The sequence below is a fragment of the Lycium barbarum genome, chromosome 6 (genome assembly GCF_019175385.1).
Source record: "Lycium barbarum isolate Lr01 chromosome 6, ASM1917538v2, whole genome shotgun sequence".
Classification (NCBI taxonomy): domain Eukaryota; kingdom Viridiplantae; phylum Streptophyta; class Magnoliopsida; order Solanales; family Solanaceae; genus Lycium; species Lycium barbarum.
Window position 1 is genome coordinate 84,709,713 of NC_083342.1, and position 72,089 is coordinate 84,781,801.

The following is a 72,089-nucleotide window of genomic DNA, read 5'->3' on the forward strand; positions in this document are numbered from 1 at the left end:
GTGGTTGCAAACTGATCACTTTTAGAACTACATTCTTTTGATACTAACATCTGAGTAGGTATAATTTTTCAAGTTTATACAATACTTTTATTAGGGTCACCGTATAGTGATTCAAGTTATGTTACGGAAGCCCCCAAGGTACACACTTTATTTTCCATACATATATATCAACTCTATCTAATTTTTTGTTAACTCCTTAATCATCTTTACATCACGTTTATACATATATATATATTACTCTCTTATCACAAATGACTATTTTTGAGACATTATATACCATCCTTGCATTGGCTAGAAAGATCACATATATACATTATTTTCTCAAAATATACAGACTAATCCTCTCATTTTTTATACTATTTCATACAAAAATGCATCACGAATATATATTTATAATGTTCACATCCCATGCATACTACACTACTTTTACAAATAAACATACCCATATAACATATTTACGTACGTGCATATATACTCTCATTCACCATTTCTACACATGCATACATTTGTTTATATGATTATAATGACTTTAAAAAATCATTTTTGTACAAATCATTTTCGGAAATTAGTTCCTCTAGCAGTTCTTTAAATAGGTGATAATAAATAATTAAATAATTCCCCTCTAGTGTTAATTAAACTAAGTTTAAAGACTGTCCTCGGATAGACTCTGAGGGATGCTTAATACCTTCCCCTCGGGTAAATAAAACCCTTACCTAGAATCTCACAGGTTTCAAAGACTAAAAAATGGAGTTTACATTTTTCACAAATGGTTTCTTAATATTCCCAAAAATTAGGTGGCGACTCTGAAATTTACAAAATCAGAGGAAACATAGTCATAAGTTGTGAACTAGTTTTAACCCGTTAAAAATAGGGCATGACAATGAGTAAGTCTAGTCATCAACCAATCAACAAGAGTAATGTATGAGCCCAATGCAATGCAAGAATAATAGTATCACATCCGTGTACACACATGCTAACTGGTAATGTTTGCCCAATTAGCCATTACCTGTAGGGGACCTAGGGTATCCATGTACCACTCGCTCCGGAACTGACCTCGGATCACGAGCTCTTAACTAGACCACATCCTCACCCCCTGTTAAATGTGTTTGTGGTATGTATATTCTGTTTCTCATCATAATGTGTATCTCAACGTATTTCTAGTCCAACAGTTAATATGAAATATGATCAATCAACAACATCAATATCAAGATCACAAGGCATCATGCCACAAGTCATCTCAAGACCCAAATAACTCAGCTCATTAATCACATAAATGCGAAATCTGCTAAATCACGGCATGAATACTCTAATGAAGAAACATGCAATTATAACACAAGTCACCCCACCCAATGGTACAACAAGACTCTATGGTGGTTAAATCAGTACGTTCACGAATCCCCACTTTCTAACTTAATCAACCCTAAGAAGATAAACACCACCATATTTCCCTCAAGCATAACGATCATACACCTTGATTCAACTACTCACCTGATAGCGACAAGCCCACATGATTCAACAATTAATATCAATCTATCTAATCTCCAACTAAGGTCCGCGTCTGAAGACCTAATCATGCTTTCTCCCGTCAATTCGATAATATATATACGACTTACTAATCAAAGTCTAACTTAAGTAAACCATAACCTACCTCGATGCATAGCAGCTGTCACTAACGTTCAAAAACCACCTTCCAGTTTTTCAAATCGGAAGCCAGGACAGAGAAATCTAATAATATTGCAATTACGAGGATAAGAGTTAAATCAAGCATACGTAATGGTCTAGATTCTATCATTAACTATTCTTTACAAGTTATATAATATACCCTTCCCTTACGCTCTTAATTCAAGAAGTCAAGTCTTAACCCATTCTCTAGAATTTGGAAGAATCATTATTTGTATTTAGTTCATCATCCTAGAACAAGAATCTATAGGAAGATTTAGAGAACTACCAATTTTCAGTTTTGTGCTGCCTATTTCATCCCTCTAATATGTGAACAATTTCGAGAACTCTATGTTTATTATCATCACGAGGTTTAACCCAACGGTGAGGGATTAACTGTAGAAAAGATAGCATAAAAGGGTTAGAAGGGTTACCTCTCAGGTCTCTATGCGTTCTACCTAGAAATTCTCCCAAGTGACGGCTTAGAAGAAGATTTAGGGGAAAATGGGATTAAATCTCGAAATAAGGTTTTTAAACGAGGTCTAGTTTGCGTCGACCGCTGCAGTGGTTTTCTCATTTGCTAGGGCAGTCTCCCTGCATCAGTTCTTCGACCGCTAAGGCGAAGCGGCCATGTCTGACCCCACAGTTTTTAATCCTTAGCGATTCATCTATAATCTAAATTACATGTAAAACTTCCCTATGGACCCATCATATAGCAAATCAACTCGATTTTTATCTACGTGCTGCGGGGAGTCTAAATACAAACGGGCGGGTCGTTACACCCTTCCATTTTTCTATTGAGCACAAAAAAAAGGCAAAAAAGAACTTTTCAGGTACTTTTCCTGATTAGCTTAAGCTTGTGTTTTCCTCCTTTGTGATGAGTTTAAGCTAAGAGTCAATTTTACTTTACGAGTCAATTTTACTTTACCCCCTTAATATTTAAACGTTGGAAAAAATAATACCTCCCCCATATGTTGAATGAGAATAGTAACCCTGTCCCTTAAGAAAAACTACAAAAATATATAACTCTTATTTATTAGATATAAGTTACTCATACATTTGTATAAACATAAGCAACTCAAATAAGATGCCGATTGATTTCATGTAACAAAGGCATTTCGTCCATAACCCTCAAAGAATTTCTTATATAAATATAGTTAAGAAAATATTTCATATAGGATAAAAATCAGATTGATTTTTCAGAAAAAAAAGAAATAATTTTCTTGGCTCATCTAAGTGATTTTGAAAATAAAAAAATATGCTTGAATAATCAATTAATGTGGAAATTGTTGTGAAATATATCTTAGGTGATGGAACTGATTACGACTATACAAAATATTCAAAGATGGCCCAAATATAATTAGAGGGTGAAATTAGGTAGACTGTCGATGTGCAATTAGAACCCAAAAGTTTAATGTGCATGCAGGTTAAACGAATGCCACATATCTTGAAATTTATTAAAAAATTATTCCAAGTAGATATTGTATCCTAAAAGAAGTATATTATTTTCAACGGAATAAGTGAATGAGACAATATATTTTCGCATTTTAGTTCTAGAATGAAAAAGAAAAAAGATCTTTATTCAGAAAAAGACATTTTTTATTGAAAAGTATTGCATAAGGGGGTTATTGTTCCCTTTCAATATTTGAAAGGTGGGGGGAGGGGGGGGGGGGGGGATTATTATTTCCCAACCCTTACATGTTAGGGGGCAAAGTGGGATTGACTTGTTTTATTTTCCCTAACAACTACCTTTATTGTAGGTGGTTGAGATTTATTTCCATATATGTTTTAGATTTCTATAGTAAGAAACATTGTTTGAATATTTGAATGTTTTAGATCCTTGCATATAAAATACTTCAGCCGTCCATGTTTACTTGTTCTTGTAACGACCCACCTGGTCATTATAGTGATTTTGACCTAATTACTCTTGTTGACCCTTCCCCATGTCGTGTTAGTATGATATATGACTTAATAAAGTTATTGGGTTGGGTTCCGCAAGGTTTGACTGTAAATTGAGTCATTCATGGAAAAACTAGTTAAGTTGACGAGTTAGAGTTGATCATGGTCAACGTCGGGTTAGGATGACCTCGTGTCTATGTTTTGGAAGTTCCAATATGTTATTATGATGATTTTTAACTTGTCCACGAGTTTTGGTGAGATTCCAAAGAGCTTTAGATGGGTTTGGGGTTTTGTCGCGCTCGTATTCGGTGTTTTCGCCGGAGGTCTGTGGATAGAAACGACTCCAGATTGATCATCCGACTTTTGTTTTGAGTGAGGTTTGAAACATTAGATCCGTATCAAAATTTCGAAGCTATAGGAAAAAGAATCATCGCGTTTCGCCTCCGAATGAGGGAATTATGCCCGTTTTCATTCGGGATGTTCCAGCTGGTCGCTGGCAGCGGTCTGGTGACCGCCACAGTGGCCTGATGACCTCCGTAGCGACCCAACTGGGCAGTAGGTCCGTTTTTAATGTTCTTTTTTCAAGTTTTTTTCCATCCTAAACCCAAAAACACTTCTTTAGAATGTGAGAGGCTATTTTCCTAGGGTTAGGGTGAAGTTCCTCTTTGAAGGTAAGTACAAACTCTTATGTGATTCATTACTTTTCCTTCCTCAAATCCCATCACAAGCTTAAGCTCCATTAATGGTGGATGAAAGATTAGTACACAAAAATTGATGAAAACTTCAATAGTTGAAGGGTTGGGGAGAGAGCAGTGGAAAATCATTCATAAGCACTTTGGGGTAAGATTCTAACCTAGTATTCATTATTTATGTGTCGATTATCATCATCTTATAGTCATTGCTACGCACTAATTGTGAAGAACTAATGGGTTAAGAACCCTAGGGCTAAAGTTAGATAAGATGAATTTGAATATCTTGTGATGAATAGAATTCCATAAAATTAAAATTGAAGATTAACTAGATGATGGGTAACATAATTGTGTACTAAATTATCCATTTTACCCCCATGAACCCGGATTCACATTGTAGGGGTATTTTGGATATTTTCTAAAAGTATAGCATTATGGGTATTGTTAGACTCGTTTAGACTTGTAGAGTACTATTTTGACTATATTATATCTGAGTTTTCAATAAAATTACAGTTTTCCCTTGTGGCTCGGGTTTGGCTATTTTAGGTCCATTTTTTGGTTTTGGGTAAAACTATGGCAATATGGGTATCCTTAGATTCGTATTCTGACATAGAATTCATATTTGGTAGACATTAATCATTTTGAGGTTCTCCAAAGAGAAAGGCAAGGCTAAGGTTTGGCTATTCGAGACTGTTGCTCGGCATTCCAGGTAGGTTATGGCTTACTTTAGTTAGACTTTGATTAGCAAAACGTATGTATTGTGTAGAATTGACGGGAGAAAGCATGATTAGGTCTTCAGACATGGTGTTTTGGTTGGATATTAGCTAGGTTGGTATGACTTCTGATTTTGTGGGCTCGTCGCCATTACGTTATGTATTGAAATATGAGGTGTAGTTGTATTCATACTGTGGTGATTCGGGATGGATTTCTACTAGGTTGATTATTGTTTATGGTGGCTTGTTTCCCTGTTATTGTGATTAGAATTATTGAATAAATTGTCATGTTGCACTCATTCTCTCTTATTGTGACACATATCATCGGAGAAAGGAAGGAATATTGAGTTTAGACTTGAATTGTGATATAAACTTATGACAGTACGTAGATGAAAAATTGATGTATGATTTACTGTTGATGATCATATATAGAAAAGTGGAGCTTCTGGTGATACAAGACTTAGTTGTGAGGTGTACTTGCTCCATGTGGAAGTAAAGAGAGACATAGACTATTATGTTGGTTGAGACAGTTTGTATGATTCATTTCATGGCTGAGTTGATCCAAGTCTTGATATGACTTGTGCCTTCACTGTTGCTTTATTGTCTTGCGTTGATTTACCACGTTTACACTCATTTATGCATTCATACACTCATGCATGATGGAAATGGTTTGGAAGACTTGTGGCATGATGCCTTGTGTTTGACATTGATATTGCTAATTGTTCATAGTCCATACATACTAATGAACGGGAATACGTTGAGACATACATTGTGATGTGAAATTAGTGAAGAAGTTAATATAATCTTTTTGTTGAACTTGTGATACTATTTGATACATGGTACTTGATGATTTGAGCGTGGATAATAAGAGGGCAGGAAATACCATTACATACAGATATATGGAAAGGCACATATGTGACCTAGATTATGGCTCGTGGTCCGAGGTTCGTTCCGAAAATGAGGGATACATTGATATGGTCCGTGTCCGAGGTTCTTTCCGGAGCGGAGGTTTATGCTCGGGTCCGAGGAGTGAATCCGGAACGAGTGGTACATGGACACCATAGGTCCCCTGCAGGTCATGACTACTGAGCTATGACATCAGTAGCATGTATGTATAGTGTGTATTTGGTCAGGGCATTGCATTAAATTGCATTGCACATCATTACATTTTATTCTGCATTATTATATGGCTCGTTTAGTTCTGATTTTGGTGTATTTGCTGAAATGGCGGTTGTGGTATTGATATGATCGTTGACTGAGTTAAATTGTAGATTAATGACTCTACCTAGGGAAGGAACCTGGGCTTGTGCTTATCATGTGAGATTATTGAGACTAGACAGACTTGTGGTTTAGAAGTTTCATCTTAGGTTGTGACTCTGTTATGGGATATTCTGTGACTTGGATTTGATTATTAAGTGCCTATCTCTTTATCTTGTTGATTTTATACTTATATGCGTGAAATAATCTTAGTCGGCCTATGATGCTTACCGGTACATAGTGTTTGTACTGATACTACCTTGCTGCACCCTTTTTGAGTGCTGATTGTGTTCCAGAGATTTGATCCAGATTACATCTCTAGCTTGAAGCTAGTTTGCTCGATCAGATCCGAGGGTGAGCTTCTATCCATGCTATGCCACCTGAAGATCTCTCTTTCGAGATGTCTATTTTTATTCCAGACATTATTTGTTATTATATTGAGATATATTCATTGTTTAGAAATTATTAGTTAGAGTCCTTGTACGATGACTTTCAAATCATGGGGGTGTAATAGTAAGACTCCCGCACTTATATTATCTATTAATTATGAATTGTTTTATTTACTTATTTATTCATTCATATGATCATTGGTTGTTTGAGTATAAATGATTAAATGAGTTAAAATTGGCTAATGATTAATGGGTTAACGGGTAAGGATTCACCTACTAGTGATAATAAGGTAGGTGCTTGCACGATCGGTAATTAGGGTCGTGATAGTTCTATATTGACTTGGCACACCCATAAGGAGCCATAAATAGAACAAAAATTTTATTATATTTTCCCTAGTTATTACTAAGTCATGTAATGATTGAAATCAATCAAAATACTTTAAAAGTTGGGCAATCACTAACAATTCCTTGAAGTTTCCAACCCAGTAATTAATAATAAGGGTATGAAATGGTAAATTATTTTTTGATTTTTCAATTGGACAAGTAAAAATGAATATCTATTTTTAGCATAGAGAACAAGTAAAAATGAACATCTATTTTTAGCATAGAGAACAAGTAAAAATAAATATTTATTTTTAATATAGAGAACAAGTAAAAATGAACGGTATTAATGAAATGTTTATAAATGGGCTACTCTTGAGTGGGGAGTACTGGTTACCCTGTTCATGTTGGGTTTTCGTGATCTCTTTGTCTCTTTGTCTTCAATGTACCACTCGGTGTAGATTTCTCTAAATCAAATCATTTTTGGATTGGCCCATTCAAATCCATGTTAAGAAAGAAAGACTTTGGATTATTCTCGACTTGGGCTATGATGCAAAATTAGTTTAGAACGTGTTGCATCGAGAAGCACTTATTCTCTGTTATCCAAGTTTTTACGCTGAGTGCCTTTCAAAAGGAGTGGTATTTAATTTTGTCCTTCGTTTTTAAAATATTTAACTTCTACCCGTGCCTTCATTTAATGAAACTTTTGTGACGCAAATACCCTTCCATCCCAAATAGCGTAGCTATCTTCTTCAACTCCTTTTCTTCTCTTCTTCTGCAACTTCATCCTTGTTATGGTTCACTTTTACGAGGATGCATAAAAGCTACTAAGAGATTGTGGACTGTATTCAGATTTTATTATTTTTAGAGTGGCCACCTAATTTTATAAAGAAAATTAGGAAACCCGAATTTAAAGGGTTTATTCAAACAAGAGAAAGATCCTTTAAAGCTAAAGTTCGAGGTAAGGGTTCTGGTGATCAACCTAGGGAAGGTTTTAAGCACCCTAGTATTAAGGATCCGTAGAATACAGCTGGCCTACGAGCTTTAATGTGTGATTAATTGTGATTAGTTGCTAAAATGTTTTCTTTCTTCCAAAATTGTCATGTCAATATCATAGCTCCATCTCTTTGGCAAAATATTTTTTAAGGAAAAGAGTTGGTTTCTTTTTTGAAAAAAACGTTATAAAAGGGGTTGAAATCACTTCATTTTCGGACCCAAACACACTTAAGATTTTCTCTTAAATAGAGTTCCCACTAGTTTGGTCCAAAGTCATGATTTTTGTCCTTATAAATTTATATATATATATATATATATATATATATATATGCAAAATAAATAGAGTATAAAGAATTTACTTATTTTATTCATTTAGCCCAATTTAGGTCAACCAATATTTTACCCCAAAGCCATTTTATTCTCAAACTAAGGTCCAAGTATATTTCCACTTGTTTCATGTCTTAAGGTTTGGGCTTTGGGCCCCAAAGATTTTACAAATGACCTTAAGTCCATACAGTTGAAAGAAGTTTATTTGCTATTACTCTTTTTTCAAAAGGGAAATAACCTAATAATACCACTTAGGACTCTATATTACAAAACATAAGAATATTTTTTCTTATTTACAAAATATACCAATTTAATTACAAAACATAACGGATCTGGAAAAACATAAAAGTCCACCCTTCCCTTTCCTTTTTTCCCATTCTCTGTTTCATCCAAAACAGAGCCACCCCACATTTCCTTTCCCAATTCCCTTTTTTCCCATTTTCTGTTTCCTCCAAAAATTTCACCGCCCATCTTTCTCTGATGTCTTCTTTGGCGAGTTCAAGCCTTGCTTTGGTGGCAGATCTAAACAAACATGATTTGAAAAAGCACAGATCTAGAAAAAATACTGAGAGAATGAAGCCATTCTTCAAAATTAGCAACTATATGCCAAATCATATATAGGCAATACAGATCCAGGAATTTAGAGTTTAGGTTTAGTTTGTTCAGATCACGTTTGTACCATTACGAAAGTTCCTTTTATGTGGCAAATACCTCCGTCTTGTCCACCCACTTGAATTCCTCTTCTTTTTTGTTCTTGTTTAATTTTTTTTTTCTACTTGTTGTTTTCAGTCTCCGTTATTTGAATATGAGACATTAGGAATTCCTCTTTCTACTTCCTTTTTTCAAGTTATAATTTCCTCTTTGGTCTTAAGTACAGGCTGGAAATTTCAAGAATATGAAACTTTCTGTTAATCTCAAATTCGATTATCGCACTATGCGGATTCAGAACGAAGAAAAATTAGCGGACTGATTATGGATCTGATGAGATTTGTCTCTTTTCAAATTTTGCACGGATTGCCCTTCTTTTTGGGGTTGTCTTTAAATTTTGCCCCTCATATTTGTGATCTTTAAATTATGCCCCTTATATTGCTGGTCTTTAATTTTTGCCCTTCGCATTGCAACATTGAGCGTTCACGCAAAAATAATGAGATTCTGAGTTCGAACCCCCATTCAAGCATAAATTAAAAAAGAAAACCGCAAGGCAAGGTTTGGGTCGCGTGTATGCCGGACCCGGCATAAACTTATGAAGGAATTACCAAAGTTATGCCGGATCCGACATACTCATGTCTTATGGGCAGACTTGACATAAGTATGCCAGGTCCAACATAACTTTGATAATTCCTTCATAAGTTTATGCTGGATCCGGCATAACTTTGAGATCTCATGTCAACTTTTTACAAATTTTTAGTGACATCAAAATGCTCTATTAAAATTCAAGTGATTTTTGTGTCATTGTGGCCTAAAGACTTTCTTTGCTACATTTCCTATATTGGATATATCATAACTGCTCTTGTTAATATTTTATGGGGTAGTGTTAGAAAAGAATAGTCGTGATTTTGTTCCATTATATCTAAACCTAATTTTTCACGAGTATTAACACTATGATAATTGTTGACAACATTTGCATGACGATGAGTGGAAGAGGCCACACATAAAGTTTTTACCATGAAGCCTTTTAGTTCTGTAATAATATTGAAAGGAGGACAATGAAATTCTTCCTAGGTACTCTCATCCGGTGAGGGCATACTTTCAATGGGCAAACTTTTATGCCGAATCAGGCATAAACTTGTGAAGGAATTACCAAAGTTATGCCGAACCCGGCATACTTATGCGAAGTCTGCCCATAAGGCATAAGTATGCCGAAACCGGCATAAGTTTGGTAATTCCTTAACAAGTTTATGCTGTTGGGGGCATACTTTTAATGGGCAAACTTTTATGCCAGATCCGGCATAAACATGTGAAGGAATTATCAAAGTTATGCCGGACCCGACATACTTATGCCAAGTCTGCCCATAAGGCATAAGTATGCCGAGTCCAGCATAACTTTGATAATTTCTTCACAAGTGTGTGTCGGTGGGGGCATAGCGAATTTAAACTCTGCCTTGCAATTTTTTTTTTAAGATTTTGACTGTGTAGGGATTCGAACCTGAAACCCATGGGGTTTAGCCAAAGGGCAAAACTTAAAGATTTCAAATATGAGGGGCAAAATTTAAAGACCACCCCAAAAGAAGGATCAATTCGCATGGGTTTAGCCGAAGGGCAAAACTTAAAGATTTCAAATATGAGGGGCAAAATTTAAAGACCACCCCAAAAGAAGGGCAATTCGCAAAATTGCCTTTTTTTTTTTGAAGGCTTTGCAGGCCCAAAACAAGTTCCAATGTTTCTTTATTCAAAATCGTTTATACATATATACTCGTATACTTCTAAAGTTTCAGTTTTAACATACTTCAAAGACTTGATAAAAATCCCAATATTTTGTCAATTTAGCCGTGTTCCACTTTGAGAAAATCATTTGATAAAAATACTAAACTTTTCTACACGAATTTCCTAATTTATATATATATATATGGACCTACCGAAGCCCACTAGTCGCCATTTTCATCCATGGTTGGGCCTTCAATCATCTTCATTCGTGCAGACTCGATAGAATAAGAGTGTTGTTGGGCCTTTGGCCCAACACTGGTTTCATGTGAGAAAAGGCCTAAGTGGCCCATATGGATTCCCATGCAAAACAAAGAGGGGAAAAGGGGAAATACGGTTAGAAAGCACCTAGACTTAGTAAATTAATTAACAGAAAACTTAAGGGAAAGCACAATCATATATTCGGGCATGTATATGTATATCAAGTATACTTAATACACTTAGCAACATAAACAGACCAGAGTAAAAACCCAATTTGCGATTAAAACAAAAAAATCAAAGGAACGAGCCCAAATAAGATAACATGCTGGAGTAAAGGCCCAAAGTGGATAACATGAAGATGGTCACAGGGGGAAAGGCCAATTCAGTAATAAAGGGAAAACAAATAAAGGAGGCAGGCCCAAACAGTTCAATCAACAATGTTCTTAAGTCAAATCATGATAATATCCTATGGGTATACAAAATATACCATCTTATATACACTGAGGTATATATAGACTGTATATATCTCATATACCATATGTATGTTGAGCAGTGGCAACACACACACACAAAAAAAAAAAGAGTAGAGCAAAGGAGCATCACATTAGATCTATGTCAATATACCAGATACACATATAGTAACAATGCATTTGACACACATCTAACTCATTCATTTGATTAAAAGGAATCTCAAAATGCCTCTAGTATAGTAGCACACAGTGGTAGTCTCACACATATAACATAACCCTTAACATGACCTATGTCTACATTCAGTAGCACACATGGGCATTTTACAGCTCAAAGCTTCAAACCAGCAGTGTTTATCTATTATAGAATAAGTCTAATAAAGGAAAACTTTGAAATCTCATGCCAGCATTGTTTTACTCAACACTTTCACCAAAAGAAGACATAGGGAAAACAGAGGGATGGGGAGACACCATACCACAGTCACTTAAATCTTTTAAAAGAAAATGGACAGACATGGGGGTTAATCAGTTGTGACTTAGCATTACCATTCAAGTCATGTAAGCAGGGTATTAAACAGAAATACTTTACACTAAGCATCCATCATGTTCATCATAATCATGCCACAAACCTTCTCTGGAAGTTGAAACATGATCCCAATTCAAACAACTTGCATATTCATGACCACTCTACTGCATAACTGAGGTTGGACTAGCGTAGAGACTTTTTAACCACATATCTTTGAACACGAATAATCATATGCTTATATAGAGACCATACTCAACAAACATACATATTCAGACCCTCAATCAAATCATGGATGTTATACTCACAGATCAGTAATGGCCATGAACTTCAACCAAACTAACAGGCATGAAAATACATAAGGGTCTAAGCTTAGAGGGACATGTAAAGGGGTTAATGGTATGAGGGTAGTCAAGTTATGCACAGAGTGGCATTCAAACAAATGGAATGGACGTATCCACCACTCGTATGCATATTATTACTGAATTAACAGATGCTTAAGCAAGAACAAGAAACAGAAATTGAACTACAAAGCTATCCTAGTTTTAACATTTTAATTAACTAGTATTTAAATAAAAGAAAAAAAATCCAAGCATGCATTAACTAAACTAAATTAAACTTAAATGATGATAGAAAAATAAAATAGAAGCACTTAAACATTATGTTCTACTAAACAACAGAAGATTATAAAATAACTTTAACATACTAACAACTGGACTAAACTACACACATGACTAAGCTAACCAACATATATGAACTACTACAAACAGGATAATAACTAATTAACATACATTTATGCTAAACTAAACTATCAAGCATAAAAATAAACCAAAAACTTAAAGAAAATAACTAGGAGTAGTATTTACCTTTTCTCTGTGCAGCCCTTAGTCGAGAATGGAACTGGAATGCTCTTTTGCTTCCCAACACCAAAAAAACTCAGACACACAAAAAAAAATAATAAATTTTTTTTAGACTAAAGACTCGATTAGGTCAAGGTTTTAAGCAATTCTAGGTAACCCTAGTTAAATCAAGTTTTATGCTCAGTCAATATAAGGCTTGTCCTTGTGTGTTGTGAAATCTTTATATAGAACCCCAAATTGAGATGAAACCCAACTCAGTCGATTTGGGAATAATTCCTTCCTATCAACACTCGATGGTCATGTTTTAAACAAAAACAACACGAAGGGTCAGATTTGAATGGTTCTTGGTCAATCTCATCGGTTTTGGATGAACCAATGGGAACCAAGAGTTCAAAATCGTTTGGGACAAATCCTATAATGGGATTCGTACTCGTTGACCCTGAATTCATCAGAAAAAACAGACAAGGAGGCGAGATATACCGTGTTTGGTTACGTTTTGGTGTAGAGAGGAGGAAAACATTCTCTCCTAGCCGTACTGAGACTATAAAAGGTGTGTACACATGTTTTTTTTTTTTTTTATTGAAAACGGCTTGGATGAGGGAAGAGAGAGGCAACCGCCTCCTGGCGGCGCTAGGGTTTCGAATAAAACCCGTGTTTCTTCATTGAAATGCCGACAAGGGTGTGTTTTTGTGTATTTGTGGTTTATATATTAATGCGAATTTGGGCTGAGTCGGTCCAATTAGGCTAGACCTGGCCGAGAAATAAGCAGGGGGGAATGGCCCAATCTGATATACACCTGTATACAAGTGTATGCATGTATATTCGTGTATACACATGTATATTGGGAGGGGTAAAAAGTGTCGTTTTCAAAAATAGACTTAATTGAACAAATGTCCAGTAATTGAACCTTTCAATTATGTCCATATTATAACTAATTGGCCAATCAATTAGTTTAAAATATGGCCATATGCATAAAATGACCAATTTTGCAAATTGTAGCCTCAATTAACATATCGCAATTAATTTCAAATGTAACCACAACTAAGCAAATGATTAATTGTAATCAATTTGAGTCATAGAAATGCAAATTTAATTTCCCATAGAACAGTAAAATGATTATTTTATTTTATTTATCAATTTTCTTGAATTAACGGAGTAAAATTTTTGGTCAATTTGACACTTGATAATTTCAACAATTAATTGAATAATGTTTTGAGTTGTTTTCTGGTTAGTCTTGACAAATAATTTTAATATTAATAGTGAAAAAATATGTAAATTACTTTTAAACGACTTACAATATATATTTGCACTCATTTTGCCAAATGAAATGGCAAAATATTATTGAAATAATTTTGTAAAAATCATTTTGGTTTATAAAAATACATATTTCACTCTGTTTGTGATCCAAGATCTCTGGCCAATAAAATTAAATTATAGGATGTCAAAAATTAGGTATCAACAAGCCTTCTTTTATTCTATCAATGGTGGAAGAGCTATCTTCTCTTCATAGCTGTAACGACCCGCTTGGTCGTTATTGGACCTTCCACAACCCGAGTACGAAAACCAAATGTATCCTCATAAGAACAATCCTTAGTGGAGTTTTGAGTGTAATATTTATTCGGAGTTGAAATTAGACATGGGTTAAAGAGTTGTGGGCCTGGGGAGTATGTTCTCGCTGCAGCGGGTAAATGACCGCCATAGCGATCCCACTATAGCGGAGGATCAGTCCATTGCAGCGGTATGCGTGGACCAGAACCTGCGTTTAAAGACTTATTTTGAGATTTGACCCCTCTTGTCCACAAACCCCTCTTCGCAGCCGTCATTAGGATATTCCTTGAGTAAAATACTTGGTGACTAGCGAGGAGCAGCCCTCTAAACATCTTTCGCATTGTCTTCCCTAAAGATTCCTTTATCACGAGTTCTAACTCAAAGGCGGGATGGTGGATATTCCAGGCATGCTCGTGAAAGCTGCTCAGCAACGAGGTAGGCTATGGTTTACTTGAATTAAACTTTGATTAGTAAATCGTATATATGTTATAGAATTGATGAGAGAAAGCATGATTAGGTCTTCGGACACGAGTTCGGGTGGATAGTGTGTAGGGTAAGATGAATGTTGATTTCTGTGGGCATCATGCCATAAATTAAATACGCCTAACAAGATGCATAGTTGATATGCCAAAAAGGGAAGCAAAGTAGTGAATATGGTTTGTTATTGATCTAGTTAGAGGGCGGGGCATATGCAGTTCCCGAGTTGGCCATAATAGAGTTTTGTTGTACCATAGGTGGGGGCGACCTGTTGCTAAATTATAGGTGTCCTCATTGAGTATTTATGTCGTCATTGTTCTATATACTGAGCATGCGGGAATCGTCAGTATTTACGTTCTTGTTGATTTAGAGTGTTTCCTTAATTGTGTTATTGACGAGTCGAGTCTGAGTCTTGGTATGGCTGTCGTGTGATGACGTGTAGTCTTATTTTATGTATCCTCGTGGAGCATCCACATTGTTATGAGGTTGATTTCTTGAGTCTTGATATGACTTGTGACATGGTGACTTATGTTTCCTGGTATTGACCTAGTGATTGTTCACATTCCTTATTTGATTGTGGAACGGAAATATATTGTGATGAGAAAGATAATATAAATATGAAAAGGCACATTTGACAGGGGTGAGGATGTGGCCTAGTTATGGGCTCGTGATCCGAGGTCAGTTCCGGAGCGAGTGGTACATGGACACCATGGGTCCCCTGCAGGTCATGGCTAATTGGGCAAACATTACCATTTAGCATGTGTACAGATACAATACTAATATTGATTGCATTATACTTGTGTGTTCATAATTGTAATGGTGGCAGAGCGGAGTTCAGCCTTATGGAAGGTGTTCATAATCCATCAATAAATAAAGGAAGGTGTCACAACCCATTTCGACTAAGTCGTGCAGGCACTTACCTGTCCTACCTCGGTAAGCGAACCCTCAACCCAACGATAAGTAAAACATAAATAAATAAATCAATCAAGCGAAAAAGAATAATTACGTAAGTCTCAGAATAATATATAATAGAAATAGTGCGGAATAAGGAAAATACCCCCAGGGTCTGGTCTAAGTCATACAAGAGCATCTAAATGAAATTATCCGAGTCTAGAATATAATAATACATCAATCTGTCTATGTCTCAAAATAGAAAAGTAAGACATAATAATAAGAGGAGTCTTCAAGGTGGCGAACGACTTGTGCTCACCCTGGAAACTCGATGCTAAGCTGATGGAGACTATCAGCCTCGGGAGATGGAGGAAGACCCAACCTGGTACTCTGCATTCATAAAAGAATGCAGAAAGTGCAGATCAGTACAAAACCACAATACTGGTAGGTATCATAGGCCGACTAAGCATAGCTAACATAATTCAGACAATAAAGCAAGATAGGCAAATAAATCAACAAGTATAAGTCAAACATAATTGGAACCAAGTACACGTCATCACCTAAGTAGAGCATCTAATTCCAAATGTGCCACGCCTCAATATATCCAAACCGAAGCCAACATCACAAGTAATACACCCAACCATCTCAATATAAGCCATGATGCAATCAATGCAATAATGAATGAATTGAATGAATGCAACTGCAATGCCATGCAATGCTGTGTACACATGTACTCCGGACGGAATACCTCCATGTCGCGGTAGCACAACCCAAGGTGACTCACGAAATGTAAGTGCCACTCGTCCCGGATCTTTACCTAATAGACAGACGAGACCCCGGATCTTTGCCCACGGGGGGTTCTCACCGGCACTACCCTGAAGGACCCGCAGAGTCCATGCACTCACTCAATCCACGATTTTGAGACTAACATCGGATATCGGACTCTCACATCACTCTCATTTAAAAATCGAGCCCACCTCATCACAGTGTTTCATCAATTACCAACAATGTATCAACAATATATCATGAAAATGTGTGCAATGCATGTGCCAACATCAAGAAGAAGATCAATATCACAAGTACCAACATGGGTACGCCAACAACATATCAATATCACAACTACCAACATGGTACGCTAACAATAAATCAGTGTCATAAGTACTAATATAGGTACGCCAATGATATCATGAGAGACTACACAAGTCATATAGAACTCTATCCTCGTATCAACATCCACCCGTAAAATACTACAATATCACAACCAAGATGGAACAACAATTCCCAATATCTACTAACAACGCGTCTCATCAAATTAACACAATAAAACAATCAAGTCACAACACAACGGGGTGGCTAGCCCCAATCACACAACAGGGCCCAACCTAAGGCAATATCCAACTCAACTTCATACCCGAAGGTTTACATGCTTTCTCCGATAATATAATCTAAATATATGCTTCGTTATACAAAGGTCTCACCAAGGGTAAACCATAACCTATCTGGATGGCCGAACAACAAACACCAACAATCACTGTTTAGCCTTGCCTTTCCGCTGAGCCTAAAGATCAAAAAAGTCTAGGCATATTCGAAATTTAGATTAGAAATCATGAAGAATGATATGTATATTGCTATCATTCAAACTAGGTCCAAACCAACCTTAGAATTTGGGGAAACGGGCCCCACAAGGTCAAAACGGGAAATTCGGGAGTAAAATATCAAATTAAGCACTAGATGATCAAAACCCAACAACTAATTGATAAATTAACTCAAGGATTCACCTATTTTCTAATTTCAAGCGAAACCCCCAATTTTGGATATAAACCCTAACTCTTTGATTCAAGGATTCAACACTAATAATGGAAGATATATGATTAATAACCCTAGGTACATCGTAATCTAGCATAAACCCAATTAATTCCATCATTTAAAAGCCTAAGTAGAATATTCATTAAATCAACTTTTATCTTCCATTACTAAGGAACTAATAGGGAAAGAGGAATCTATGATGATTAGAAATAAGGAATTAGTAAAGAGGTTAGCAAGACTTACCACCAAGAGTTTTCTGCAAGATTTTTCTAAAACAGTCCCCAAGAGCTCAATTTTCGTAATGAGAATAAATGATAGACTAAGAGCTTTTTAATACACACTTAATGAAATAACAGGCCCGATACCTCCACGGTGGTATCGGCGTCATCGCCCCGGCGTCCTCTCAGACCGTGGGGACGGTCTGGACAAAATACAATAGGCCGCCCCAGTGGCCATCCCACCGCTATGGTGGTGCCACTTTGGCGGACACCAGATACCAGATTCCCAAATATTTTTCTAAGTCTCAACCGAAATCCCGACCCACTCCCGAGGCTATCTGCTCACAAACCACATACACAGACCCACATAAAAACATGTTACGAACGCACTCGTGGCCTTGAAATTTCCAACGGAGGTGTCATTGACTGTCACGACCCAATTCCAAGTCGCGCGGGCAGGTACCTTTCCCACCTCAGTAGGCGAACCCTCTATTCAAATAAACATCCGTCAACAAGGATGAATCATTTAAACCAATGGATACTTAGAAATAACAGCGGAACATCATAATATATTTAATAAACTTAAGATTCGATAAGATTACAACAATTTAATGATTATAGACTTGATTTGACTTCCCATGACCTGGTCTAGATTAGTACAAGAGCGACTAAATGAATTCCGATTCCACTATATTCTAAGACTCAACCTCCGTCCCGAAATGAAGTGGGACGAGGCCTTCCAGATAGGCATCGCGCATTTCCGTACACATCACAATCAACCACCTCAAATAATCTACACCCCAAAAACGGTGTAGCAAGTGATATATCAGTACAAACCACGCGTACTGAGTAAGTATCATAGGCCGACAGGGTTTAGAAACACATATCAGTAAAAGAATTCACACATAAACATGATAACAACCTAAACAAGTCATACGTCTGTCTACCACACACTGTACATCAATACCTTTTAATCATTAACTTCACTTCAATAATCACCAGTCAATCTCACAACATTAAGACACCCGTTATCCTACATCACATAGAGACAAAACATATAACTAATCTTACGGACTGTCTATGGGATACTTCAACAAGTTCAATCAATAAATTCGGATCCAAGTACACGTCATTTCCTAAGTAAAACATTTAATCCCAAATGTGCCATGTCTGAATATATCAAGTCCGAATCCAACATCACAAGTACAACACCAAACATCTCAAAATCAAATCATAATGCAATGCAATAGTGTATGAATGCAATGCAATGTCATGGAAATGTCGTGTACACATGTACTCCGGATGGAAATATCAACGTCTCGGTAGCACAACCCAGTGTGACTCGCGAAGTCTAAGTGCCACCCGTCCCGGATATTTGCCCAACAGACAGACGGGACCTCGAATCTTTGCCCACGGGGGGTTCTCACCGGCACCACTCTGGGGGACCCGCGGAGTCCATGCACTATCAATGATTCCGGAACTAACATCGGATATCAGCCATGCAAATAACGATTCCGGAACTAATATTGGATAATCTGGATTTTCTACTTCATATTTATTTAATATGAATATTTTCCCTCTTTTTTTATATCATTCCGTAAGTCCCATAGGTTTGATCCTGTAGAATTTGGCCCATTTTCTCATTGAACGAAAGGTACGAAATAAATCAGATTGGCCCGCGTTCCCGAAGAAACCCCTCTCTTTCAAGAGCATTCGCGGCATGTCAAGCCCTGGTAAGGTTCTTCGCTTTGCATCGAATTAAACCACATGCTCCACCGCTTACCACATCACTCAAGTAAAAGAGTTTTATCAAGTATCAACTTCACTCAATCAACGATTCCGGGATAAACATCGGACATCGGCCATCTCACGTCACTCAAGTAAAAGAGTTTTATCCATTATAATCACGATATCAACAATGTATCATGAAAGGATGAAAATGCGTGCAATGCATGGGTCAACATCAACAGTCTGATCAATATCACAAGTACCAACAATCGGGTACGCCAACAATATATATGCATCACAAATACCAACGGTGGGTATGCCAACAATATATACGAATCACAAATACCAACGGTGGGTATGCCAACAATATATCCGAATCACAAATACCAACAATGGGTATGCCAACAATATATCTGAATCACAATACCAACAGTGGGTATGCCAAAAATATATCTGAATCACAAATACCAACGGTGGGTAGGCCAACAATATTCCGAATCACAAATACCAACAGTGGGTAAGCAAACAATATATCCTAATCAAGACGATAACAGAATCCAATGTTTATCAACAACTCATGGCATCAAGCCGGCACAATAGAACAATCAAATCACAACACAATGGGGTGGCTAGTCCCAAACACACAACAAGTTAATCAAATCGATGTACATTATTACCACTTCCCTAAATCATCCTATTATCTTAGAACAAGTAATCTCACCCTACACTCACAATCATTCGTCACAACTCAATCTAGAATTCAGTCACAATCGTTGGTGCATTTTATCCTTCTATTTATCAACTAGATTCACTATTAATGGCATAACACAAATAATCACATATTACGAAAATTCTAATCATTAGACACAGAAAGTAGGTATCACCCGCTACTCCCAAGTCACATAAAATCCACCGATATTCAAGAAAGCCACATCATGCATCCTAAAGAATCTACAGGCCACAAGCCCGAACACGCAATCACACATCAATACCATTCTAGAATTCCATCTTAAATCTCCAATTTCTACACATGTATTCTCCGTTCCTTATAATACACAAATATGAAAACTAACCGGAGTCTACCGAAAAGGAAGCCGTAACCTACCTCAAGGCCGAACGGGTGACACGAACGATCAGACCAATGCCTTCCCTTTGTGTAGAGCCTCTGAATGATCGAAGTCTATCAAATATGCGATCTACGATAGAATATAAATCTAAGAACACCCATATTGATATACTTATATTCGAAACCTAAAAATGACCTTAAAAAGTGACCTCGGTCCCACAAGGAAAAATAGGAATTTTATTGAAAATCAATTCACCCATAACCTAAGGGTCATATATCCAAAAAATCCATTCAAAAATCCATCATCTTGATCCTCAAATTCACGATTTATCACTTTTCAACTTTTGGGTTCAAAACCCCAATTTTTTCCAATATGAAGCTTACGGCTAAATCTTAATATTATATGCCTTGAGCCATGAAATTTAAGGTGGAAAATCAGTTTTACACTCAATACTAAATACATATATTCTATATTTTAACATGTATTCATGTCCCACAAGGTATTAACCAAAACAAAAATGTAGTATTTTCATACCTCCCGTATTCGAACTGTAGCTAAGTTAACACCCGTTTTAGCTTCTCCTTTGTTGATTCTAGAATATGATAGTGTAATTAATTGCATCCATGATCCACCGTGTAAACAAGTAGGGCTAACATCTGTATTGTCTCACTAATCCCAAGCTCACATTTACTCTATCATAAAAGACCAACAAAATACTCTTTCCGTCATATACTCCATAGCAGCCACTAGATCTTTTAGTAATATAAATATAGGGAAGTGGCTGAATTAAGGTTAGGGTGAAATACCTTAACAAAGATGGGCCCAACAATTACTAACATAGTCGCAATAGTAGGGCATTGATTTGGGCCATTTCTAGTGTTCCTAAGTTAGAATGGATGGAGCCCACAATACATTTATATTTGTACTCTATATGCCAACTCATATATCAATACCACTATATGTATCCAACACGCAAACATTCCCGCAAGTCATAAACATCAATATGAAGCTAATGGAACCAACAAATTTCCAATCCGGGTCTTAATTCTCCCAGTGACCATCTTTTCACCATAAATAGTCATATTAAATGCTAAAACCGACTTGTCAAAAACCAATCAAACGAACTCTAAAATTAGCCCCGTCAATTTCTAGCGGTCACAAATAATATTTCAAATCTAACGGGATCTTCGGATTGCCAATCAGAGCATACTTTCCCAAAACAAACTATTTATTCAAATAATTAAATGCCGAAATTTTTAAAGTGAAACCTTCTCCAAAAGTGAACCAAATAACATTCACTTGACTTCAAATTTTGCAAGAAATTCAAAAACTCCAAGATGGAACGTTTGGGAAGGGTATTTTGGGGGAAAAGAAGCTTAAAACTCAAAACGAACAGACGGGTCGTTACATTAGATATCAATTAAACAATCGTTCGTCCTCGAACGATAAAGGAAAGTACGAAAGCCGACGAGTAACCAAGTAATCTCCATTATAACCTCATGAAAGCATCCACAGGCAAGAAATACACCGATAGTACCACTTGTTCACTTTATCAGTCAAACTACCTTTAACTTAGCTCAACGACCCAAATTTCCATTTCTACATAACCGAAATTTCTTTCGCAGCTGATCCTCAAATGTAAGTACTGACTTCGCTTGAATTCCTTAATTTGATTATAACCATACCTTTATATGCTTTCGATTGAATCCACAAATATCACCTTAATCACCACCATCCTTTAGATGTAGCCACAAACCATACCCAACTCGAACTGACTCAAAAGTATACCGCGAAATCACAAGTCCTGCCAAATAGACGAGTCAACCCTGGAGATAGTATTATGCTGCTCGCTCAACAACCGAGAGTTTCCTTTGCCTCACTCGAACTTCAAACTGAGAACCACTCTATTTCTAGTGCAGCACACAAACCATTCTTCAAGAAGTCTTCCGACTAGGAATTACCGACCAACCCTGGTTATCCTAACAAGAAATAATCATTGCCGATGCAATATACCAAACCACCATTAACCAAATTCATAATCCGTAGGGTGATCTCTAATTTTCGAATCAGAACGCCTCTAATCAAATTGTGCAGTCATCCCTCTCATTCGATCAACTAAACCGAGTCGTAACACCAGTAGAAGCAGGAACTAGCCGAAACTTACACAACAGATACAATGTCCACGCCCCTTGTCCCAGATTTGATGCAACACTCGATACTCTTTGAGTACTAAAACTTCACATTTGCCCATCACTAGAGTCAATTCTATTAGTCAACCACTGGCCCCCATTAGCCTATGGCATAACCGAACATATCAACTCATCCATGAACCCTTACGTCTATTAAAATGTATAACCGCAACATACTCTCAAATCAACAAGCTCTTGATTCAAACGATCACCTTACCAATCCTCTAAACACAACGACTTTGCGAACACACCTCTTACTATAAGACCAGGACCACAGCTGCCTAATAGCTTAAGTTCCCACTCGTCATAAGTAATCTTGCCTTCTGATCTATAACTAATGGCCATTTTCCTGAAGAAACGCACAAACCACTAGTTCTTACTCCACCACTACCATTTTGTCATATCGAAACCTAACTTAACTTTTCACAACCGAATACGAAATTCACTCTCGTACATCTTGCAACCTTATCCTGACGAGCATGTCAGATACCAATTGTTCCCTTCCTATAGCGGAGATTTCTCTATCTAAATCCTCTTCTATACGCCTCTGTCCCATAAGACATAAAGTATTCTTACCAATATACTCTAAGAAATCTTACCTCGTTACACTTTACCACAAAAGTCATCTTTCCCGTCCTTATCCTCAACTGCTTTCTCAATATCTTAACACGGTTACTATCCTCTTGTCGAATACAACAAACCTCCCCAAGCTACACTTGTTTCCTGATGTTGACACCAATACTCTACCATTGCCGAATTATTGACTTGCCACTGATACACTTGTGCCAGAAACCATCACACTAAACTTGACGACGCTAAAACTTCCCCATACAAAACACATCACGTGCAAAACATTCTTGCGAAACTGTAATATTACTCCCTCGACTTTCGAGCAACTCACTGCTGAAGACATAGAGTTCATGAAGTCCTCTAAATCATCATACCACCTCCCTATACCGAACCTGAGAGTCAAACTCATAGCGAAAAGCTAAACTTGGTCACGCCAACATATCAAAATAACACATCTTGCACCGTACTGCGCCACATCAGATCGATCATTCGCGTAAGAATTTAAGGACGAGTTCCCACCCTTCGTGAGAGAATAAGACAATGAAATTCAGATACCAATTTAGATCTATTAGATACTAATTTGAATGAAGTAGCACAAAAGTAATGAAAAAAATAGAAGGTTCCTAAATGCCCTATAGCCTCTTGAGGATGGGTACAGACGTCTACGTACCTATTACACCTCGAAAAATTTCATGTCGTTGTGCGGTAAATAGACTAACTCAAGTTAAGGTGTACATGACGTCCCTACAAGTAATATGGGATACTTAATGATTCTAATTAAGATTTCAAAGACATTTGAGTCAAGAGAAGAAAGTTCGTTGAAGAAAGTGAAATATAAGTCGTATTTTGGAAAGGTTTTTTTTTTTACAAGTATCGAGTTAAGGATTATTTAGTAATGTCTTGAGGAGTAGTTATAATACTCCTTAGATGGTTAATGAAGTATTAATCAAGTGCTAAGAAGGTTCCATAAGGATCGGAGATCAAACGAATCGACGAGATTAACTTTGGAAAAAAGTGGGTTATACGACTATTTATATGATCCGTATAACTTTATACAGTCCGTATAATGGTCCGTATAACAGTCACAGTGAGGGGTGATCACTGGAAGTATTATACGGTCACTTATACGGATCGTATAAAATTATACGGACCGTATAAGTGACCGTATAAATCCAAGCGAACAACTTTTTTTTTTTTTTTTTATATAAAGATGACCCAAAGTCTTATTTTTCATTTCTCACCTTCTCCTCACTTCATGAGATACCTCTAGAATATTCCATACACCATATGAGCACATATCTAGGAGAAAACAAAGATCAAACACCAATAACCACGAGAAACAAGTGTATGGGTGCTCCCTAAGGTTTGTAGAAGACAAAGTTTCCTTTTTGTGTTGAAGTTGGGGTTTTCTCAAGTGGAGTACTCTCATCCAAAGATCATTCCTACATAATCAAAGGTGAGTTTTACACTTATTTCATGTTATTAAAGGTATTGAGTGGTTGAAAGACTTAGATTAGAGAAGAATGTAAGATATGAGCTCAAATATGGGAATAATGATATTTTGAGTAATAAATTAATTTGAGTCATGATTCTTAGTATGAGATGAGTATAATCTTGTTGTGAATGATACAAATTACATTAAAGAAGTATTATATGAGAATGAATATGGTGTTGTGTTGTACTCATGGTTATGGACAATTTGAAAGGGAATTGTGAGGATTGAATAATGTTTAACTTGAAGAAGTTTATTGATTATGATATTATGGGTGTGTTATTGATGGTTGGGAGTTGTTTGTTATATGAAGAAAGTTGTTGAAACAAAGGAAATGCTGCCCAATTTTTGTTAGCTCTTAGTCGCCTTCGCTTAGCCTTAAGCATGTTCTGATGATCTAATGTAGTACGAATTCTCTTGAATGTAGAGTTGTCAGCTTGGAAGGAGAATGCTTAGTCGTTAAGGAGACGTAAAGGTATGTAAGGCTAGTCCCCTTCTTTCAAAGGCATGACTCCTATATTATGATTTCTTTTCTATATTTCCGTGATCTTCTTACATCCTAAAAGATGAAGGTTAAAGGTTCTTAAGAGCTCCTTATGAGATAAAGATGAGATGTGTTTTATGATAATGATGAGGTTGATGGTTCTAATTCTAAAGATTCCAAAGTTTATGAATTGATGCTTTTATAAGGTTTATGATCTTATTCTATGTTTTCCTTGATGATTGTTCATTGTTGTTAGTCTCACCTTATGTTACTAGTTCCTTCAAGGTGGGACATGACGATCATGTCTATTCCATAACATAATCGGAGGTTACCGACCTTACGTCACTCCGATAGAGTTATAACTTTTCTTGAGCTCTTATGCATGCATTGTGTTATGTATACGTATGATTACACCGCGCCTACATGGCCGGGCAGTTACCACTTCGACGGGCGTAGTGGACAGCTATGATGATGATTACACTATGTCCATATGGCATGGGTAGACACCACTAGTGGGCGGCTTGAGATGTTTACCCCGGACGCGGGCTAATAATGATCACACCGTACCTATATGGTCGGGCCGTTTATATATATATGTATTTATGTATGTATATGTATGCATGATATGATGCTTTTTCTTGTTAGCATGTATGATTCCGCCTTAAGAGGCAATAAGTTACAGGTTCCCTTTTCTACTTATGCTTTCTTATTCCTTGATTATGTTATTGTACATGCCTTACATACTCAGTACATTGTTCGTACTGACGTCCTTTTTCTTTTATGGACGCTGTGTTTATGCTCACAGGTAGATAGGGAGACGGACCGGACACCTAAGAGCCTTATCAGCAGTCGTACAAGAGCACTCCACTACCTCGAAGCCGCCATTTCTTGGTATATTCTTTTGTATACATATTGGGGCATGGCGGGGTCCTGTCCCGTCCTTATGGTTATAGTGTTCCATTTAGAGGCTCGTAGATACTTATGTGTGGGTTGTAGATGCTATGTGGCCATCTTCATTGTATATTCTGTTTATCATTTTTGTAGCCTCGTAGGCTTATGTATAGACACATGTTTTTGGAGACATTTGGAGATTGTTTCATAATAAGTCTTGCGTTGAGAATGATGTATGCCTAGGGTAAGTGTGATAGATAGCATGATGAGTGGCTGTACCATTCCTCAAGAATCTACTAGACATTGCTTTTGTAATCGTGAGAGCGGTGAACCTAGGGCTCTGATACCAATTTATTACGACCCAATTCGGGGTCGCGAGGGCACCTACCTTTCCCACCTCGGTAGGCGAACCCTCCATTTAAATAAACATCCATCAACAAGGACAAATCATTTAAACCAATGGATACTTGGAAATAACAGCGGAACATCATAATTTATTTAATAAACTCAAGATTCGATACGATTACAATAATTTAATGATTGCAGAATCGATTCGACTTCGCATGACCTGGTCTAGACTAGTACAAGAGCGACTAAATGAATTTCGATTTCTACTATATTCTAAGACTCAACCTCCATCCCAGAATGAAGTGGGAGAAGGCCTTCTAGATAGGCACCGTGCATTTCCGTACACATCACAATCAACCACCTGAAACAATTTACACCCCAAAAAGGGTGTAGCAAGTGCAATATTAGTACAAACCACATGTACTGAGTAAGTATCATAGGCCGACAATGGTTAGAAACACATATTAGTAAAAGAATTCACAGATAAACATGATAACAATCCAACCAAGTCATACGTCTATCTATCACACTTTGTACATCAATACCTTTTAATCATTAACTTCACTTCAATAATCACCAGTCAATCTCACAACCTCGCAACTCATATATCATTAAATCGTTCGTTTTAGTCTAGTAATCAACTCATCATTAAGACACCCGTTATCCTACGTCACATAGAGACCAAACATATAACTAATCTTACGGACGGTCTATGGGATACTTCAACAAGTTCAATCAATAAATCCTGATCCAAGTACATGTCATTGCCTAAGTAAAGCATGCAATCCCAAATGTGCCAAGTCTGAATATATCAAGTCCGAATCCAACATCACAAGTACAACACCAAACATCTCAAAATCAAATCACAATGCAATGCAATGCAATGCAATAGTGTATGAATGCCATGCAAATGTTGTGTACACATGTACTCCAGACGAAAATATTGACGTCTCGGTAGCACAACCCATCGTGACTCGCGAAGTCTAAGTGCCACTGGTCCCGTATCTTTGCCCAACAGACAGACGGGACCCCGGATCTTTGCCCATGGGGGTTCTCACCGGCACCACTCCGGGAGACCCGCGGAGTCCATGCACTATCAACGATTCAAGAACTAACATCGGATATCGGCCATGCAAACAACGATTCCGGAACTAACATCGGATATCGGCCATCTCACGTCACTCAGGTAAAAAAGTTTTACCAAGTACCAACTTCACTCAATCAACGATTCCGGGATGAACATCGCACATCGGCCATCTCACGTCACTCAAGTAAAAAAGTTTAATCCATTATAATCACGATATCAACAATGTATCATGAATGGATGAGAATGCGTGCAATGCATGGGTCAACATCAACAGTCTGATCAATATCACAAGTACCAATAATCGGGTACGCCAACAATGTATGCGAATCACAAATATCAACGGTGGGTACAACAATATATCCGAATCACAAATACCAACAGTGGGTAAGCCAACAATATATCTGAATCACAATACCAACAGTGGGTATGCCAAAAATATATCCGAATCACAAATACCAACGTGGGTATGCCAATAATATATCCGAATCACAATACCAACAATGGGTATGCCAACAATATATCCGAATCACAAATACCAACAGTGGGTATGCCAACAATATATCCTAATCAAGACAATAACATAATCCAATGTTTATCAACAACTCATGGCATCAAGCCGACACAATAGAACAATCAAATCACAACACAATAGGGTGGCTAGTCCCAAACACACAACAAGTTAATCAAATCGATATACATTATTACCACTTCCCTAAATCAGCCTATTAGCTTAGAACAAGTAATCTCACCCTACACTCACAATCATTCGTCACAACTCAATCTAGAACTCAGTCACAATCGTTGATGCATTTTATCCTTCCATTTATCAACTAGATTCACTATTAATGGCATAACACAAATAATCACATATTACAGAAATTCTCATCATTAGACATAGAAAATAGGTATCACCCCCTACTCTTAAGTCACATAAAATCCACCGATATTCAAGAATGCCACATGATACATCCTAAAGAATCTACAGGCCACAAGCCCGAACGTGTATCACACATCAATACCATCCAAGGATCTATCCCAAATCTCCAATTCCTACACATGCATTCTCCGTTCCTTCTAATACACGAATATGGAAAACTAACCCTAGTCTACCGAAAGGGAAGTCGTAACCTACCTCAAGGCCGAACGGGTGATACGAACGATCAGACCAATGCCTTCCCTTTGCGTAGAGCCTCTGAATGATCGAAGTCTATCAAATATGTGATGTACGTTATAATACGAATCTAAGAACACCCATATTGATATACTTACATTCGAAACCCAAAAATGACCTTAAAAAGTGACCTCGGTCCCATAAGGGAAACTTGGAATTTTATTGAAAATAAATTCACCCATAACCTAAGTGTCACATATCCAAAAAATCCATTCAAAAATTCATCATCTTGATCCTCAAATCCACGATTTATCACTTTTCAACTTTTGGGTTCAAAACCCCATTTTTTTCCCAATATGAAGCTTACGGCTAAATCTTAATATTATACGCCTTGAGACATGAAATTTAAGGTGCAAAATCAGTTTTACACTCAATACTAAATACCCATATTCTATATTTTAACATGTATTCATGTCCCACATGGTAATAACCAAAACAAAAATGTAGTATTTTCATACCTCTCGCATCCGAACTGTAGCTAAGTTAACACAACTTCTCCTTTGTTGATTCTAGAATATGATAGTGTAATTAATTGCATCCATGATCCACTATGTAAACAAGTAGGGCTAACACCTGTATTGTCTCACCGATCCCAAGCTCACATTTACTCTATCATAAGAGACCAACAAAATACTCTTTCCGTCATATACTCCTTAGCAGCCATTGGTTCTTTTAGTAATATAAATATAGGGAAGTGGCTGAATTGAGGTTAGGGTGAAATACCTTAATCAAGATGGGCCCAACAATTACTAACATAGTCGCAACAATAGGGCATTGGTTTGGGCCATTTCTAGTGTTCTTAAGTTAGAATGGATGGTGCCCACAATACATTTATATTTTATTTGTACTCTATATGCCAACTCATATATCTATACCACTATATGTATCCAACATGCAAACATTCCCGCAAGTCATAAATATCAATATGAAGCTAATGGAACCAACAAATTTCCAATCCGGGTCTTAATTCTCCGGTGACCATCTTTTCACCATAAATAGGCATATTAAATGCTAAAACCGACTTAATTGTCAAAAAACAACCAAACGAACTCTAAAATTAGCCTCGTCAATTTCTAGCGGTCACAAATAATATTTCAAATCTAACGAATCTTCGGATTGCCAATCAGAGCATACGTTCCCAAAATAAACTATTTATTCAAATAATTATATGCCAAAATTTTCAAAGTGAAACCTTCTCCTAAAGTGAACCAAATAACATTCATTTGACTTCAAATTTTGCAAGCAATTTAAAAACTCCGAGATGGAACGTTCGGGAAGGGTATTTTGGGAAAAAGAAGCTTAAAACTCAAAACGAACAAACGGGTCGTTACATCGACCGAGTCAACCCCCAATACCTCATTACCAACTCCCTAACCCAAGTCCCAAAATGCATCTGAGTGCATTGGGAACCGAACCAGATATACACACAAGTTCTAAACGACCATCCGGACCTCTCAGAATCGACGAATTTCCGAAAAATGTCTGTTTACCCAAAAATCAACTTTGAGTCAACTCTTTTTTCACTTAAAGCCCAAATTCACAAAAATTCGCCCGAATCAAATCTAGACACCTCGAGAAGCATGTCAAAGGTCCCCTCGGGTAAAAAATGAGCTAACCAAACTCGAATAGGGGAGAAAATGCCGAAAATACTATAACAACCAAACGGGTCGTTACAGAAGGTGGGTTAGGTTGACCCCACTAGCGTGTCTAAGAGTTTAGAAGTATGTTGAGTCGCTATCATTGATTTCGGTGCGCTATCATTGATTTCGGTTCTTACTTGATACTTGATAAGTGGTTGAGTCTAGTGCCCCATGAGGGTTGGGTGTTGGTTTGAGCCTAATCGTTAAATTTCGAGTATCTTAAGGGAAAAGAGGAAAAGGCAAGGATTAGTGGTTCCACTGAGTGTGGATTGATAGAGAGGTTGAGGTCTGTCCTTTATAATAGTTGGGGTTTAACTGTCCCAAGGGTGAGTCTTGAATGTAACCGCTGTTTTCTGTGGGTCCTTACTTCCTAGTGTTGTGTTGATAGGGTAATGGGATACGAGCATGTTTATAGTAGAACTGTTAAGTATGGGTAGGATGTAACAAGGTGTTACGACTATACTCATCTGTTTATCTATTGATTTTATATCGTGATTGTGTGAACTAATCTTAGTTGACCGATGATTCTTACCGGTACATGTGGTGTACTGATACTACTCTTGCTACATCTTTCGGGGTGTAGATGTGTTTTAGGTTTTTGCTCGAAGGTTTCATATGTGCAGCGGCGGATGTCTTCCTATAGTTTCTGTACATCTCATTTCGAAAGCGGAAGCTGTGTCTTTTATTTGTTATCTCTCTGTAATTTAGACGCTCTTGTACCTGTCTAGACTAGATCCTTGGGAAAGTTGAATTGTTTTTAAAGAATTAAAGAATATCTTTGAAATGTTTGTTTTACTTACTATTGTTGGTTACATTTGTTTTCAAAACAACTTTACGAAGGGGTTTGGTTGGTAAGGGTTGACAATAGCCTCCAAGAACAAACTCCAAATAATGAAATGACTCTACCATGTTTGCCTTTAAAAAGTCTTTCAGCAATTGCACGCAGATCTCAGGTTTTTAAAGATTTTGACGCCTACCTTGGCTCAAATGAAAAGCTTACTGCTTTGTTTTACTAAATGCAATCAATTAGCATTTGAATCCTTTCAATTTATACCTTTATGCTCCTTTAGTAAATTGAACGTTTATTACATTGACCAACAAATTGATATCCTTATCTTCATTTCCTTTTTGTCATGTTATCTTCTTCTTAGTCCTTTATTCATCCTCTCATAGTCACTGCCAAGTAAATCATTAAGTTCCAAATGTCCTTTCTCGTTTTCCCAATTAATCATTGGTAAAATGGTTACTCCAATTGATCATTTTTCTATCACGCAAAAACAATTATCAGCCAAATAATTTAACAACATTGGTTCATTCAATCACTTAACTCATGGAGTTATAATTTATTTCAAGCTATACTAATGTTATTCACAAGTATTTTCATGACTTTGTTACACTTATGGGGGCATCGTGTGACTCAGGTTTGATGAAATTGCATCCTTAAATTCGAAATTAGTCCGAAGTAAATATAGAAATTTATGAGGCTTTAAAATATAATTGGAAGCTTTGCCTCGAGGCAAACCTAGTTGATTTAGTATATAAAAAATAAATTGAACAATCATCAAACTAAGTTTGCCTTATTGGGAAAAACGTGTAAATGTATATAATAGGAAGTTTTGCCTTAAGGCCTAACTTTATATTTCAAAGTTAGTCAAGTTAGGCCTTAAGGCATAACTTTAGATTCCAAAGTTAGTCGAGTTAGGCCTTAGGACCTAACTTTATATTCCAAAGTTAGTCAAGCTAGGCCTTAAGATATAACTTTAGACTTCAAAGTTAGTCAAGTTAGGTCCTAAGGCCTAACTTTATATTCCAAAGTTAGTTAAGTCAGTCCTTAAGGCCTAACTTTATATTCCAAAGTTAGTCAAGTTATGCCTTAAGGCATAAATTTAGATTCAAAAGTTAGTCAAGTTATGTCATGTCCCGAACCATGGACTGGACGTAACATGACACTCGGTGCCTTGTTGCATGTGACCAAGCGAACCACATGGCTTGTTGAGTCAACATGAGACATGAACTGGTGCGGAATATAGGTTAAACCTGCATGACATGTGAAAATATGCAGTTCAATAATCATAAGTCTGAAAATTATTATTATAGTATGAATGCATAAATATAGCAATGTAGCCAACGAGGCTAACTCAACTGAACATCTGACCTGACATAACTGACTAGTCTATGAAACCTCTAAATGTGATTATGATTGCTAAACTGTTTACTGGAATAAGGCTCCCGACATAACTTGACTGCATAACTAACATGAACATGAAATATAAATAATGACAAAACCCCGAATGAGAGTGGGCTCACCAAAAGCTGATACGAGCAATGTCCTAACCAACAGATCTATTGTCCTGTAAATCACTACCTGCATCGTGAAATGCAGGCCCGGGGGCAATAAAAGGGGATGTTGTTGACACCTAATTTTTGACCTCACATAATCTATTTTAATTGCTCAAAATGCTTGAATAGTAAATGAGGGAATATTGTTTTTTTTTAAGAAAAAATTCAGGATGATTTTATAAACTATGCAGATAATATTTTACCTTTATTGTTTGGTAAAATAATTTCTATAATGAATCATTTGGAAATTATTTCACAGCAATTATGCATTTCATTAATTTCAACCAGAAAATAGTGCAAAATAACTATTTGTTTAATTATGCAATTATCAGAAATTAATCAGCAAATATTTACCCCATTTAATTCAAGGAAATTGATTTGATTGAACTAAGTAGTCATTTTTACCCCCAAAGTCTTATTTCTGCATACCCATTTATATGGACAATCCTAAAATTCACTGTAATTAATTCAGGTAATTATTTATGGTTATATTTGTAGATTGCTTATTATATGTTTAATTATGGATACAATTGAAATAATCAATTAGTTAGTCAAATAGGGCCATAATTGAAATAACAAAATTCATTGTTTTAATTCAATTAAGGCCATACTTGTAAATCCAATATTTTAAAATCAGTCGTGTTTTTAATTAATGGATTATTTAGTTTTAATTAAATTGTTTAGTAATCAATCTTTTTTTACCTACTCATTAATTCACATTTTTTATCCCTTGTACATATATATATATATTGCAATATATATTTATTAATATATATTCACATATCATGTGTATACATTTATAACGTGTGTATATATATATATATGTGTGTGTGTGTGTGTGTATCATATATGTGTGTACATATATACACATATATGTATCGGGCCGCCCCCTACCCTTTTTTATTTGGACCAAGTCCAGCCCAACAGGGCCAGACCGGGCCCACGCCCCAAATATTTAACTCCCTCCCTTTAGACAAACGGACCCCTAAAGGATCATTTGTATTTTGTGCCAAGGTTTCTTTAAGAAACCCTAGCCGCCAGAAGGCAACTCCCTTCTGTCCTACGTGTATTGCCATTTTTGGAAATTTCTCCGAGTTATCACAGGCATGGCAGTCGTGTTGGGTCTTTTTTGAGGAAAACATTTAATGCTTCTTCTTCTTTCACTCAATACTGAAGCCAAACAAGGTATAACTTGCTTTTTCTATACTACTTTTTCGATTTCAACGGATACATGACTGAAAAACCTTAATGGGTTTTGTTGTATTTGATTTTGAAAGATTGTTTTCTATTGGTCCTTAAGAGACCCTACAGATCTACCTTTTGTTGGCCGATTCTTGGCCTTTGATGTTTAATCTGAGCTAATCTCAGCCCTAAAATATGAGATTGCGAGGAGGAAACCCAAAAAGATTGGGTTTATCCCATATCGTGGACTTAGGGTTTTGATAAGTTTGAGATTCCTATATAAAGGGGCTCTTTATTTGCATTTGAAAGGAGGAGAAAAATTTTCCACAAAAATATAGAACTTAAACTCAAGTTTTGGCAACATTTTGCTTTGAGACTAAGAGTTTAAGGAGTTTAAAATTTTAAACCTTGTTCGTGTTGTGTGGTTGAGTTTGGATTTGGGAGCAAAGAGTTTCTAATTCCTATTCTCGACAAGGTTGCACCAACAAAGGTAAAATCCTTACCTTTATTTATTTATTTATTTAAATTCTGTAGATTTAGTTTCTGTATGTCTACTTGCATTAAGGATCATGTGTTAGATTATTTTTTGCAGTATTGGTTATCTTAGCTAACTGTTTGTTTAATTTATATACATTATGTTAAAATAATTAATCTTAGAAGAACCTCATACCTACTTGTTTTGTGAGATTCCTTTGTTGTGTGAATAAGTTTAGTGTGGGATTACATGGTTAAGGTCCCTTTTGCCAGTCTAATATATATGTACATATGGTTCATGAGTCTGATTCTATATGCTAAGTCTGTTTGGGTTTGCTTCTGCCATTACAAGATCATGTTATGTAAGTTGGTGCACTTAGAGTTAATCAAGTTCAAAGTTGGGGTCACGTTTATGAGATTAAGAACATGCTAAGTACCCTATGATAAAATGCTATGGCTACTGGACATATTCCTAGTAATAAAGGCCTTAAGTTGCTTATTTGGGAGGTGCTGATTGATTCCCTACCATGTTGTCTTTGAAAAAAAAAGGACCTATAAATTGTGTTATGTGTAAAGTTGGTTTGTATATATAATATCCCCTCTAGATCATTTCTTGCTTTTAAAATAAAGGGGAATCTACTGTTGAGGATGGTTAAAACTTGAAGTAATAACACCTCATAACTTGAACCTGCTAAGATATAAGTTGGGATGTTGGTCATAACATGCTATCACATCTGTTTTTAATCAGGTATGCCTAAGCATTGACCTAATTTGTTTAAATCAAATATGTTTAGGCGGATTAGCTTTTAACTTGTCTACTTTAGGAAGGTGTTTATATGTAGTTTGACTAATTTGCCTTATTATGTGATGGTAACTTATATTAGGTAATGTTAAATCTGCTTGAACTTGTATTGACAAGAATTTTTAGTTGAGTCCATACTTAACAAGATTTTGTTCATAGTTCAATGTATCTAACTAATAAAAAGGGTCTTACAAACTTGGCTGAGTGTGAAATGGCATTAGAATAGGCCTGAATCTGTTAACACTAGTTGTCCAAGTTGTCTTGATAATCATTAACCTTGATGAAGTCTAAATGAAGGTTGAACTGCCTGTGACTTTCTTACTATCCCTAGTATGTGTTTGCCCCTTTTACCTATTTGATAAAGGATTATGATACAAGTTGCTTGCTTTTGGTTTTGGTCCTATCTGGTCTTCATGAACCTCTGTCGGTTTAAATGTTTGTGGTTCACCAACAGAATGCTGTCATGAGTATCCTCATTTTTATCCTACCTTATTATTTGCTTGGGGCCTGTATGATTTTTAAAGGCAAAGATATGCCTTCTTTGAAGATTTGATGATCCTTGTCCCTTGTTTGATTATTTCAACTTGTGAAAGAGCTGTTTTCGTTTTATTTTACAAAGTTTAGGTGTCTGAGTCCTTCATAAATCTTTTTGGTGTCATTCAGTCATTAATCTACCTATTTGAAGGTTGTTAAGTCAAATGAATTTAATACATAACCATATAGGATCTCTGGTGACTAGTTTAAATGCTTGCAAGCTTATTAACAAAGTCATTTTGATACTATGGATTGCAACATAAGAGTCATGTTTTTCCTTTGAGGTTGTTGCTATAATGATTCTGTTTGAAGGGTAATACCTGATTTATGGCAGAAAACAAGCAAGTCTTTGAGAGTTATGTGTCACATTTTGTTTAATTAGGAATGTTTCACCTAGCAGTTACTGGGAATTGGAATTTTTTCTTTGCTTTTCTTTCCTCCTTTATGTGAAGTCTGGGTTGTGTATTGATTGGATGTGTGTGTGAGCCAAGTGTTGCTACAAGGGTCCTTTTCTCTTGTATGTTTTCTGTCACTCATAGTTGGGATCGAGTAGGAGGTATATACCCCAGTATATTTGGTAACACATGGTCTGATTAATTGGGGTATATCACCTATGTTAATGGAACTTGCCTTTTTTTTTCTTTTTCTTTTTTTCTGAATCAATATCTAGTTGGGCACTGGTTTTCTTTTAGCTTGTTGGGCACTGGTTTTCTTTTAGCTTGTTGGGACTAGGATTTGTTTGTTACTTTCTAACCCTGCTTTTGTAACTTACTTGGGAGATCATGTTTTTCTTTACTTCTTTAAAATTTTTTAGTCTGGTGTTGGGAATTAATTGTGGTTTGATTTCTTTTCTTTCTTGCACCATGTTAGTTGATTGATTCTAAAATTGTATACTGGGCATTCTGTTTAGTTCCTTTTGCCAAGAAAAACACAAGCATGAGATAACTTCTTCTCCTATGTATATTATGGGTTCAATACATAAGTGGAGAATTGGAGTAGCACTTGGGGATTAAGTCTGAACCTCCCCTAATGTCTACCATGCCTGGGGTTCCTAGAAACCCGTTGGATCTTGTGCGACATTAGGAACAAGGGGGTAAAACTTTCCTTTTTGAGCTAATTTCACATCTCCATGGGTGTATACCTATGGTATATTGGCTGGAAATTTGTATACCCTTGTTTGTGTGATGAATTCCATCTGGGCAAATGACTTTTGTGAACCTTATTTTTTTTTATCTATTTCTAATACTGGGCTTTTCTCTTCTATCGATACAATTCATATGGCCTTTTCACATATGTGGGTCTGTGTCTTATTTGTATTTGGGCCTGCTCCTTCTATCTGTTTCAGCCCAATATTGAGTGGGTTATCTTCAATTCAATTGTTTGCTACTAAGTAGTGTATCTATCTTTTCATTATGTGATTTTTGCTACAGTAAGTATTCTTTGCTAAGTTTGAGTGTTTGCTTAGATGCTTGCTAATCCTTATTTCCCCTCTTTGCTTTGCATGAAATACCGTCCTTTGGGACCTCTTATCGCGTAAAACCCATTAGGCTAAAGGCCCAATACCCCTTCTTCAACTCCGTCTGAGAAGTAAATGGGAAAGGGAAGCTAAGTTATTTGAAGGCCAAACTAAAATAGTTTCTTGGTAGGCTTGATAGGCCCACCAACCTGAGTTCCCTCATTATTTCCATTATTATCTGTTTCATGTATGTGATTTGTAAAAACTCTAAATATTGGAACCCTATGCATGTGTAGAATTTAGGAAATCAAACGTTTAGTGCCTTAGGAAAGTCGTCAAACTTTTTATAAACTGGGACAACAAGCCAGTTTCCGCATGGCAATTCAAACACCTATGACAATTCTTCAAATGACTTTAAGTAATATTGTTAATGGCCAAGCAGTGTGAACAAATGAGATTTTTCTATCAAAAAAAAAAAAAAAAGAATTGATGGCTAATGCTTTTCTAAAAAAAAATGGTAATTCATTTCATTACTCTAAAACGAAAAGGGCCACCCGACGTTTTCTGGATTTAAACAGTGTTGGAACAGCTCTTGGCAAACTCAAGAAGTTGTCTCATTTTTGGTCTAAAATATAAAAATTGGTTATGTTTCCTAAAGACTAAAATTGGGCCGTTGAGTTTTTCAAGAATTTGATAAAGAAAGGCAAAAGATGATTTGGGCCAGGAAGCCAACGGATAAAAACAAATAAAGATATTTACTTGGACAAAAAACAGAGGTAAGATGAATTTTTGGACTTTAGGAGCGGATAGACTTTATGGGCTTCAAAGTATAAATTTTTGGACCTAAAAAGACTTTCTTATACTTAAATATATATATATATATATATATATATATATATATATATATATAGGAGAATACTCCATATTTCTTATATATAAAAATCCATAAGAACTAAACCCATTTATTAGGACTAGAATAGTAGCGACTTTACTCGGGAGAAATCCCGGGTGTGTCCTAGTCCGGCAATAAAGTGAGTTGAACACTTATGTGGATTTTTAAAACCAAAACCTTTTTACAAGGGGAATTTTTCGGCAAATTTTTTCTTGAAATTATGATATGATATGATATGACATTTTTGCGGAAAAACTAAATACTTTTGACAAATAAATACATTAATCACATATTGAAGCTCGTAGGTCAACCGTATTCTACGGATCTTTAATACTAGGGTGTGTAAAACCTTCCCTAGGGGATCACCAGAACCCTTACCTTGAACTTTGGTACCAAGAAAGATTTCTTGTTGTTTGAAATTTTTTTTACCCGATTTTTCCTAATTTCCCATAATAAATTAGGTGGCGACTCTAAAAACAGTAAATCTAATTAGAGCACCAACAACCTCATAGTAACTTTTATGCCTCATCCGTGTAAAAGCGAACCGGAATAGACGTCAGTACATTTGAATTATACTAGTATATAAACCAATTGAATGAAATAAACTTGGCACATTAAATAATAGAACTGAAACTGAAACTGTAAGCTGAACATGAACATGAGCATCATCTAATATGAATAAATTTATCACATAAGTAAAAAAAAAAAGTTAAATACATACTCCCTCTGTTTCAATTTGTTTGAACCTATTTCCTTTTTAGTCCGTGCCAAAATGAATGACCTCTTTCCTCATTTGGAAACAAATTCACTTTATGAATGATTTACAGCCACAAAAATTTTCAAGGCTTATTTTAAACCACAAGTTTCAAAAGTCTTCCCTCTTTCTTAAATGTCGTGCCCAGTCAAATGGGTTCATATAAATTGAAACGGAGGGAGTATATATCTCTATCTTGTGGGAGAGCTGTAGTATAACCGATAACATGGAATCACCATGTGGGTACATGGAATCTGGTACCTATCTCGACCAGCAGAGCAGCCCCAAATCTTGCCAGGGTATGAGACATAAGTATGACATGAATGAATCCAAATTGTCTGAAGGTGTCGTCCAAATCTGGGGGGATCGACCCTTGCCCTACGTTGGCATATGTAGTTTCAGGCTGTCTGAGCCTTCTCGGTAAACCTATGCTACTCCCAAAACATGAACATGGATATAGGTGGCATCTGAGCCCATGACTTATATAACATAACTTGTAAGTATGACTTGTAGACATGATTCGTAAACATGGCTTGTAAATATGATTTTTGAATATAATATAGCATGAATATAAGTATATAGTATAACTTGTATAAAAACATGGAAATCATGTAGATTTTCATGAAAATAAGCATTTAAGAACCCATGGACTGCAAAGCATGGGTGTTCATTAATTACAGACAGATTCCCAATAACCAAAATGGATTATCAAAAATACAATAATGATTTATTAATAAGAACATGGTATGTCATGGTACATGTAACTTAAGGTCATCTTGAATTAGAGTAGAAACCCTAGGTTTGTGGAACTTCGTATTTTCATGGATGAATGTAGAGTGGGGAAGAACAATGATGTTCTCACACGTGGATAGAAACCATACATACCTTAATCGCTCTAAAACACCTGAAGAAGAATCCCAAAAACCTTCACTTGAACCTTTGAGGAGGGTTTTCTTGAAAACCCTAGGTTGGTAACATAGGATTTTACATAGAATTCAAGTATAATCATTAAAATTCACTTAGCAATACATAGGAGGTACTTACCTTGATGTATGAGGATGAGGAGAAGAGAGAACGGTCTCTCTAGGGCTTGAGGATGTGAAGAATGAAGTGAAAGAGCCAAAAAATAAAGTTTTAAAGTTGTTGTCGGGCCTGTTTTACGCTCACTTTAAGCCCATTTTACGGCCCATAAATTAGATTTACGGACCGTAAATCCTACCTTGAATCTGTAACAGTGTGATGGATCTTTTGGGCAATTTCAGGCCCAGTTTTATGGCCCGTAAACCACTTTACTGCCCGTTTTACGGACCGTAAATTCTGCCTGAGTCGGCAGAACACTGTTTAGTAAAACGTACATAACTTTTGTACAGATATCCGTTTGACATCCATAATATACCGTTGGAAAGGTATTTAAAAGAGCTACAACTTTCATTAAGGAAGTTTTACCAAATTCCTAATAGGTGTTTCCGTATACTCACTTTAAGGGAAACCTTGTGCAAACTCACTTGAAAACAGGCTCTGTAGGGTAGTTTCCGACTTTACTTTGCCCAAGGACTCTTCTTATGACTTGATTGGTTTTTGAAACACTTTCTATACTGCTCATCTTGGTTCCATTATGCTCCCGTCATAAGGGTCATACCTTTGCCCGAAGGTATGAGGTGTTACAAGTTAGGCCTTAACTTTATATTTCCTAACTTAATATTCCAAAGTTAGTCAAGTCAGGTCTTAAGACATAACTTTATATTCCAAAGTTAGTCAAATCGGGCCTTAAGTCCTAACTTTATATTCCAAAGTTAGTCAAATTAGGCCTTAAGGGCCTAACTTTATATCCCAAAATTAGCCAAATTAGGCCTTAACCTTAAGGCATAACTTTAGATTTCAAAGTTAGTCAAGTTAGGTCTTAAGGCATAACTTTAAATTTCAAAGTTAGTCAAGTTAGGTCTTAAGACCTATCTTTATATTCCAAAGTTAGTCAAGTCAGCCCTTAAAGTATAATTTTAAATTCCAAAGTTAGTCAAGTCATGACTTAAGGCATAACTTTATATTCCAAACTTAGTCAAGTCAGGCCATAATGCATAACTTTATATTCCAAAATTAGTCAAGTCACAATTTCTTTTTTCTGGAAAAAACTATAATTTCCTACTCCTAAATGTCGTTAGTTTTCGGGAGGAAAAGAGTAATATTTTTATTAAGTTTATGTTCTGAGTGCTACCTTCATCCTTGGTCCGTTAACAATCAATCTGGTCAACAATACGATTGAAAATTTTGGATAAGGAAGAATGCATGATTTCTAGTCTCCTATTAAAGAAATCGTTAGGTAATGGATGTGGTGTGACGATATCGTTTTGGATTTTTCATGTTTTTGATGCGTCGAACGATCATTAGAAACTAATATATTCCATTTCTCTTTCAAATCATGCTGCTTCTTTTAACATAAGAAAAAGGAAATTAACTAATGTCGCTTCAAGTGTCAATTCTCTAAAAAAGACCCCGACCAGGTTGAAAAAGTTTCTAATCAGCTGTAGGATAAATTGGGCCATTTGTACAAATGTTCGAATTGGATCTATCACTTCTATAGCTTTAAAGATATCATTTTTTTCGATTTTCTCCATTTTCTTGTTGCATTTTCAGATCTGTAGGTTACCTAATTGATTGGGTAGTTACTAAAGAAATAATTGTTTAGATATTGCCAATGGAGCTTCAAACTGTTATAGAGAAGTTGATGGTGAAATTTGAAATCAACCATTATTGATACTTGAAGCTCCTGGGTTTTGAAATCTGAAGGAGGAGAGGAGGATGAAGTTGGGGAAGAAGATGAGTTGGAGAAGCCGCCTAAGCTATGTGGGATGGGTAATTTCGTCCACTTGTTATTAACTTGAAGTGTTGAAGGGTAAAAACTAAAACAATGAGATACGAGAGACAAAAATTAAAGACCAGCCCAAAATAAGGACATTTGTGCTAATGACCCCTGTTATCTAGACAAACTTTATGATTTCTTTAATTATTCATCATTAATGTGGTGATCCCATTTGGGAGATCACTTGGTATGTTTGTTGTTGATGTTGTTGTATACATCGTTAATGTAGTAGTTGGTCAAGTCCATAGCAGATTCTTTAACTTCGCATCACCATCTTCTCAACATGGTATAGGTAATTTTGTACCATTTTTTGATTTCTTAAAAGAAAGTAAAATTAAAAAAGGAATATTTCGGCCACTATCTAAATTGTTACATGAGTACTGTAGTTTGATAGCTAGAACAATTTGGTATTTTCTGAATCTAGATTCTAGTCCACCAAAGAGCATCGACACTGTCGCAAACAAAGTCTCATGCTATGGAGCTCATTAAGTTCGCACAGGCTAACTGTCCCTTCTAAAGACTTGTATGCTTCCTTTTTGAGGTTCCTAAAAATGTGCGTTGGGAAGAGAAATGAAATTCAAATTTGGTAAAGGGTCAAATTTGTTCTTGAACTTTGCATAATAGTTAAAGTTTGTTCTTCATTAATAGTGGGAGGCAGATCTACCCTTACTATTATCAAAACGAGTTAGATTTGTTTTAGATTTGCCCTTATTAACTAATGATAAAAGTTTTCTATGTGCGATTTTTTCCTTTATTTGCCCCTAAACTTTAAAAATAAAATAAAATATTGTTCTCATTGCGGTAGCTCCGTCTTATTCAATACTCAAAACATACAACAATCATGTCTCTAATCCGCCAAACTCAAGTTAACCCCGCACCTTCAAGCCTCAAATAAGCCCAAATAAAACTTAAACATTAATGATAATTGCGCCATCAAATTGAATTTTCACCTCCTTCGGAACTCCAACAACACAACTTCATCACCAATAGTGATCCCAGAGCCCCAAATCGACTTCCTAATACTAAAACAAACCCAAGCTCATAGAATTAATCATTGGCATTAGTAATTTGGCGATCAAAGTGGAGTTGTAATGGCTGAAAGACGGTGGTATTCTAGCGAACGAGAAAATGTGGTAAAGATGAAGGTGTAAGAGAAATTGTCTGAATGGAGGTGGGGGTTTCTATGGAATTATTGTGTTCTTTTATAAGTCTCGTGGGATGATAAGTAGTATTGGAGTAACAGTTGTCACCACGTGATGTTCTGATAGTGTAGAGAATCAATTGTTATGGTTGTGATCAATTTCGAGGGACGAGGGATGGAGCTAATAAAACTGATGGTCAGATCTTAAACTATTTTGAAAATTTTAGCGGCAAATTTCAATCATTTGATCACATAGTTTAAGAGCAAACATGATCCTTAGATCCATGTATTGAAAAACTTCTGTCGTTAGCCAATAAGGTTTGATCTAACTCACTTTTGTAAAGGCAAGGTGGAATCGACTCTAACCATTAAGGGAGGAAAAGGCTATAATGGACATTGCACACGTAGTATGTCTATAATACCCTGGATAAGTATGTTTAATTTCTCTCTAGACAAAAGCCACATCGACCCTCAAGTTCTCTTCGTGAAAAGAACATCAGCTGACTTCTATGCACACTTTATTTCATTTGCATCTTTCTCGTATGTATACAATTTTGCAAGTAATCAGTATTCAGTAAACTCTTTTTTTTTTATTTCCTCTTAACTTTTATATAATTGTGCCATGACTATTTGACTCGTTTTCTATCTTATCTAATCAAACTTCAAATTTATATTCATGGAGTCACTCACACTTCCTTGATTAGAAGTATTGTTTAAGCCATATTATTGACTAAAAAGAAAAAGACTTCATACTTAAATCATATATTGGTCAAGTCACAATCCTCCCTATGGTCATCTCCCCTCTAACTCTAATATTAGTCTAAAATTATACTCCCTCTGTTTTAATTTATGTGAACCTTTTACTATTTGGGGAGTCGACGAGGTGCTTCTTTGACCATGTTTTTCTTACATTTTTTCTAAATTATTTGAATTATAAATTATCATGACTTATAGTACTTTTTATGTAGTTTCTAAATATATGAATTTTATTTTTACAAACTTGAAAAATCTATGTCAAAATTCACGGTCAAAATTATAAAGTTTGACCCTCGTATTCTGAAAAGATTCACATAAATTGAAACGAAGGGAGTATTGTTTTGGGGTAAAAGCAGTTTTCTTCTTTTTTAATCAAGCGATATATAGCTTTTGTTCCGTATTTTCTCGAAACAATAATTTTGGTTAAGCGCGCTTATAGACAATGAGCAATAAAATTACCCTGTTAATGAGCGCTACCATATTGATTATGTCCATACATTAACCTGTTTAACCTAATTGTTTAATCTAATGGTGTCTTATGGTGTGAGTTTCCGTTTGTCATTGTTCTTTCTTATCTAGACTCGCATGTCTTTGGTATGACAAAAAGTTAATTTCTAATTAAATGGAACATACTCTTCGAAAATATGTTCCTCAAAAAGTGTTTTTCGATGTCAAGTTGTTGAGTAAAAAGCACTTAGAATTTTGTTAGAGATTCATAGTTAATAATGTTGGCAAACATGTAGTGTTCTGGTGAAATTTTTGAGTGTTGAAGATTAAATAAAGGGAAAGGGTCAAAAATACCCCTCTACTTTGGAAAAAGAAAAAAGGGCTAAAAATATCTTCCGAATTTATTTTGGGTCAAAAATATCCCTCCCATCCTTAAAGTTTTCAAATATACCCCCGTCTTGACGGAAATTATCTCCCAAAATAACCCGAAATCATTTTTTAAACTCGCTCCATCATTTAAACCCGATCTAACTAAATAATAACCTATAAGATTTCCTTATTCCCCCAATATGTAGGTTTGAAGTTTGAGGGAATTGGGGGAATAAGGGGATCTTATGAGTTATTAGTTAGTTGGGTCGAGTTTAAATGATGGAGCGGGTTTAAAAAATGATTTTGGGTTATTTTTGAGGGAAAATTTCCGTCAAGACAGGGGTATATTTGAAAACTTTAAGGTTGAAAGGGGTTATTTTGAGCCAAAATAAGTTTGGAGAATATTTTTTGTCCTTTTTCCAAAATAGAGGGGTATTTTTGACCCTTTTCCTTTAATAAATGTAGTTGAAGCAGTATGACGCTAAAAGTTAAAATAGCTGCGAAAGAACGACTCTCATCCCTAATTAGTAAATTCTATATTTTGATAATCAAACACTAGAAAATCCACTTATTTTGAAATATTTAGTCATATCAAACACACCCATATGAGTACTTTATGTGTTAAAAAAATTCATCGACCGGTACTCTAGAACTCTTTAAAAATAAATCAATCACTCAAATAATACAAGAATATTTGTAGAAGTACAAACTAAATTCCCGCTTTTCCACATAACTAGCGCTACAATACAGTGAGACAAACAAAGATGGATCCAATTGTTTTCCTTCTCCATAAAATTACAATTCATCAAAACCTCAACTTCCAACTCGCCTTTTGATGAAAATTCAATATAGTAATAACAAGTTAATCTCTGAAGAGCAACTAGTTATTACGATAAGCCCATACAACTTGGATCTCCATATATTCTCCAAGAAACTGAACCTTCCAAGTCTTTGGAAACTTTATGGCTATTATTAATATATACTACTACTACAAGCGCGAAAACTGTGAGTTGATAGGGAAGTAAGAAACAGGAATTGGAGCACCACTTGATGATTTCTTTTTGCTCTTTGCACCTAATTTCTCTGATGATTTTGACTTATTATGGGCATCATCACAAACTCTTGAAGATGAAGAAGGAACACTGCTACTGAAACAGCTCAAAAACCCTGAAAACAAAGCCATATCTTATGATTGTTTTTGTTTACTGCTGAGAGCTGATAAACCATCAAGAAGTATTTATAGGGAAATATTAATATATATAGGTGGCTTAGGTTGTTTTGATATGCTTGGTGACCAAGGAAAAACAGTAACATGAAGTCCATGTTTTTTCAGTTGCTATCATCCCTCCGTAGCTTCCTAGCTACCACCTTCCTAGAATTTTTGAATATTAACTTGTCTCTCCCCTGAATTTTCTACTAACTTGATTACGTGTTGATTAACACAATTGACTCGGGAAGTGGAAAATTCCTAGAAATTCTTTATTTAATTACTACTCCCTTCGAATAAAAAAGAGTATACATTTTGACTAAACTGCCCCTAATTAAATAAATGTTGAAATTTGATCACACAACACTTAATCGGAATAAATCTGAAAAAATAATCTTAATTTTTTCTTGATTTGATAAGTGGACACTCTTTTTTACTAAAAAAAAAAAAGACTAAGTGAACACTCTTTTTTATCCGAAAGGAGTATTAACTCTCTTGTTTTTAATTGTACCTAATATTCGGATATTGATTCACTTTCGCAAAGCTGTTAAAAAAGTTACAGATGTAACTTATTTTTCGCTAATTATTAGTAATAAATTATACTCCTCCAGTTCAAAAGAGTGTCCAATTAATTATTTGCACATCCTTAAGAAAATATTAACTCTTAGACAATAATTAGGTATTTTGACTTAACTATCCCTAATTAAATAGGTATTGAGATTTGGTCACATAACACTTAATAAGGGCAAATCTCAAAAAAAAAAAAAAAAGATTAATTTTATGTTGATTTGGTAAGTGAACACTTCTTTTGAACAAAAAAAATACCCCATCTGGATGAAAAAAAGAATTCACTTAGTCATTTGCACACTCCTTAAGAAACTACTTGTTTATCCCGATTTTGGATAATCAATTAAATTTGTGAGTGGGTATAGGATATGTGCTTGGGTCTTGATGTGTATTAGATAGAGAAAATATGTATATGAGGGTTCTTCAATAAAACGGCTAATGATAGACAATTTGCTATGAATATAAACGTTTATAAACAATGTTGAATACTTGATGGAAGAAACGCAATATAAATGGAAACAAGTATCCTTGGCCGGATTAGATATTGAGAGAGAGATTGCATATATGAACTCTTTTATTATAAATGTTTTTGGAAAGTAAAGGAGCCAACCCTTACAAAGGAGGGGGAGGTGCTCTATTTATAGTGTGAACTCCATGAGCTTCATACAATGTGAACTAATAAAAATAATAGTAATAAGGACAGCTCTGCACGGATTTGGTGGGATTAGACTGACGGCGCCGTCTGATACACGCATGGTGGGTAGTTGACCATGACAGGACGCTACTGGCGCGTGGCTCGCGTGCAACGGCCACACGTACCAACGGCTACTCGGACCAACGTCCACAAATGCTCGGGTCACCGGGCTTGGCCGTTTCAACGACGCAGAAGGCAGATCAGTCGGTGCCCTCGCTTAGCTCCGGCCCAAGCGTTACCCCGGTCAAGGGCGAATAGTATCCGACACATTCTCATTCCTTCCGCCGGTATCTCGTTCCACCGGTTTGCCTCGTACCCAGTTTTTACCGTATACATATAGCCCCACACTTCCCGGATCTCCGATCTATCGGAGTAACGGGGAGTGGATAACTTCTGAAACCGGTGGCTCTTTCAGCTCGTCGTTATCTTCTCATTTTGGCGGGAACGGTTGCGTAACTGTCACACCCTAACCTTATTAGGGTGTGATGGGCACTCGACCCCACATACAGAGCCGAGCGAACCCGCAGACCCTGATTACACACCTAATGTTTTTTTTTTGAATTCTGAAAGTCAATTACAAATAAAATACATGTTGAGCTTTCAAAATTTTCTGCTTACTATTTCCAGAATTTAACAAATCTGTAATTATATAAAATTTACTACATAACACAAAATGACATATCGGCTGATGGAGCCGCTTACAGACTGACTATCATTACCCACGACGCTGTCTGCAAAGTCTCTAATACTGATCAGACATCACGGCATACATACTCTGATTCGGCAACACTCCTGAAGGAAATGGAGCCCGCCAATCCACTGGATCATCTTCAGCTAATCTCATCTATCCATTTGTGGGTACCTGCACGGCATGAAACGCAGCCCCCGAAGAAGAGGGGGTCAGTACGGAATATGTACTGAGTATGTAAGGCATGAGTACAGAAAACGAAACCATGACTGAGACAGATAGAACAACATACAAATAGCCTATCCAGAATACCAAACACTTATTATTTTTTTTTTCTTTTCCAGACACGAATCATACTTACTCATCTCGTATGCCAGACGGATTACAGAACGTACAAATTACTCAAATGATGTCATATAGCAAGCGGAATACAGAATATACGGATGGTCAGAATGCTTACTCTCCAACACAAGTCATGCATATCGGAATCGGATATCATATCACATACGCGGTAACCCCGGGGACATATACCACGCCGGGACAAATACCATATCATACATACGGTAACCTCGGGGACAAATATCACGCCGAGGGACTGGTCACATCCCATCATATACATGATAACCTTGGGGACAGATAACACGCCGAGGAACCGGTGAACAATGCCAAGGGATGCGCACGATAACGTAGGGACGTGGTCGCCACTCCTACCTTTGGCGCCACAACACGTCATATTTCAGAAAATTTGCTCCGATCTCCGTCACACATCATAACATAACCACGGTACCCGGGGGCAGACAGATAACACGGCACCCCGAGCACGGACACATCATACTTCATAATATATCCTCAGTAACCGGGGACGGACATATAACACAGTACCCCGGAACCAGACACATCATACTTCGGAATTCATATATGGAACCCGGACCTTAACAGAGGACTCGGCGAACCATCCGCACGATACATACCGGCTCGGGATCCGGTGAAAGGGATCATAGCACATGCACGAGCAGAGTAGTGAGCAACTAAATGCACATAAATCGAGACTCGATAGAATGATCGAACGTGCCATCAGAATAATCATAGCAGGTTACCCATATCAGAATGCTTATATTAAAATACTTATGTCGGGGTACTCATATCAGAATACTTATGTCAGAATGCTTAGGTCAGAATACTTATATCAAAATACTTATATCAGAGTAGTTATAACAGAATACGTATGTCAGGATTCTCATATCCAAGATACTTATATCCGAATACTTCTATCAAAATGTTTACGTCAAATTTCTTGTATCGGAGTACTTACGTCAAAATACTTTTGTCAAAATATCCATATCCAAAATACTTGTATCCAAATGCCTATATAGGAATACTCATATCAGAATTTCCAGATACTTATATCAGAGAGTACATACAGTTCATAACAAATCCAGAACAATAGCCCAAGTTTCTCTTAATTACTATGCGGAAATGAGTCCAATAGAGCAATACAAATGGGGTTCGGGAATTATGGGCCCACCTTGGATTAAGTCGAGGTGGCGTGTATAAACTATGAATAGTTAGCCTTATAGAGTCATCCATGAAGGTTTCAGGGCAATCCGGTTTCATTTGTAGAAGTTACGGACGTTCAAACTATGTTTCCATCAAAGCATAAGGTTCTTAGTTCAATTTCACTGAATGAATAGGGGTCCAAATCAAGCTCGGATTTCTAGGAATAGAGTTTCCCTCGAGACTCGTATCATAGCCTATTACAACTAGGACATGCCAAAAGAAAGGAAGGGTAAGCCTTACATACCTGTGCCGCGACCAACTAGTTACGCTTGTGCATCCAACTTGTTTGTCTACATGCAAGAAAGTTCATCCCTTCATTAGTTTCATTATCATATACTTGCTTTAACCTTTTAAACATGTTCACTCGTGTTCTGCCGGAATTTCGGCAGCACTTCCCCTGTAAACGTACCAACCCCGAGAATACGGCTCGGCCCCAAATCAACAACAACAACAACAATCCGGGAATTTAACCCGGCCAAATCATCAACAATATTAACAATTATTATAGAAATTTTCCCAACATTCAATTCAATTCAATTTAGTTCACCCAATATTCCAACAACTTAATCAACATACTATTTCATCCGAAACCTTCAACTTCAACCCCAACCATACATTTACTTATCCTTCGTATATATTAACTTCAACGACACCCTTCATTCAATATCGCATAATTCATAACGGCGACAACTAGAATATCAAATTACATAAATTTACCTTAACTTACCAAACAACACCATTTTCGACCACAATGACTTCTTACATATTTTCATACAATTTCATCCATCTCTACATGTCACAACAACAACATGCTACATAAAATTCATTCATCCTTTTCCATATAACACAACTCACACACACGGCCAACATACTACATATACTCGGCCATACCATGCATTTACAACTACAACTTCAACATGCATGATTTCATACCTTCCGTTCATTTTTCATTATGAGATTCACAACACAACAATCAAGCTACTATATCACATTAGCCCATCATACCTACACAAACCAGCCCATCATCGGTCAACACCACAACACACACATTCCATAATTTTCATGCATTCCCTACACGTTACTACAACACATAAACATGTTGAATGCAAACTAATTCATCACCCCAACACAACTCTACATACACATTGTTAGTCACACATATACACGACCAAACATACATAACACCATATTTTTACGAACTTCATTCATTTCTACATTCCACAACATCCACAAGTCACACATCACACATGAAAATTCAAGATTAAATCTTACCTCTTCCAACCAACTTCTCCTACGGCTAACTTGTAATTGTGAAAACGGATGCCTCTCTTGCTCCAACAACTACTTCACGTTGACGAGGGCCTTCTAATTATTAGAGAAACTTGAAGAGACAAATTTTTCTTGATCAACTTTGAGGGGCAAGGTTCGGCCAACCCCTCCTTGGCCGAACCCCTCTATTTTTTTCTCTCTCTTTTTCTTTCTTCTTGCTTTGTTTCTTTCCACTCCTTCTTAAAATGACCACCCCATGTCTATATATATATATATATATATATATATATATATATATATATAGTGTAGGCATGTGAGGGGCACATGCCCCTCTCTAGAATATTCCTTCATTTTCCACATTTTTCTTGAAAATGAATAAAGGGGACTAATGGCTTCCTTGGCAAGCTTGGTCCACATAGTTTTAAAAATTTACAAATAACCCCCCTTCATTACTTACAATGCACGGCCAACATGGCCATTTCATGCACTTTGCAAAATTCCCATTTTGCCCTTAAGCTTCCACATCATTTCCATTGGTCTTTTTGCGCATTTCTCTTTTCGCCCTTAACCTCTCTCAATATTCCCATACTAGTAATGACCATAAATAATATTTCCAACAACTCGTGTATTAAAATAATTTTTGAAACATAGCCTTGTTCTTAACTTCTCTCCATTGTCTTGAATTTTCCGAACGTACGAAGTACGGGCTATAACAGTAACGCCTCCCCTTTTATCGGCCACGTGTCTCTACCCGGGTGGTCTGCTTCTGCCAACCGTCCTTTGCATGTCGTTTCGAGTCGCTTCGCATTCATGATGGGGGCACGTGGCGCCGTCTGATTGGTCGTCCTCGGTAACCGTTCCTCTTCCATGCCTATATAAGGCCTTTTACCCCTTCACTTTATCATTTTCACGCTCTGCTCTTCTTCAACTCCACTCCATTTCTGCATTTTTTTCCACTTGCATCACACATAATTAACTCCACATTTGATCTGCTTGTTGATTCATTGCTTCATACTATGTGCAAAAGAACCAACTTTGTAGCCATTTCTGTCAAATATTCTTGCTCGAGTGTTGCTGTTTCATACTTTGCCACTTCTCGAACCACCAGTTCCTTCGTTCTTCTTAAATTCCCCTCTCGAATCCTCTTTCTTTCACATTGCCAGGATGTCTGAAACCACTTCCCATGATGCTCCACTGGAGTCATCCCCGAGGGCCGAGCCCGCATCTCCGGCTAAATTTGAGCCCACGGCTTCGGATATCATACCGGCTAAATTCAACTTTAACAAAGACCTCGAGGTCGAAAAGCCTTCCTCCATTTCAGACAGGGGATTCGACGTGAGGCGGTACCCCTCATCTATTACCAAGGAGAAGCTCGATATAGTCCGAGCCGATTGTGGGTGAGACACTCGTCCGGTTCGGGTTTTCTCCCCCGGACCAGATAAATCTGTTACTGAACATCGTGAAGGGTTTCTGTATGTTTACACATATCCTTTCACTCTCAAACTCGACCCTCCGGTGGATCCGGTCATTCTCGAGATGTGCCGGATTTACGGCGTTACGTTGGCTCAGATCGGCCCAATTGTTTGGAGGGTCGTAGCGTGTCTCCGGTTGTTGGCCAACAACGTCGGGAAGGAGTTCACACTGGCCCACCTGATACGCCTATACTCCCCGAGGCTGTTCCGGGGCGACGTGATGAAACTGGCCAAGCGCAGCCGGAATCCATTTTTTTCCAAAATGGATGAAGACAGAGACCGGGGATGGTTGGAGCGATACGTCCGGGTGAAGACCGAGGACATTATTCCAGCCGATCACATACCTTTCCCGGAGAAGTGGAATAATAAGCGTAAGTCCGAAACCTCGAATAATTGCTTTAGCATGCTTCGTCGAATTTTGATTTGGCTTTCTCACTGTTTATTCCTTACTTCTATCAGCCAATGGGTACGTTCCTCCGGTCATTCGGAATCTGAGTGACTGGGTCACTGTACTCCTCAACCAGTACCCTTATGATAACCGGACATGGGCCCACTTGTCACGTGGTCGATGGGTCGCCCAGAATCATGGTAGTCTTCTACTTCTATTCTACCGCATCCTTCTCTATTCGTCCTTCGATCTTTGCTAACATCTCATCCTTTTAGGTTTGCCTAAGGGCTCGGTAGCCCCTAGATCGGAGTCGGGGACCGACGCCGCAAAAAGAAAACGGCCCTCCGAAAAGGGGCAGAAGCCAAAAAAGAAGAAAGCAAGGAGCGTTGCTCGGCCTTCAAGGGAAGAGACGGAGCCCGATATTATTGTTCGGAGAGTCGGCTCAGTTCCCTTCGTGGCTCCAATACCGGAGGAGGCGGTCTCCGTTCCACCCCTTCCTTCTATCGGCGAAGGTCTCTTAGTTCTCGCTCCACGCTCAGGTGCGGAAGAAATACTTTCCCCGGCTCCTTTTCGGTCGATTGACTTTGTTGACATTTCAGGTGAAACTTCTTCGGAAGACACTCCCCTACAAAGGAAAAGGAGGTCCGGGGAAGCGGTCGCTGCTGAGGCCGATCAAAGAGCCGTCTCAGTACCGGAGAGCGAAGCCCCCACAGGCGTTCGTCCGTCTCCCGAGCATGAGCCTGTTATAACTGTGGAGCCCCTGGCCTTTGCTGAAAATATTGAGACTGCTCCAAGTTAATCTACCCCGGCTCCGCGGGTGGATGATTTTGATGATATGTTTTCGAGCACTCCCCCCGCCACCGGCGAAGCTGCGAGTTTTGGCCATCTCCCTATTCCTCGGGCCACGAGGTCAGCTAACCGGACCTCCGAATCTGGTGCCAGGGATAGCTTGGTGAATATCTTCCCGGCCCCGAGCGTGGAGCCAAGGAGAACCAGATCAGCCGTAATCACCGTCCCCGAGGACTGCAGCTTTCTATCACGTCCGGTGGGCGTAGCCAGCTATTTGCGGCCCCTTGTCTCCGACTCGGACAGGCGCAAAATGACCGGGGTCACTTGGCAGTGCCTCATTAACGAGGGTATGTATGCGGGCAACCGGGTAAGATTCTTAACCGTCCTCGTATAGTTTATCTGGGGATTTTATCCTTACTTCGCCTAAGTCTTCTGACTTGTTTTACCTGCAGAGTGTGGTGCTGGTCAATGAAGCCTTCATCCGTGCCCAACATGAGATAGACGATCTTCGAGGCCAACTGGATGCCCAGGGCCGAGAAACGGAGAAATACCAGCATCTTCTTCAGGAGAAGGAGGAAGAGTTGAACCGGGCAGCCGTGCTGGCCAACCTCCGTCCTGAGCTCGATGCGGCTAAGGACGAAAATCGTCGTTTGAAGAGTGAACTGGCCGCTATGACCAACTATAACCGGAGTCATGAGGCTGACAAAATCGGCCTTAGCCGGGATAAATCCCAGTTTTCCTCGAGGCTAGATGAGCTCGAGACCACGGTTTCCCGACTCCGGGGGGAACTGGACTCGGTGAAGGCTGATGCAACGAGCCTGGCTGAGAGGAACCGGCAGCTCGAGTCCGAGGATGCTTTGTTCAACGAGCGCAGAAGGGTGTTCGAGGAGAAAGCCGAGGAGCGGTCTCAGATATGTGAAGGCCTAAGAGCTGAGCTCGAGGAGGCGGTTATTGCCAACGACGACCTTAAGGCCGAGCTAGAGGCAGCCACCCATAGGATAAGTGTCCTTGAGGAGAACCGGGCTGATCTGGAAGCAAAACTGGCCAAGGATGAGGCCGACTTGGAAGAAATCTGGAGAAGTGTGGAGGCGGCCGAGGCTCATACTGCTATTGTTGCCGAGTATGAGAAGTGGAAGTCTCGGCGGATCACCCTCGAGCAAGTTGAGCATGGCCTTTCGGATCTTCCGGCCCTGATACTCGAAGCCAAGAGGATGGAGGAGGAAGCCAACCGTGCTCTCGGGTCCGAGTCAGACGACTCCGAGCGGACCGAGTCTGAGCACTCATCCACCTCTAGTCATGCCGGATAGCATAGGGCTTGTGCTTCGCCTTCTGTTTTTGTTTTTTGCCTTTATAGGATTTTGATTTTTGATGTAAAAAGCATCCCTTGTATATATAAAGAATATCCTTTTCCTGTTCCTTCGTTTGAATGCTCACTATTATTTTTGCTATAATTGTTGGTTCGTTCTAGGACAAGTCGACTCGTAGTCGCTAATTTATCGTGCCCGTAGGTCTTATTCGACATTTTGGGGCTGGTGCTCTTTCAGCCTTGGCTAAAAAGATTTTTTTTTGACGTGGCAGTCCCTGTTTGGGGAGGCTTATCAATATTTTGGCTTGGATCATTGTGATCTCGTTGCCTTGGTCGAATCTTTTATGATTTTTTTCTCGGCTCGTTACGACCTTGTTGCCTTTGTCGAATTTCGACCACGGTACCCGGCGTAGGGTATGCGAATGAGGCAGTATCGAAATACGGTGGTTATCAACCGGGCAAAGTATATTTAACAGAAAGCTGTTATCCCAACTTTTGATAACTTTGTGTTTGCAAAATGTTTGTACATATGAGAATTTTAACTCTTTCTTCCTTTGCCGTAGCAAATGTAAGATGGGACACGATTCGTTATGATCGTTTGGTCCTTACATCGAAGGTTATGGCCGATGGCCGGGCCTTAGTTTTGCCGTAGCAAATGCTAAATGGGACACGATTCATTGTGATCGTTTGGTCCTTACATCGAAGGCTATGGCCGGTGGCCGGGTCTTAGTTTTTCCGTAGCAAATGTTGAGTTTCCTCATCTTCTTTGACCGGGGTCATCTCCGGTGCGGGCATGGTATTCCCCTAGCACTTATCCGAGCTGCAAGGTCGGGTGAGCACTATTAAGTCCCCAATCGAAGGGTGTGACCTCGGATTTTCGGGTGCCGGACTTTCATTTTTGTCGAGTAACACATTGTACTTGTTTCCTCATTAAAAACCTTGTCGGAAAACCCATTTTAGGACAAAACCGTACTAAGGAAAAGAGTGCAACACGTGTTTTCAGGCCTAAATTCTAGTTTCATCCCGTTCTTGACTGCCTGCAAAAGAGAAAGGTTAATAAGAGAATACGGGGAGGCCATACCTTAGCAGTAGTATCTCTTCAAATGGGACACGTTCCAGTTATTACGCAGACGATGCCCGTCCATGAACTCCAATTGGTACGATCCTTTGCCCGTTATACCGGTTAACTTGTACGGGCCCTCCTAGTTCGGACCCAGCTTTCCCTCGTTGGGGTTCTTGGTGTGCAAGGTAACTTTTCGAAGCACTAAGTCCCCGACTTGGAAATGTCGAAAGTTGGCCCTTCGATTGTAGTATCTTTCCATTCTCTATTTTTGGGCCGCTATATGGACCGACGAGCTTTCGCGTAGTTCATCCGTGAGGTCGAGCTTCACGGCCATGGCCTCCTCGTTTGACTCCTCGGTGGTATACTTGAAACGGAGGGTCGGTTCGCCAACCTCCACGGGGATGAGGGCTTCGGCCCCGTAAACCAATGAGAATGGGGTTTCCTCCGTGCTTGATTTGGATGTGGTTCTGTAAGCCCACAGCACCTCCGGCAATATCTCCTTCCAGTGGTGCTTTGATGCTTCAAGTCTTTTCCTCAAATTTTGGATTATCGTTTTGTTCGTGGATTCTGCCTGTCCGTTTGCACATGGGTGATACGGGGTTGACACGATTTTCTTGATCTTCAGTCCCTCGAGAAAATTGTTGACCTTGCCACCCACGAACTGAGGACCATTTTCACAAGTTATCTCGGCGGGGATGCCGAAACGGCAGATAATGTGATCCCATATAAAGTCGATGACTTCCTTCTCTCTTATCTTTTCGAAGGCCTGCGCTTCAACCCACTTAGAAAAATAGTCAGTCATAAACAAAATGAAACGGGCCTTACCTGGTGCCCAAGGTAACGGACCCACAATGTCCATTCCCCACTTCATGAAAGGCCAAGGTGAGATCACCGAATCCAGCAACTCCCCGGGCTGGTGAATCATTGGAGCATGCTTCTGACACCCGTCACATTTTCGGACAAAACTTTTCGCGTCTTCGTCCATCCGGTTCCAGTAATAACCGGCCCTGATAATCTTTCGAACCAGAGCTTCTGCACCGGAGTGGTTGCCGCAGGTTCCCTCGTGTACCTCTCTCATCACGTATTCCGTTTCACCGGAGCCCAAACACTTAGCCAGGGGACCGAGGAAAGAGCGTCGATACAGTTGGTCGTCCACTAAGCAAAAACGGACAGCCTTGGTCCGTAGTGACCGTGACTCCTTCGGGTCATTTGGGAGCTTACCATGACGCAAGTAGTCGATGTACTTATTGCGCCAATCCCAGGTTAAGCCCATTGTGTATATTTCGGCGTGTCCGCTTTCTATGGCCGTGTTTGATAAGTGCACCGTTGCCCCGAGGTTGATTTCCTCCCCCTCGACCGAGGATCCCAGATTTGCTAATGCATCGGCTTCGCTAATCTGCTCCCTCGGTATGTGTTGCATGGTACATTCTTTAAATTGATTGATGAAGCACCACTTGGGTTTTTTCGAGGTACCTCTGCATCCGTTCGTCTTTGACCTCGAACACGCCGTTCACCTGGTTTGCGACCAAAAGCGAGTCGCACTTTGCCTCGATTATTTCGGCTCCCATGCTTCGAGCAAATTCCAAACCTACAATCATAGCCTCATACTCGGCTTCATTGTTAGTAAATTTAGCAGTTCTAACGGATTGTCGAATGACATCCCCGGCCGGGGTCCTAAGGACAATCCCTAGTCCGGAACCTCTAAGGTTCGAGGCCCCATCCGTGTGTAGAGACCAAATGCCCGTGGTCTTTCCCGAGGTCAATAAAAGTTCCTTTTCGACCTCGGGGACCATAGCTAGGGTAAAGTCTGCCACAAAAGCGGCCATGATTTGGGATTTGATGGTCGTTCGAGGTTTATATTCGATATCGTAACCGCTAATTTCCACAACCCATTTTGTTAACCTACCTGACAACTCCAGTTTATGCATGATGTTTTTCAAAGGGTAAGTGGTTACTACACATATGGGGTGGCATTGAAAATAAGGTTTGAGCTTTCTGGAAGCGCTTACCAGTGCTAGTGCCAATTTTTCCAAATGGGGGTAACGGGTCTCCGCATCCCCCAAAGTTCTACTCACGTAATAGATAGGGAACTGCGTACCTGATTCTTCTCTTACCAAAACGCCACTTACCGCCACTTTGGAGACAGCTAGGTAGAGGAAAAACGGCTCGTCGGCCTTCGGTGTGTGCAGCAACGGGGGGGCTAGACAAGTACCTCTTCAATTCTCGTAGAGCTTCTTGGCACTTCGGCGTCCAAACGAAGTCGTTCATCTTCTTGAGCAAAGAGAAGAAACGGTGACTCTTGTCCGAGGACCTCGATATGAAGCGACTCAGCGCCGCTATCCTCCCGGTGAGCGTCTGCACCCCCTTTATGTTGTTCAACACTTCGATGTCCTCGATGGCTTTGATCTTGTCCGGATTGATTTCAATTCCCCGGTTCGACACCATGAAACCCAGAAATTTACCGGACCTTACCTTGAAGGCACATTTCTCTGGGTTGAGCTTCATGTTGTATCTGTGAAGCACATCAAAGGTTTCCTGCAAATGCTTTAAATGGTCCTCTGTTTCCAGGGACTTAACAACCATATCGTCAACATAAACTTCCATCATTTTCCCTATTTGTTCTTCGAACATTCCATTAACTAGGCGTTGGTAAGTTGCACCGACATTTTTTAATCCGAAAGGCATGACGTTATAACAGTAAGTCCCATAACGGGTGATGAAAGATGTTTTCTCTTGATCCTCCGGGTGCATCCGGATTTGGTTATACCCGGAGTAAGCATCGAGGAAACTTAACATTTCATGTCCGGCCATCGCATCGATCATTCTATCGATGTGAGGCAATGGAAATGAATCCTTCGGGCATGCTTTGTTTAAATCCTTATAATCGACACACATTCGAAATTTATTACCTTTTTTGGGCACCACCACCACGTTAGCAAGCCAATCCGGGTATTTCACCTCCCGGATAGAACCTATTTTTAAGAGCTTTGTTACCTCGTCTTTCACGAAGGCATGTTTTGGCTCCGCCATGGGCCTTTTTTTTTGCTTCACCGAGGGAAACTTCCCGTCCAAGTTGAGCTTGTAAGATGCTATTTCCGGTGATATACCTGTCATATCTATATGCGACCATGCAAAGAAATCGGTGTTAGCTCGAAGAAACTCAATTAATTTGCGCCTGAGCTCCGGGGTAAGCCCCGTGCCCAGGTATACCTTTCTGTCCGGTAAGAACTCGAACAGGATGATCTGCTCCAGCTCCTCTACGGTTGACTTGGTCGCGTCCGAGTCATCCGACATGACAAAAGATCTGGGTATCCCGAAATCATCCTCTTTATGCATTGGATCTGGCCCGGTATACTTTGATTGCTATTGGGGGACCTCCCCTCTGGTTACACCCTTTTCTTCCTGAGCCGGCTCCTTGGGCCGGGGCGCCGCCTCCTCTACTGCGAACATTTCCTTTGCTGCGGGCTGCTCACCTCGGATGGTTTTCACCCCCTCCGAGGTGGGGAATTTCAGCAACTGATGCAGTGTTGAGGGTACTGCCCTCATGCTATGTATCCATGGTCTTCCCAATAATGCATTATACTTCATGTCTCCTTCGATCACATAGAACACCGTTTGCTGAATGGTGCCATCCACGTTCACGGGCAACGAGATCTCTCCCTTCGTAGTTTCGCTAGCCATATTGAACCCGCTGAGTACCCGAGCAACCAATACGATTCGATCGAGCAGCCCTAGCTGTTCGACCACTCTCCATCGGACGATGTTGGCCGAGCTACCTGGGTCAACCAAAATATGTTTAACCTTAGTTTTAAAGATAAGCATGGAAATTACCAGTGCATCATTGTGCGGTTGAATGATGCCTTCCGCGTCTTCGTCATTGAAGAAAATAGAGCCCCCGGTCGAGTGGAAACCTTTGTCCGCCTCCTCTATTGCGCTTTTCACGAACAATAGAAACCTTTGTCCGCTTCATTACCGGCCCCCGAGTGGCGTCAATACCCCCAACTATTATGTTGATTGTATGCTGGTGTTCGACCGGCTCGGCCCTTCAACGAGCTTCCCTTTGCTTGTAATGAGTTTTGGCTCGCTCGCTCAGTAGATCCCGGAGACGGCCGTTTTTCAATAAGCAGGCTACCTCTTCTCTCAACTGTCGACAATCCTCGATTTTATGGCCATGGGTTCCGTGATACTCACACATCATGTTCGGATCCCGCTGGCCTGGATCCGATCTTATCGGTCTCGGCCATCTTATATCCGGGACTCGGCCGATGGCCGAGACGAGGCCTGACGTACTAACGTTGAAGTTGTACTCCGAAATCTTCGGTGGGCCCTTATTACCGGCAGAACTTCTGGCATCGCTTCTGAACGAGAGCCCCCGGCTACTCGTTGGTCATTCGACCTGCTTGCTACCCCGACCTGAGAAACGGCTCGGGCTTTCCCTTGACTTTTCCGACCTAAAATTTTGCCTTTCCGAGTAGGAGTATGGCCGAAACCTTTCCCTCGACGATTCGGCCTTCGCCCCATATCCCTTCTTCGGCTTTTCAAAACTTCTATCCATCTTTGCAGGGACCGGGGGGAGCTCGAACTGATCGTCCTCCACCCGAATCTTCGATTCTTACCGGTTATGGACATTGGCCCATGTCACAGCCTCGTATTCCAGCAAATTTTCTTTTAATTTGGCTGAAGCAGTTGAACTTAGCATGTTGATCCCCTTTGTGAAAGCTTTTGCGGCCCATTCTTCTGGGACCGGGGGGAGCTCCATCCGTTCCCTCTGGAACCGATTGACGAACTCCCACAGTAGCTCATCGTCCCTTTGGGTTATTCGGAAGATATCGGCCTTGCGGGCCTGCACCTTTTTGGCACCGGCATGAGCTTTTACGAAGGCATCGACGAGCATTTCGAAAGAAGTGATCGAATGCTCGGGCAGGTGGTCATACCACATCAACGCTCCCTTGGACAGAGTTTCCCCAAATTTTTTCAACAACACTGACTCGATCTCGTCTTCCTCTATATCATTGCCCTTTATGGCACAGGTATATGAGGTCACGTGCTCGTGCGGGTCTGTTGTGCCGTCATACTTCTGTATATCGGGCATTTTGAACCTCTTCGGGATCAGTTTCGGGGCTGCACTCGAAGGAAAAGGCCTTTGGATGTACCTTTTTGAATTCGGCCCCTTCAGCAAAGGTGGAGCCCCCGGTATCTGGTCCACCCGAGAATTGTATGTCTCAACCTTCTTTTCTGTTGAGTCCACCCGTTTCGCCAAAGTTTCGAGCATCTTTAGAACCTCGGTAGAGGAGCCGGCTCCGGAGCTGTCGCTCTCAACCATTCGCGCCTCGTTTCTTCCGGTTACGGCAGTACCCTTTGCCTTTTTCGGCCTTGCTTCATCTTTTCCGCTCTGTAGCTGGGCAATTGCTATTCCTTGCTCAGCGATTGCCGCTCTTTGTTCCTGCATCATTTCAAAAATTAAACGTAAGTTAACACCGTCGTTTGGTGCGTCCAGTTCTCTCCGGCCCTGGGTCCGAGACAATGTAAAGGAATTGTGAGTGTTTAGAGGATCAGTGGACGGTAGCGCAGCATTCTGTTGATCCACGGTATTTTGCCGATTGAGTCCCTCTATTGAATCGATGGGGTTCGGGTCAGCGGGGTTTGGCAATCCCCGTAGTCCGCTTCCCTCGTTTTCTGCCACAATCTCGGTGTTATTGACATGACCGGATTGTTCGATGTCGGCCATTTAGTCCGTTTTCGCAGAGACGGGCAGGGACGTTTTTGATTTTGATGAATATGATAGAAGTCAAGACCAAAGACCACTATTATCCGAGCCCCACGGTGGGCGCCAAACTGTTTACCCCGATTTTGAATAATCAATTAAATTTGTGAGTGGATATAGGATATGTGCTTGGGTCTTGATGTGTATTAGATAGAGAAAATATGCATATGAGGGTTCTTGAATAAAACGGCTAATGATGACAATTTGCTATGAATATAAACGTTTATAAACAATGTTGAATACTTGATGGAAGAAACGCAATATAAATGGAAACAAGTATCCTTGGCCGGATTAGATATTGAGAGAGAGATTGCATATATGAACTCTTTTATTATAAATGTTCTTGGAAAGTAAAGGAGTCAACCCTTACAAAGGAGGGGGAGGTGCTCTATTTATAGTGTGACCTCCATGGGCTTCATACAATGTGAACTAATAAAAATAATAGTAATAAGGACAGCTCTGCACGGATTTGGTGGGATTAGACTGACGGCGCCGTCTGACACAAGCATGGTGGGTAGTTGACCATGAAAGGACGCTACTGGCGCGTGGATCGCGTGCAACGGCCACACGGACCAACGGCTACTCGGACCAACGGCCACGAATGCTCGGGTCACCGGGCTTGGCCGTTTCAACGACGCAGAAAGCAGATCAGTCAGTGCCATCGCTTAGCTCCGGCCCAAGCGTTACCCCGGTCAAGGGCGAATAGTATCCGACACATTCTCATTCCTTCGGTCGGTACCTCGTTCCTCCGGTTTGCCTCGTACCCGGTTTTTACCGTATACACTACTCACTCCAAGAAAAAAAATGTAAATTGACTACACTACCCCTAATCAAATAGGCATTGAGATTTGATCACATAACACTTAATAGGAGAAAATCTGAAATATAAGGTTAATTGTTTCTTGATTTAATAAGTGAACACTTTTTTTGACCCAAGAAAAAAAGGTTAAGGGTGTGTTCGATATGGAGGAAAATGTTTTCCTAGAAAATGTGTTCTTGAAAAATAAGTGAATTTCTACTTATTTTCTCATGTTCGTTTGGTTGGTAGAAAATATTTTCAGGAAAATACCTACCCAAGCCCCACAACTCCACCCCCCCCCCCCCCCCGATCAATTTTTTTTTTTGAAGTTTTTTTTTTCTGGATTTTCTAAACCACCACATCCCCTCTCCCGCCGGGACACATTCCACACCAATCCCCACAACCATCCACCCCAAGCCACCGCCCCGCCCCCCACCCCCAATTTTTTTTTTTTGAAATCTTTTAATTTTTTCTGGATTTTCTAAACCACCACATCCCTCTCCACCCCCAACCCTGCGTGGAACCATACCACACAACCCCCCCCCCCCCCCCCCCCCCCACTCCCAATTTTTTTTTTGAAGTTTTAAATTTTCTTTTCTTGGTTTTCTACAAAACCACAACCCCCCACCCCCCCAAAACAAAATCTTAAAAAAAGTTTTAAATGTTACGTTTTTTGGATTTTCACACCACTCACCCCTACTACCCCACTAACTCCTCCAATAACCACACAAACTTTCAATTTTTATAATTTTTTAATAAAGGTAAAATTAAATAGGAAGTAGAAAATTCGGGAGGGGGTTAGGGGTGCGTGCGGGGGTTGGGTGTAGAGAATCAAAAGAGAAAACTTTTCAAAACTTAAAAAAAAAATTAATTCTTTTGGAGGGGTGGTTGGGTGTCGGGAGGGGGGGGGGGGAGTCGGTGGGGTAAAAAAAAAACTTTTAAAACTTTTTTTAAGAAAAAAGAAAATAAAATTGGGGGGGGGGGGGTGTTGGGGTGAGGGGTGGGGGTATGGGTTGAGTGGGGGGGGGGGGGGAGGCGGGAGGGATGTGGTGGTGTAGAAACGAAAAATATTTTTTTTTGTTTTAAAAAAAAAATTAGGGAGGTTGGGGTGCGGGGTGGGGAAGTGGTAGGGGGGTGGGAGGGATGTGGTGGTGTAAAACCCAAAAGCAAAAATAAAAAAAAAATTAAGAGGGTGGGGGCGGTGGGGGGTGCGGGGTGGGGGTAGGGTGCGGTGCAGGGGGAGTACTGCATGGGTTGCGGGGGTGGCTGGAGGGTGGGGTGGTGCATGGATAAGGAAGTGGTTGGGGTTTGGTAGTTGGGGGGGTGGGGGTGAGGGTGGGTGGTGCAAAACACAAAAAAAAAAAATCAAAACTTTTTTTCAAAACAAAATTATTATTTTTTTGTTGGGGAGGGGGATGTGGGGTGGTGGGCGTGGTTGGGGTTTGGTGGTTGGGGGTGGGTTGGGTGGTTGGTGTAATGCACTTATAGACTTGTTTTCCCTACTTTTATTAGGGAAGTTATTTTCCCCATTTTTTGAGGAACTTGTTTTCCCAAAGAAAATGTTTTCCAAAATTTTTGACCAAACGAACATGAGAAAATTAGAAAACATATCCTGAAAAATGTTTTCCTCCATACCGAACACACCCTAAGTGAACACTTTTTTAGATCTAGAGGAAGTAAAAGCTAAGGGGACACTCTTTTTGAACCGGAAGGAGTAATAAGAAGATGCTTTGGGACACATTTTTGCCCTAAACAATGGAGTAATAAGATTCTTGAAAAATGTCAATTTTATCCCCGCCTTTGAACCAATTTTATTTTTACATGTATATAACGGAATTCCAACTTTTTGGTTAATAGTTGTGTTCATGAGACACCTTATTGGAAAGGAGAATACTCCATTCTGGTCTTCGGAATTTATTTTATACTCGAAAAAAAAAATTATACTCACTTCAGTCCATATATAATTGTTTACCCCGAATTTAGGTAATCAATTGAATTTGTAAGTGAGGTATACGATATGTGGATTAACTTTAATCTATTTGGTTGAAAAAAAAATATATGGATCTGCTATGAGCAAGTGAATCGAAATCGGTGATTTATCCTAAATATATGTATTAAATAATATTGTTTGAACAAATATAGCTAAAGAAGAACACACGAATCCGGACTAATATCAGAGAGAGGGAGAGATTTTATATATTTTGCTATTACAATGTTCTAGATCTGAAAAAGCTAATCCTTGAAAGTAGGATAATGTCCCCTATTTATAGTTTTGCCTTATGGGCCTCCTATACAACATAAATCCTTTTTGAATAAAGTAAACCCTAAAAGGATAAGGTTGGGTCGTACGGTCTGACACCCGTACGATTGACAGTACAATATGGCAGAACGGTTTTGACGCGTGGCAACTGTGTAACGGATCAACCAGACCAACGGCCACGATCACCCGGACCAACGGCCACGAACACCCGGACCAACGGCCATGATCAACCGGACCAAACGATTTCTTTCGCTTTCTTCCGATCAACCACTTCTAGTGCGATACCTCCGGTCCTAAAGAAAGTCTTTATGCTCGTGTTTGTTTCTTTCTTCCCTCGATCCTGGTCTCAGCGGTCTAACATAAATTCGATTTTTACCGTATACAGATAGTCCCACACTTTCCTGACCGTAGCTTTACCAGAGTAACGGGAAGCGGATGAATCACGAAACCGGTGGTTCCATAAGCTCGTTATTATCTTTTCATTTTGGCGGGAACAGTTGCGTCACGTCTCTCTGTCATCAGCCACGTGTCTCATCCCGAACGGCCAGCTCTGGCAACCGCTGTAACGCACGTCATTTCAAATCACTTCTCATTAATTGTGGGACACGTGGCATCCCCCGGTTGGCTGGGATCTGTAACCGCCTCGGTTCCCATGCCTATATAAGGCCTTCAGCCCCTTCACTTCTGATCATCTTCCATCCCATATCTCTCACTGATTCAAAACTTATTATCCCCTTGATTCATTGCTTATATTGTGTGAAAGAAAACCAACTCCGTCAACTTCCTCATTTGTTGTTTTCCTATCGAAAGTATTGCTTTGTTTCTTCACTTTGCCATTTTGAATTTTTTCGACTACTCCTTTACTCCTATTTTTTAACTTCTCCCTTTTCGAATTCGCCAATCTCTCTTTCCATATCTTCTAAATGTCTGCCAACACCGAAACCACCTCCCATGATGTTCCCTCGGTTTCTTCTCAAGGAACCGAGCCTACTTCTCCACCTAAAGGAAAAATTGCCTTTGAGCCCACTGCTTTGGATATTGTACCGTCCAAACCCAACTATAACAAGGATTTGAAGTTGAGAAGCCTTCTCTGGTTTCTGATAGAGGGTTTGATGTAAAACGGTACCCGTCGTCAATTACCGAGGATAAACTTGATCAAGTCTGGACTGATTGCGGATGGGACAACCGTCCGGTACAAGTTTTTGCCCCCGGGCCTGATGAATCAATCACCGATCATCGGGAGGGCTTCTTATACGTTTACACCTATCATTTCACACTCAAGCTCGACCCCCAATCGACCCGGTCATTTTAGATATGTGCCAGACATACAGTGTAACCCTGGCCCAGATTGGTCCGATTGTCTGGAGGACCGTGGCCTGCCTCCGGCTGTTGGCCAATAACTTGAAAAAGGAGTTCACGCTAGCTCACTTCATCCGGTTATATTCCCCGAGGTTGTTCCGGGGGGTGTAATAAAGCTCGCCAAGCGAAGCTGGAACCTAATTTTTTCGAAGATGGATGAAGATAGAGACCGGGGTTGGCTGGGAGCGCTACGTCCGGGTGAGGACCGCGGACATTATTCCGGCCAACTATATGCCCTTTTCGGAGAGGTCGAATGATAATCATAAGTCTCAGTTCTTTTGATAGTTCTTTCTGAATGCTTTGTCAAACACTAGTCCTTTTATATTCTCATTATTTGTCCCCTTCTTCATAGCAGCCGTTGCATGGATACCTCCGGTTGCCCGGAACATGAACGAATGGGTTGGTTCTCTCCTTAGCCAACACACGCATGAAGCACAGACGTGGGGACTCCTATCGCGTGGCCGATGGGTCGCTCAAAACTACGGTAATACTTTTCTTCGATAGGTATTCATTGCATTTTCTATCTTTCCCTTTTATAACGTCTTCGGCTTTCAGGTTTACCCAAGGGCTCGGTTGACCCAAGACCGGAGCCAGTGGTTGAACCCGCTGCGTCGGCACCCGAGTTTGATTCAGCGGATACATCCCGTATCATTGCTACCGCCAACAAGAGAAAATATCCCTCAGACAAATGGCAGAAACCGAAGAAGAGGGTGAGGAGCGTCATTCGGACTCTAAGAGACGAAACAGAGCCCGAGTTCCTCGTTCAGAGGATCGGTGTGACCCCTTCCGTTGCTTCTATTCCGGAGGAGGGTACCACCATTTCATCACTTCCTTCAATCGGGGAAGGACCGTCAGCTCCGGCTTTGCACACAGGTGGGAAAAAAGTTCATTACCCGACTCCTCTAAGGTCGATTGAATTTGTTGATATTTCAGGTGATGGTTCACCCGAGAAACCCCTCTACAAAGGACCAGAAGGTTCGGGCATGCGCCAGCAGCCAAAGCCGATCAGACGGCTGAGCCGGTCCCTGAGACCGAAGTTCCAGTGGATGTGGGCCCACTGCCCGGCTATGAGACTGGTGCAACTTCCGAGATCCCTGCCTCTACCGAGGCTGCTGAGGCCGCTCCGGGTTCATCAACTCCAGCTTCAAGGTCGGATAATTTTGATGACATGTTCTCAGATACTCCTCCTGCTACCGGGGAAGCTGTCGGTTTTGGACATCTCCCTATCCCTCGAGTCATGATGGCGGCTAGTCGGTCCACCGAGACTGGTGCTAGGGATAGTCTGGTGCGCATCTTCCCGGCTCCAAGTGTGGAACCTAGGAGGACAAGGTCGGCCGTGATTACGGTCCACGAGGACTGCAGTTTTTTATCTCGTCTGGTGGGAGTAGCAAGCTACCTGAGGCCCCTCGTCTCGGACTCGGACAAACAAAAGATGAACGGAGTCCCCTGGCAGTGTCACATTAACGAGGGCATGCACGCGGGCAATCAAGTAAGTTTGTTAGCCATCCTTACATAATTCATTGGGAATTTTAGTTTCTCGTTTATCTGAGTTTTAACTTCTTGTTTCTTTTACAGAGTGTGTTGCTTGTTAACGAAGCCTTCGTCTGCGCTCAGTAAGAAGTTGGCAATCTTAAGGGCCAGCTGGATGCCCAAGGTCGAGAAACGGAGAAGTTTCAGCACCTTTTGCGGGTGAAGGAGGATGAATTGAACCGAGCTGTTGCCCTTTCCAACCTTCAACCCGAGCTCGACACGGCAAAGGCCGAAAACCTTCGATTAGAGAATGAGTTGGCCGAGATAGTCGAGAAGAATTGTCTTCTAAAAGCGGACAAGGTCAGCCTTAGTCAAGATAATGCTTGTTTTTCTTCGAGGCTTGGTGAGCTCGAAACCACTATCTCTCAACTCCGGGGGAAGCTTGACTCGGTCAAGTCTGATGCCGTGAACATGGCCGAAAGGCATCGGCTGCTTTAATCCGAGAGTGCTAAGTACAAGGAGAGGATGAGGTCGTTCGAGCAAAAAGCCGAGGAGAGGACCCGAATATGTGACGAGCTGAAAACCGAACTCGAGGAGACGGCCGAGGCTAATGACCTTGTCCAAGCCGAGCTCGATTCGGCCACACAAATCCAAAGAGTCTCTGAAGAAGAGCGGGATGAACTAGTGGCCAAGCTAGCCCAGGCTGAGGCCGATTTGGCAGAAACCCTTAGGAGTGTGGAGGCTGCCGAGGCTCATACCACGATTGCGGTGGAGTATGAACGGTGGAAGTCTCGAAGGGTCACCCTTGAGCAAGCCGAGCATGGCTTTCCGGATCTCCCGGCCCTGATACTCGAAGCTAAAAGGGTCGAGGAAGAAGCTAAAAGAGCCCTCGATACTAACTCCGAAGACTCTGAGCGGACACTGTCCGAACACTCCGGATCCAGCCATACCAGATAGACCAGGGGCTGTATTTAGCCTATATTTTGTTTTTTGCCTTTTTGGCTTGATTTTTGTTTTTCGACTTCGTAGGGGTTTTCGGTGTAAAAACCTTATATAAATGGAACATGCATTTTTCTTGATTTTCTTTATTCTTTTGTTTGAATGCTTATGACTTTTGCCTGAATTGTAGGTCCATTTTAAGGACAAACAGAGACTCGGAGTTATTATTTCGGACTGTGCCTAAGTATTGGCTTTTCTCTTCGTCCTGTTCGTTTTGTCCGGGAATTTGATCGAGTGGTTTGCTGTGGGACTTAGCTAATGCTTTGTGAATTCAGACGTCTCCGAATCACGGTAGGCATTTTTTAGGGCCGGTATTTTTTGGCTATTCACTTGTCATAGATTAGGTTTGGACACCTGAAACCCAGCCTTAGCAAATTTTGATGTAGCGGTCCCCATTCGAAGGTGTTTAAAGATTTTGGCTCGGTTCATTGTGACCTTGTTGCCTTTGTCGAATTTCGACCGTAGTGCCGGGAATAGGGTATATGAATGAAGCGATGTCGAAATACGGCGGTAATCACCAGGGTAGGCTGTTTTAACAAAAAGACATCCGAAATACAGTAATCCGAACTTTCGATAAGCTTTGTATTGCAAGTATTTTTACGTACATGATATGAGAATTTTTTCCGTTTCCTTCTGCTTTTGCCGTAGCAAATACTAAATGGACACGATTCATTCTGATCGTTTGGTCTTTACATCGAAACCTAATATAGAAGGTCCGGTTTTGGTTTTGCCGTAGAAAATACTAAGTGGACACGATTCATTCTGATCGTTTGGTCCTTACATCGGAACCTAATACAGAAGGTCCAGTTTTGGTTTGTTGAGCTCCTCCGTTTTTTATTAACCGGGGTAAACCTCGATGTGGGTATAGTAGTCCCCTAGTGCTTATCCGAGTTGCAAGATCAGGTAAGCACTATTAAGTCCTCACTCGTAGGGTGTGGCCCCGAGTTTCCGGGCGTTTATCTTTGTCTTTGTCAAGTAACACGTTGTACTTGTTGCCTCATTAAAAACCTTGTCGAAAAACCCATTTTGGGACCAAACCGTACTAACGAAAAGAGTGCAACACGTGTTTTCAGACTTAGATCCTAACTTTATTCGGTACTTGACTTCCTGCAAAAAAGAAAAAGGTTAATAGATAAACACGAGGTGTCCATACCTTAGCAGTAGTATCTCTTCAAATGAGCCACATTCCAGTTATTGCGCAACCGTTGCCCATCCATGGATTCCAGCTGATACGATCCTTTGCCCGTTACCTCGGTTATCTTATACGGTCCTTCCCAGTTCGGACCCAGTTTTCCTTCGTTGGGATTCTTGGTGTTCAAGGTAACTTTCCGAAGCACCAAGTCCCCAATTTGGAAATGTCAAAAATTGGCCCTCCGATTGTAGTACCTTTCCATTCTCTGCTTCTGGGCTGCAATACGGACCAACGCATTTTCGCGAAGTTCATCCGTGAGATCGAGTTTTACGGCCATGGCCTCCTCGTTTGACTCCTCGGTGGTGTACCTGAACTGGAGACTCGGTTCACCAACTTGTACGGGAATGAGGGCTTCGGCCCCATAGACCAACGAGAAAGGTGTTTCTCTCGTGCTTGATTTCGATGTGGTTCTGTAAGCTCACAATACCTCCGGTAGTACTTCCCTCCAGTGATGCTTTGACGCTTCAAGTCTTTTCCTCATATTTTTTATTATTGTTTTGTTCGTTGATTCCACCTGTCCGTTCGCACACGGGTGATATGGAGTTGATACGATTTTCTTGATCTTCAACCCTTCGAGGAAATCATTGACTTTGCCGCCCACGAACTGAGGACCATTATCACAAGTTATCTCTGCCGAGATGCCGAAACAACAAATAATGTGGTCCCATATGAAGTCAATGACTTCCTTCTCTCTAATTTTTTCGAAGGCCTGCGCTTCAACCCATTTGGATAAATAGTTAGTCATAAAAAAATGGGCTTTACTTGGTGCCCATGGCAATGGACCAACAATGTCCATTCCCCATTTCATGAAGGGCTATGGTGACAGCACCGAATGCAGCAACTCCCCGGGCTGATGAATCATTGGGGCATGTCTTTGACACCCGTCACATTTCCGGAAAAAATTCTTCGAATCTGCCTCAATCCGGTTCCAGTAGTAACCGGCTCTGACAATTTTTTGGACCAAGGCTTCAGCACCAGAGTGGTTGCCGCAGGTCCCCTCGTGCACTTCTCTCATCATATACTCCATTTCTCCGGGACCCAAACACTTGGCCAGGGGTCCAAAAAAAGACCGTCGATACAATTGGTCGTCTGCCAAGCAGAAACACGCAGCTTTTGTCCTTAGTGACCATGATTCTTTTGGGTCACTCGGGAGCTTTCCATCTCGCAAGTAGTCGACGTACTTGTTGCACCAATCCCAAGTTAAACCCATTGTGTTTATTTCGGCATGTCCGTTTTCTATCGTTGAATTCATCAAGTGCACCGTAGTCCTGGGGTTGATTTCTTCCCCTTTGACTGAAGATCTCAAATTGGCCAATGCATCGGCTTCGCTGTTCTGCTCCCTTGGTACATGCTGCATGGTCCATTCTTTAAACCGGTGCAGTATCACTTGAATTTTTTCCAGATACCTTTGCATCCCTTCGTCCTTGACCTTGAAGACGCCATTCACCTGGTTAACGACCAAGAGAGAATCGTACTTTGCCTCAATTATTTCAGCCCCCATACTCTGGGCTAATTCCAAGCCTGCAATTATAGTCTCATACTCGGCTTCATTGTTAGTCAATTTAACAGTTCTAATGGATTTTCGAACGGCATCCCCGGCGGGGGTTCTAAGGACGATTCCTAGCCCGGAACCTTTGAGGTTCGAGGCTCCGTCCGTGTGTAGTGACCAAATACCCGAAGCTTTCCCTGAGGTTAGCAGAAATTCTTTCTCAACCTCGGGGACCATAGTCGGGGTGAAGTCCGCCACAAAATCAGCCAAGATCTGAGACTTGATGGCCGTCCGAGGCTTGTATTCGATATCATATCCGCTAATCTCTACGGCTCATTTAGTTAGTCTACCCGATAATTCCAGTTTATGCATGATGTTCTTTAGGGGGTAAGGCTTGAGCTTTCTAGAACCACTTACCAATGCCAATGCCAACTTTTCCAAGTGGGGATAACGGGTCTCCGCATCCCCTAAAGTTCTACTCACATAGTATATAGGGAATTGAGTACCCGATTCTTCTCGGACCAAAACACCACTTACCGCTATCTCGGAGACGGCAAAGTAGAGAAAAAGCTGCTCGCCCGCTTTTGGTGTATGCAGTAGCGGTGGGCTGGACAAGTACCTTTTCAATTCTTGCAAAGCTCTTTGACACTCCGGTGTCCAAACGAAGTTGTTCTTCTTCCTTAGTAAGGAGAAACCGCGGTGACTCTTATCCCAGGACCTCGATATGAAATGACTCAGCGCCGCTATCCTTCCGGTGAGCCTCTGCACTCCTTTGACGTTATTCACCACCTCAATATCCTCAATGGCTTTGATCTTATCCGGGTTGATTTCAATCCCCCCATTTGACACCATGAAACCCAAAAATTTACCAGACCGGACACCGAAGGCACATTTTTTCGGGTTAAGCTTCATGTTGTACTTGCGGAGTACATCGAAGGTTTCCTGCAAATGCTTTAAATGGTCCTCTGTTTCCAGGGACTTCACCACCATGTCGTCAATATAAACTTCTATTGTTTTCCCTATTTGTTCTTCGAACTTTCCATTAACTAGGCGTTGGTAAGTTGCACCGGCATTTTTTAATCCAAAAGGCATGACGTTGTAACAGTAAGTCTCATACCGAGTAATAAAGGATGTTTTCTCTTGATCCTCCGGGTGCATCCGGATTTGGTTATACTCGGAGTAAGCATCGAGAAAACTTAACATCTCATGCCCGGCCGTCGCATCGATCATTCTATTGATGTGAGGCAACGGAAATGAATCCTTCGGGCATGCTTTGTTTAGATCCTTATAATCAACGCACATTCGAAATTTATTACTTTTGTTTGGCACCACTACTACGTTAGCTAGCCAATCCGGGTACTTTACCTCCTGGATAGAGCCTATTTTTAAAAGCTTCGTTACCTCATCCTTTACGAAGGCGTGTT

The 72,089-nt window shown here is 39.6% G+C and overlaps 1 long non-coding RNA gene across 1 annotated transcript; it reads right to left on the reverse strand.

The window, feature by feature from the left end:
- Positions 1-8,440: 8,440 nt before the first annotated feature.
- On the reverse strand, positions 8,441-13,521 carry LOC132644482 (uncharacterized). Its single transcript, XR_009583861.1, has 2 exons — positions 12,729-13,521; positions 8,441-10,951 (listed from the first exon to the last, which is right to left on the reverse strand). It is a non-coding gene; the product is annotated as an uncharacterized LOC132644482 (long non-coding RNA).
- Positions 13,522-72,089: the final 58,568 nt, after the last annotated feature.